The following is a 72,089-nucleotide window of genomic DNA, read 5'->3' as shown; positions in this document are numbered from 1 at the left end:
AATAGTAAGTTCATCTTTTCCCCCTAATGTTCTTGTCTATTAAAAAATACATCTACTCTGGGGCTGGAGAGATGACTCAGTGGTTAAGAGCACTGGACGCTCTTGCAGAGGACACTGGGTTCGAGTCCCAGCACCCGCATAGTGATTCACACCTCTCTGCAGATCCACTTCCAGGGGTCCAATGCCCTCTTCTGATTTCTGCAGGCACCAGGCATGCATGTGGTGCACAGACATACATGCAGGCAAAATAGCCATACACATAAAGTCAAAATAAATAAATCCTTAAGAAATCACACCTCCTCTTTCTTCCACGACATAGAATCCTTTCGTGGTCCATAAGTCGTTACATTTTATTTTCTACTTACTTATCCTTGCACGAGAAGAAGACTACTCCAGTGTGGTGGTGGTTCTAAAAAGGACAGTCACTTTGTCTGGATCCTTGCAGGCTCACCTACAGTTACAGCCATCCCCCTGCCTATGTGGCTCAGGGCCTCACATTTTAAGATGGTGCTTTGAGGGACCTAGAGGGCTAGAGAGACAGTGGGAGAAACCTGACATCCTGAGGTGTGAAGGTAAGAATTCCTTCCCGTGTAGTTCATCGAATCAAGCTGTGAAACTTCCCAAACCCATATTTCCTTAAAGCTACGGACTGCGGAATCCCATCTCCACACAAGAACAGCAGCTGGAATGGAGAAGTTATCAATGAAGACAGAGTTAGAAATGGAGTTCTGTGGCGCAGAGAGGGGTCCGCCTTCAGAAAATGCTCCCTGCTCTCCACTGGCAGGCTTCTGGATAGCACAGCTATACTTGTGCTTGCCCAGGCTCAGTTAAGGTGGTAGCATGCTCACCGCCAGCTAGGACCCACGGGCTTTGACTGGGGTTTTCACTCCTGCTCTCAGTCCTCCATGCTGGAGGGGTAGTGTGTTCTGACAGTTTTCCTTTGTTCACACAGAGTAAGCGTGCTTTCCTTCCTAGGGAGAGGTGCTGTGACTCAGTATCCAGGGATTTCCTGCGCGTGCAAGCCTGGACTTTAAGGAATCTCTATGGTGCTCTTCTCTGGCTTGAACTGTGAGGTTCTGTCCTACTGTCTAATTCTAGAATATTCCTTTAGTAACAGGTCCAGCCCCTTTTAGGAGAGAAGGATATTAGACTTGCCGCATTGATCTCAGCTTTGGCCCAAATCCTTCTTGTTAAATGAGGGATTCTCAGCCTCAGTCCCATTACACTTGGGCCAGATGTCCCTTTGTTAAGGGCTTCTGACCCATGCACTGTAGGGTGCTGGGCCATAGGCTGCTACCAGTAGAGGACAGTAGCAGCCTGTCCTCCCTCACTAACATCCAGTGGAGGACTCCTGCTTAGAGCTTTCTAGGTATGCTTCATCCTCTATTACTACAAATAGAACCCCAGGACCCAGAACCAGAGAGCATCTCAGGAGACACCGGGGCCCTTTCCATCAGGCAAGGATGGTGTCACTGTGACTTTCAACAAACCAGCTTAGATGATGAAGGGGAGAATGATGAGGTGACAGAGACTTCTCTGCAGTTGTCCCTTTGTATAAATTCGAGTTGGACATGGGTCTGTTGCATGCTAGAGATTTCTCTGTCTTCTTAGTCTTAGCTCCCGAGTGCATAAAATTTGTTCATGTGAGAACCTTCATTGAGGGCACACACACACACACACACACACACACACACACACACACACACACACACAACACACACTGAACCCTGGTTGGCAAGACTTCTCTAATAATAATTTGAGAACAGTGAGAACGCTCGAACATCTTCATCGACTTGCTCTCTCCTGCAAGTGTTGGAGTGTCTACCTTTGGATCTGTTCTGTCCTCTGAATGCCATCAGTTTCCTGTTCTTAGCTCTGCAGGAATGAAGGAAGGTAATTGAGAAGCAGAGCCAGGCATGGATGTTCCAGATTCACTGATGGGACTGATACTCATTGGTTGTCAGGGGAGAGCTCACTGTGAGGAAGACAGGGACTGGGGACAAGAGCTTGACTGATGTCTGAGAGAAGACGTGGTTCCCACGTAGGGCAGTCATGGCCATCCTGTCACACGGGAAGGAAGCCCAACACTGCTGGGCAGATGTGCAAACCCCATGTCACTGTGACCTGGTAGAATGCCGACAGCCACAGTGGGGTTATTTAAGGTCGCATTTAGCTTTAGGGGGGGAGAGAGATGCCCAGAAGATAGATGTGTGTCCAGGAAGAAGCAGCAGTTCTGCTGTGTGGGCTCCACATCTCCCGGACCTTCCAGGGTCTTGTGAGTTTGGAGACTGAGTCACAGTGGAATACATCTTTCGTTACTCCTGACAATGCCACTGCTGATTCCAGGTCTGGGTGTCTCAGCAACATCTTGCATGGAGATGCAAGATGTTTATCTACAACATGGAGATGTTGTAGATAAAGGGAAGCAGCTTCCCATTGGTCAGGGACCCTCTTGAGATGGGAGGATTCTTTGTCAGAGTGGTGCCCACGAGAGTTTCATTTCCTCAGCCAGGCCATTGCCTTCCAAGCAATACCAGGCACTGAATGACTGAGTCCCTACTGTGTACAAAGCTTTATGGGATATGTAGCTTCAGCATGAGAGGCTGTTCTTTCTCTCAGGGTCTTGTAGTTGATTTGGGCTCATATGAGAAGTATAAGAAAAGTCGAGGAAGCCCAAACAAGCTCCAACATACCTGCAATCATCAAAAAGTACCCAATAAAAGTCTGTGCTGAGTTCCTGTGAGAGGTCCAGACAGTCTCTGACCACTGTCCAGGCAAGACAGATGTTGCTGTTCACTGAAGACAGGTTTCTTGCTTGGTTCCCATGAAAGTTACTGCATCAGCTCTAGCTTATCTGACCATCATGAAATGCCTCCAAGAGGATGCTAATGGTGCTTTGATTTTATAGATAAGGAAGAAGAGGCTCCAAACAAAGAGAGCGAGGTGAATATCTTGGGTATTCTGCTGCATGTCATGCACTGTAATTGGAATTTGCAGAATCCATTTAATTCTCCCAACAGCCACTTAATATATTCTTATTGTCATGATTGTCATAATCATCATCATCACCATCATCAACATCTTTACTATTCCAAATTTACAGCCAAAGAAATGGATGTGCAACACAGCTCAGACCATCCAGATTATGCTTGACTTCAAGTCTTAATCTTTTCCCCTTTCTTTTTCTTTTTGCCATGTGGTATGAATCAGAGAAGTAAAGAGGAAGTGAGCTGGCATTCTGGGCAGGGGAGAGGTTTAGGTGGAAGTTCCCTGATGTTTGGGAAGCAGTCCTAAGTCTATTTGAGAGGCAGTCTCAGATTATCACTTTGAACTCTCCAGTATGGATGTGTTAGGTGGTAGAGGAAAGCTCTGGAAAGATGCTAGATAAGGTAGAGATGTGTCACAGAAGTCTGAGGATGTGATGAAAGCCAGCTCAGAGGAAAGATTGGGCAGCCAGAGCTGACTACATCTGGGTGAAGGTTTATCAGGTGTTGATGTGGCCGTCAGTCTTTCAAACACATGTGACTGTGGTAGCCAGGAACATTCAAAGAGCCTACTTCACAGTTTCGTTGTTGTGACAGGGTCTCATGTACCCAGGCTGGCCCTGAACTTGCTACATAGCCAAGCATGAGTTTGAACTCTCGATTCTTCTGCCTTCACCTCCCAAGTGCAGGGATTATAGGAGTCACCACCCTGGTTTAAAAACACGGGCATATCAGTTGAGTTGCTGGGCTTCCCTGGGAGTCCCAGCATCACTTGGAGCACTTCAATGAAGTGGTTCTGCCAGCGCTGCTGTGCTAAAAAATCACTCATATAGTACTTCAAAGGTAGTGGAGACTCTGGTTGGGATGTTGGGTTCAGCAGTGATTGAACATATGATTCTTCCATGTGGGTATGGTAGCCTCCAAGAGTTTCAGGCAAGCAATTAGATCCTCAAAATTCTGAGTGAGAGGAAAGTTCATCTCAACCCAAGGGACTGGAACTGTGTCTCAAAATCATCATCATCATCATCATCATCATCATCATCATCATCATCTTCTTCTTCTTCTCCTCCTCCTCCTCCTCCTCCTCCTCCTCCTCCTCGTCCTCGTCCTCGTCCTCCTCCTCCTTGTCCTCCTCCTTCTTTTCTTTCTTTCTTTCTTTCTTTCTTTCTTTCTTTCTTTCTTTCTTTCTTTCTTTCTTTCTTTCTTTCTTTCTTTCTTTCTTCCTTCCTTCCTTCCTTCCTTCCTTCCTTCCTTCCTTCCTTTCTTTCTTCTTTTTTTTCTTTCTCTCTGTGCTCTTGGGCCTAGCTTACAGCTCCTTGAGGGGCTGCATACACTTCTTAAGAATGAGCACAGGACCTCACAAACGCTTTTTGAATCAAATAAAAACTGAGTTTCCTCCCAACCATTATGAGTGTAGGAATCTAGGCTGTTTTTTGAGTTATTGGGAAATAGGGTAAGGAGAAGCTGATTGGGGACATGGAGTGAGTTTGCTAAGGTCTGCATTCACTCATTCATTATGTGCTTTCTGAGCTCCTACAGTCTGTTGTGAATTTCCTGGGCACTCAGCACAGGGCACAGGAGAGTAAATGGAGCTCTACTGTGACATCCGTTCTAGGGTCCACTCAGCTTACTGGGCTAGGAGGAGAGATTCCTGTGTGGGGCTTTTAGGGTGTAAGCATACTCCTAGTGATAATCCCAAGAGCACTGCAGGAGTAATGCTGAGGAAATTCTTCTTTCCTCCTGAGTTACACATTTGAACTTGAAGTTCAAATTCAGCACTGGCTTTACAAATACATTTTTTATGGCCGTCAGTGTTTCTGGGGTGTGGTTATGTCATAAAAGATTAAGTTGCCCTGAGTTCTTCTTCCTACCCTGTGGCTTAAAAAGCACCCCCAAGCCCCAAACAAAACATTTTCCTTCCTTTCTTCCATAGGACTCTCCAGGGACTGCAGTCTTGTCTGGGACTGCAATAGCAGAGACTCCTGGCCAGGCCCAGCCAAAATGGCTTGGGAAGTGATTTTCTTGAAGGAGCCTGGGGTTTATAGAAAGGCTTTTTATGCTTCACCACACTGAGTTGCATTTGGAGGAAGTTGGCAGACTCCAGAGAAAGAACTTAATTCTTTATATATTTGCTATATTCTATTTTAGTGGACATGGAAAACAGACCTGACTGGAGAGCCAACTTATTAATTATTAATTATTTTTAGCTCATAAAACCCTCATTCACAGTCTTTGTTCTTTTTTCTTTCTTTCTTGTTTGAAGTTTCTTTGCTCAGTTGAGTTCAGGTCCTTTCTGAGGCCTAACATCTAGGCTACACTTTGAGAAAGGAAGATGGTCCTGTGGCTGATGTCATGTGAAGAGGACAAAACTTCTCCTCTTCTATTCCTTCCATGTGCACAGCTGGTTTCTACATCTGGACTCTCTGTCTCCCTCTCCCTAGATATCTGCTTGCCCTACAGAGATCATCGTACTTATTGTTCTGGGAGGAGGGAAGGAAGACTCACAGATTCCAGGAACGAGATGGGCATGCCATCTCAGAGTCTCTGTTCTGTTTCAGACCAAGGGCACCCTTAGTTCTTGAGTTTCTATGAAGCTTTTCTTATGAGGAACTTCACCCTAACACTACATTAACAATAAAGCCCCAGGTTCAGTCCTGACTCTTCTGGTCATTAGCATCCTCAGATAAGGAGGATGCCATTTACTTTTTCAAGTCTTAATTTTTCATCTGTGACAAAGGGAATGATGTCATATTCCAAGAGAGATACTGTGAAGACCAGGTGGGTCACTGGGTATGGAATGCGTGACTATCGTGTATATCATCTGACTATGTGAGCACACCCTAGTTTGCTCTGGTTCAGATAATCCAAATATCTCAGAGTTTCTTATGAATTGGTGAATTAGCTGGTAGTTCTGTGAGGAGGAGGGCAGAGGGGGATGGCAAGGAATACGTGTGGCAAGCTTCTGATAGACAGAGGACCACAGGCGGATGCTGAGTTGTTTGGCGAGGCAAGAAAGTTCCATTGGTATGACTGTAAGCTGAAGGCCTAGAGCCAAGAGACACTGCTTGTCCTCCTTGTGCACAGGTCCCAGCTCAGCCTGGGCTTGTTAGACGGCCAGGGAGGCTGCTCGCTTCATTTGCTCAGGTTGCTATAACAGGCTGCAATAATCCCGGTAGCTGATATAACAACAGGAACTTATTTCTCCTTGTAGTTCTAGAGCCTGGGAAGTACACAATTAAGATGCTAGTAGATTCTCTGTGTGGTGGGGGCTGGCTTTTTGTTCATAGATGGTACCTGCTTCTTGCATCACCATGTGGCAGCAGAAGTAAGATGTCTCTATGCATCTTCTTCCACAGGGCTCCAAATTCCATCCCCAATGGTCAAATCACCTCCCATCAGCCCCACTGCTTACTACCACCCCCTTCTCTCTGTGTGTATATGGTACTGAGGCTTGACCCAAAGGCCTCATGTATGCTAGGCATACACTCTACCACTGAGCTCCATCCATAGTCCCCTCCCACCACTTTGACGATTAGGTTTCAACACATGAATTTGGGTGGGACACAAGACTGAGACCAAGTCAATGCCCTCCTCAGGGGAGGGCTGAGAACAACCACTGCCCAGGCATCCTGCTGTCAAAGAGCATGGCACCAACAAGAGCATCTGACTGGGACATTTTCCTCCTGGGACCTTCTGGGGGTGGTTGGGATGCTACTTTGGGGGAAACCGGTGAGAATGTTTTGTGAGTTCTCAGGAGACGGTCCCCAGTTCTCAATAAAAACAGCTGGGGAGCCTAAGAGGAGATTGGAAGCCTTGGGTTATTCAGTTGGGAGCAGCAGTCAGTGAAATTGAGCTGTCACTCACCAGCCACACAGGACAGTGCGACCTGGGACCTGGAGTGATGCATGCATAAGAAATTAACATTTTAGGTGTTTCTGAAACATCAGTGGTATGTGGAGGAAAAAAATGAGTTTTAGCATAAGGTAACACAGTCCTAACATGGATGTGACTGTGATGGGTGGTGTTGATTGTCAACTTGACAGGCTCTAGAATCAACTCTAGGCATCACTGCTGGGGGTTGTCTTGATTAAGTTAGCCTCTGGCCCACAAGAAATGATCTTGATTAGGCTAACTGAAATGGGAAAACCTACCTGTACTGGCTGGTTTTATGTCAACTTGACACAAGCTGGGGTCACCAGAGGAGGGACCCTCAGTTGAGAAAATATCTCCACAAGATTGGGCTGTAAGAAGGACTGTAGGGCATTTTCTTAATTAGTGATTGATGGAGAGACATTTCTGTTTGCCTTATATGGTAACTGGAGAAATTGAACCTGGCATACATGGTGTGCCTAACAGAAACCTACTATTGTTAGGCATTTAGCAAATTATAGCTCTTTATTATGAACATGCTGTGGCTAGACCTTGTTTCCAGGGTGGCATTGTGTGGATTGGCATGTACTCTGCCTGGCATGTACCTGTCATAGGGGACCTAGTCTCACTCTGCAGAGCTAGGAGTAATTTGACAGTTCTTACAGATTCCGTCATTGTGACGCTCAACACTAGGGCTGGTCCTTAGCTGTGTAGGCTGGAAGTGCAGACGTGCTAGTTAGTGTGTCTGTCTGTCCCTAGAAAATAGGTATCAGTTTTCGGTTGCTGCTGTAACAAGTTACCACAAACATAATGGCCTCAAACAAACTTATCATCTTATGTTTCTATGAGTCAGAATCCCTGTGGAGCATCAGGGTTGCCCTTTGCTGGAAGCTCCAGGTTAAGCTGATTTCCTGACTTTTTCTCCTTCCTGAGGCCTTCTCTCCTCCATGGCTTTCCCTTCCTGTGTGTTCAAGGGCAGTGTTGATTGTCCTGTCTTCCTAGCTCTTTCTTTGACGTCTTCCATCACCTACAAAGCTCCTTCTTTGTAAATTTTCTTTGCTGTATAACAACACTTGTAGTTGATTTTGGACTCATCCAGATGACCCAGGATTCCCAGCCCCAGCTCCTCACTTAATTACACCATTAAAGACTGTTTCACCATGTAAAGTAACTATTGATAAGTTTTGGGGTTAAGAAAACCAGCATCTTTTGCTGGCATTGTTCTGTCTACCACACTTGAAGTTAAGACCTGAAAACCGTTCTTCACACTAGGATCCACTTTTGGACCAGGGGAAGGACCTTTTTTCCCCTAGCATTTCCTCCAGTACCCTTATGGTATTTGTGCCTCTAGTCAGAGTCCTACTCACCACATACAATTTCACATATAACTATGGTTGTATTCATTTCCAGCTTCTTGCATTACCCTCTGAGTGTCTCCCATTATGCATTGTATTGGACACCCAGTGCACATAAGTGATGAACAAGGAAAGAATTCAGAAGTACTTGGTTTGTTTTTGAATGGTCTTGGCTATTACTCCTGCTTGGAAAAGATGGATGAGACTCCAATGATTCAGGACTCACTGTGCATTGGTTCTGCATACATCAGTGTGAGAATCTGATAAATTGCCGGGTGGAAGCCAAGATAGTCAGGACAGATCAAGTCAGGGGATGGGGAAAACTAGTGAATGGAATCAATGATCTACATGCCGGAAATAAGCCAAGAAGCCAGGCAATGCTCCTTGGTAGAGTTCCTTATCACACCGTGTTAGAAGATTTCATGGTCTAAGAGACTTCCTGGGGAATGTGAAGACTTCAGACTTTAGATCCAAAACAATTAGCGTTCCCGCAAGCATGCACCCTTACTGTGATAACGTCCTATTTATTTTTCACAGAGGGACGGAATACCCTCCACAGTGCGTATTGTGCTGAATATTTGCTTTGTTTATATTGGAATCTGTGCATGGTACACTAGATGAATTGACAATTGCTATCCAAAACAAGCAAGTCTTTGGAGTGGGGAGTCTTCCAAGATACACCACCCAATCACCTTTGTCTGTGATTTGAACTCCACTGTCTCTCTCCCCTGTCCTTTCTGGTGTGTTTTCAGAGGTGAGTCTGGTTCATGAGGACTTCAGCACTGTGCAAAATGCAGCAGGCATGCTGCTGATCTCTATTCTTGAGCCTATGGAATCTCCGCATTTACTGACTTCTCTATCTTTGCTAGAAGAAGCCACCACTGGGATACACACTGAGAACACAGGGTTTGGAAGCATCTAACTTGGGTTTTGATGCTTTTCAGGTAATAGTAATGGCTATCCCTGAAGCCATCTTCCCTCTATTAATCACGGGCACGGAAAGGCAGGATAACATTGTCTTCTATCAAAGGAGCCACGACACAGCATGTTGCTGACTTCTGTTCTCAAGCATAGGACAGTTACAATAACTTTTTATTTAACAGGTTCCTGTCAATAATTGTACTTGGCAGTACCTTCTCAATTAAATCATAGAGCCTCAGGATGTGCAGCTGTAACAGTGGTGTGCTGTGCTTGTGAGCTCAGAAACTTTAGAAGAGGAGATTGCACCGTCCCATGACTTTTACTGTCTGATGGAGCCCCTTGGCCAGAGTTGGTTTGAAGGGATTTTCCCAATGTGAACAGAGCTAGCCTGATACAAATTTCATAGCAGGAAGATCTTGGTGATGGACACACAGACATGAGACCAACTTAGAAAGTCGTCTTCCCTCTGTGTTTATTGCCCAGGTTTTCTGTCTGGATGTGTCTCACACTGATGAGAGAGCCCAGAAAGCAAAGGTGCCTCTAGGGACAGAGTCTGAGTATTGGCCAAAGCCTAGGACCAAGGCATCTGTGTTGGTTATGCTTTGCAGCTTCTGGCTTCCTGCAAAGCAGCATGCCACACTGAAGCTTTTGTCTGGTCACAAGGGAAGGTCATCTTTGAATTTTGACGCCCTTCCTCCCAAATAGCATGTTTTTTTTTTCTTTTTTAAAGATTTTTGCATAAAGTAAAGGAAGAACAAAAAAATTGTATGGGCTATTGAAGAGCATTCCATTTAACAAAAATCTTCTAGAAGCGGTTATTTGCTGTTCCCTTTCATATGAAGCATGTCCTATCAACTGTAGGTGTTGTGAGTTAATTTTAAAGACTATAAATCTAGTGGAGTGGAGGTCGGCCCACTTACTTGTCTGTGTCCATAAATCTTCTAGAGGATGATGAGGTGGGCAGGAACCAGGTCCTCCTGGCCCTGGGCTGCACCTCTCTGTAGCTGGAAGTTTTTTCTGTGTCCCACCTGGGTGCTGCAGTTGCTCAGACCCAAGTAAGCACGTAGAGGCTTATATAAATTACGAACTGGATGGCCTATGGCTCAAGCTTCTTGTTAGCTAGCTCTTATAATTTAACCTATTTCTATTTATCTATAAGTTGCTATGTGGCCTCACCATTGGCCAAACAGTTTTATTTATCAACCAATCAGAGCGACACATATTCACAGCATCCAAAAAGACATCCCATAGCACCTCTCACTTTGTTCCTTTGGGGAGACGGATAGAAATTCAGCTCCAGGGTCTTCCAACACCGGCGTGTGCAGCTTTTGCGTTTCAGGTTCATGTTCTCACCATGCTCTGTAGCATTCTGCTCAGAGAGGGAAGCTTAGAGAGAAGAGTGGAACATATGGTAGGGAGAGAAGGAAGCACTGAAGGAGGAAGATGGAGAGAAACACAGACAGCGGAGGCTGAGTCTCGCCACCTGTCTGTGCTTGGCTTTCTGGTTTAAAGATGGAGATGATTGTTATGAGCTCCCTCAGTCTGTCAGGACTGGGGCCTGTGGTAAGGAAAGGAAAGTTTCGAAGAGGGTTGAATTAGAGTTTACTTTTTGTGTTGGCTGAGTGCTTTTCCTCCATGCTCTGATCCAGGCACTGTACAAACAAAGTGGACCGGGATTTGGGCTGCAGTCCTTTCAGCACACGTGACAGTCACTTAAGTTAGATTGATTTCAGAAGGATGAGTAAATAGGGAAAAGAAACAGACCAGTGATTGTACAAATATAAACAGATGCAGAGCATAAGCAAACTGGTTAAGAACAAAATGTTCTCTTGGTAAGAGGAGCAAAATTATCCTGCAAAACCCTGAAACAGAAAGTAGATCCCTTACTTGGAATGAGTCCCAGTGGAAGAACTGTACATTATCTCTTGGTGGAGTTTTCTTGGGGGTCTTGTCAAGTTTGAGTCAAGGTTGTGGTTAGGGAAGGAGCAGACAGGACAGCATTCTAGGGATTAAGGTAGAAGTAGCTGAGAGAATGGTGTCCACAGCACACCTCAGTCACCCTCACTGTGTTGGTGCATTTAATCATGAATATGTAGAGTCCCAACCCTGCAGTGTAGAATTATTAGCCTCATTTTGTGAATGAGAAACTTCAAGTTCAGAGTGGTTAAAGGCTACATTGCTGGTATGTGGCAAGTCCTAGCTTGGGTTTCCGAGTTCATGTTCTGTCTTAAGGATTATTCCACCCTGAGAAGCTTCGAAACAAGAATGGGAAAGAAGGAAAGAAGGAAGAGAGGAAGAAAGAAAGAGAGGTAGGGAGGAAGGAAGGAAGGAGGGAAGCGAGGAGAGAGGTGGAGAAGAAGGGAAAGACATGGGAGAGTTAGAATTGGGATGACTTGGGTATCTTGAGATATGTGACTTATATCCTGCTCCCGATTTGTACATGTTTTTTGTTTTATTTTATTTTAACAACCAGTTAGAAAAAGGCTCTGAAGTACAAGCATATTAAAATCTAGTAAAACCCAAGAGGCCTTGTCACATTTTGTCTGGCAAAGAATGTGGGGATAGCAGCTATGTGGCAGAGGGTGACATTAGCTCATAATGTATTAGATGTCCTCCATATTTCCACACCTGCTCATCAACATCATCTTGAATGCCATGCCCCCTATCCTAGCATTTTGTTGCTTTGTCTCATCCCTCTGGACAGCTGTGACTTTTCTTCTTCCTTCTGGGACTGGACCTGGTGAGTCTGATTTCTCTGTGTCTTTTGTATGTGCCCTGTCTTGACTAGTGACCCCTTCAGGGAAAGAAGCGTTTTGCCCCCTTTGAGGACTTATATTGCACATACATTATGAGAATTGCTAAATGATGTTTGTGGAATTGATAGGAGAAAGTAAGTGTAGCTGTGAAGACAACCCAGTCCCTGAGTCAATAGTTGGAGCCTGAGAAAGATCATGTACTGGCTTGGGTTAAGACTTCAAACACTTGATGCTACTTTAGACCTCAAGCCTTCCTTTCTCTCCCCTCTCAGAGCCCTCTGGAATTGGGGAGATAATACTATTTATTCCCAAGTTGGGATAGAGCTTTGTGGTGGAGTGGTAGGTGGTAGGTGCAGCCTAGCCTAGCACAAGGCTTTGGGTTTGACCCACAGAACTGCAAAAAAAGAAGAGAAATATTAAGGGGACATGGAGGAAGAGGAGAGAAAAATAACACATGTTGTTGAGATGTGTTTAAATCCAGAAATGTTTAAATTGGATTTTCTTGATTACTGGACAACAATGACTTTTGAACAACATTTTTAGGGACAAAACCAGAGCAAAATAAGAAGAACAACAAAACTTTGGTGTGTACTCCATAGACACATCGCTCTGGTGTGTGCTCCATAGGTATATCACTCTCCTGTGTGCTCCGTAGGCACATTGCTCAGTTGTGTGCTCCATAAGCACATCACTCTGTTGTGTGCTCCATAGGCACATCGCTCTGGTGTGTGCTCCATAAGCACATAGCTCTGGTGTGTGCTGCATAGCTCTGGTGTGTGCTGCATAGCTCTGGTGTGTGCTCCATAAGCGCATCACTCTGGTGTGTGCTCCATAGGCACATAGCTCTGGTGTGTGCTCCATAAGCACATAGCTCTGGTGCGTGCTCCATAAGCACATAGCTCTGGTGCGTGCTCCATAAGCACATTGCTCTGGTGTGTGCTCCATAAGCACATCACTTTGTTGTGTGCTCCGTAGGCACATGGCTCTTGTGTGCTCCATAAGCACATCACTCTGGTGTGTGCTCCGTAGGCACATCGCTCTGGTGTGTGCTCCATAAGCACATAGCTCTGGTGTGTGCTCCATAGGCACATCGCTCTGGTGTGTGCTCCAAAGGCACATCGCTCTGGTGTGTGCTCCGTAGGCACATTGCCCGGTTTTGAATTTTGACAGTGTAGCTCTGGGATTTGTTATAAAGGTCATTCACCCTCTTTCACTTCTTTGATGCTTCTCAGGTCCATGGAAGAAAACTTCCTCCTCCTTCCAGACAAGTCCCTACTGAACAAGGCTCACCCTCCCTTGAAACCACACTTGGTGCAGAATACACATGCCGAGTGGCATCTCACTCCAATTCCTGATTTCCTTAATGATATATTCAAAGCATGGCATTGGGGGCTATCATTTTAGTACTGGAAAGTGGAGGTGGGAGGATACCAAGTTCAAGGCTAGCCTGGGCTACAACTTAAAAAAACACAAGGTACCTCTTTTGATGGCTGGAAAGCTATGTAGGGCCTAAATAGCTCCAAATTTGCTAAGAGAAAAATTGTCACAAATACTCCGACTCTAACTCTTAGCATCACTGGGATTCTGTTAAAGTCATCAGTAGGGACTTTAACAGTAGGACAGGACTGACTGGGGGCCTCGACCCTCTCTGATGAGCCTTCCTTTTCCCCTTCTGAAGGGGATGTGCAGAGGAGTAACAACCAAATGACAGATGGCAGGAACGTCAGTACCAGTAACTAAGGGTAAGGAAGAGCTGGCCTGTGGAGGGGTGAAAAGAACCCATACCGACACATGTGTCTGTGTTCTTTTTCACTTATTCTGTGTGTGTGTGTGTGTGTGTGTGTGTGTGTGTGTGTGTGTGTGTGTGAGAGAGAGAGAGAGAGAGAGAGAGAGAGAGAGAGAGAGAGAGAGAGAGAGAGATTGAAATTGAAAGGGAGAGAGGTAGGGTAGAGCTCAGAGAGTAATTTCTAAGAGTCAATTTTCTCCTTCCACTATATGGGTATGGGGATAAAACTCAGGCAGCAAATTCTTTTGCCCACTGAGTCAACCCCTGTGTCTACACAGGCAAATAGAAAGTTGAGGTGGGGACTAGGGGCTCTATAGGGCAGATGAGACCCTTAGTCTCCCCCCAAAACAGCCTCACCTCTTTTATTCCTCTTTATTTTCCCCTTCCCCATAGTAGGAACACAGTGAGTTAATATGTTTTGGCCAAACTGTTAGGTAGCTAGTTAGCGTTAGCAGACTTGAAGGTCACTGAGTATGGCTCTCTCTTCTACCATCAGCAGTTGTAAAACCAGGTATGGAAACTGCAGGACTCTGATTACTGGTCAACGGAATGGGTACTGAGTCTTATATTTGGCCCTTGGAAGAGACCTGACATTCTAAACTGCACAGGACAGCAGAAGATTACTATCTAGCCAGAACAAAGGCATGCCATTGTCTCCTCCCTCAGAGTTCATCCAAGAGGGCCTGCCAATCACCCCAACAGGAACTGTTGCCCAAGAAATCTATTTCAGAGGCTTTGACATTCTAAAGCCTAACCACGCTCGTGGGCACAGTGGTTCTTGTGGCCACTGTCTACCCTCACCCTTTTAATAAACCCTGTCTTCTACAGCCCACACTACGTCTCATCGGGATTTCACTTCGTGGGGATCATAAAGACCAGGAAACTGAGAAGAAACCGGAGTGAGATCCTAGTAGGGAAAATATTTTGAGGTTTTGTCTGACCCAGTGGCTTTCTCTCCCTTTGTAGGTCTGCAGCACGAGTCTTTCATCCTCTGGCTCTTCCTGGTTGGTCTCTGTCTTGATTTCTCACAGACCTGGGTCTTTTAAGTCTCCCCTGACTCATTCTCCACTTCCAACCTCAAGGTCCCGGCCCCTCTCCTCTCCTCTCTTCCCTCTGTCTTGTTTAGTCCCCTCCCTCCTCTTCCCTCCCCTTCCTTCCTCTCCTCCCCACTCTGTGGCAGTCTCAAATTTGCTAAGATGAATTTTTTCAGTAAACATTTTGTTGTATTTTACATAACAGACACCCCTGCCCCACCCCAGCCATGAAGTAACACAGCAGTATCTGGGATGTAGCCCGGTAGTACCAGGCCTGCTTAGCACGTGCAAGGCCCTGGGGTCCATCCCCAGATCCATGTATATCTAGTGAAATCTCTCCCAGAATGCATCTGGACTTGTTGTTTTTCTCTATTTCTTTTTTTTAAATTAAAACACAAACACCACCACTACCCAAGCAAAAACAATTATATTCTTATTATGTCTCTATAGTATATGCTCTGAAGTAGATGGTGTTATTCCCACTTCCAGGTTTAGAGACGAACACAGAAAAAGTTATTTTGAAGTTGAGGACAGAGCCAGGGAGGGTCTGGATTCTGGATGGTAAGACTCTGGGGCTACTCCAAGCATTCACCTCTGTGCAGGCAGCCCACTATGTGGAAACCTGCCTTTCCCAGGAGGTCTGGGCTCTCTGTGAGACAGAGACAAAACCAGAACCAGAAGGCCTCTGGACTGGGGAACCCATGGTGGGGATAGGACAACAGATGTGTGGTTTCACTCTGAAGCTAAACTCTAGCAAGGGGGGAAAGATTTTTTTTTTTTTTTTTTTAGAAAATTATGAGTTCAATTTATCATCCACAGCAGTAGCTACAGGAGTGTTGCGGGAGAAGGTCTTGTACCCTCAGGAAGACTTCGAGAAGAAAATCAAGGCACCAGGCAAGTAAAATGTCTGATGGGTAATGACCCCTTGTCACCCCTGCCCACTTCCTGCAGAAAAGGCTGGGAGGCTGAGAGCCCACCCTTTGCCTTCTAAAACCGTGTCTTTGAATTGAGCAAGGCTGCACTCAGAAGCCAGGGGGGAGATGTGGGTATTACAAAGCTCTCCAGAAAGCCCGATGCTAACTACACAAAGATTCTATTGTTTAGGAAAGGCAACAGCTTCAGACTACCTTGCCAGTGTCTGCCTGACCTTTTGGTGGGCCTGAGGGCTTTGAGGGGGGAAGTGAGGAATGCTGTGTGCTGATTGTTCCAAAACCAGTTCCTGTATGCAGAGATTGATTTGATTTTTTAAGTTGCTAGACTTTGGCCTTCTTTTTTTATTTTTTGTTTCTGTGATGTGCCACGTGTACTGTTTGTACATCTGACCATAGCAGAGATGTCAAAATATTCGCATTGTGGATCTGAGACTAAAACTGAAGATGGAGACAGAAGGAGAGATAAAAGAGGGTGTGGGGGAAGGGACGGAGAAAGAAGTGAGTCCCAGGCCCCCCAGCATGACTGAGGTGGGGCTCGGACCCTCCACGGTCCCCTCGAGTGCAGCTGCCAGACAGATGACTGTAACCCAGACACAGGCCTGTGTAGGGTGCTTCCCTCCCCCGCCCCCGCCCTCCCTCCCTCCCTCCCTCCCCATTCTCCCCCGCCACATGTGCTCATTCATTTTCTTGGCTGAGCATTTGGGATTTTCCTATTGTCATGGTTCTTTGAGACAGGCTTCGCTCCCCTTGATTGTTAGAGGATCGCCTTAAAAGACCATTTTATTACACCAGTGTCGCAGATTTTCTGAAACAAGAGTCTTAGAAATGCGGGAGATGGTTGGGACAGGGAACCAACGGTGGGTGGTCAGCCTCCCTGCCGAAGGTCGAAGGTCACTGACGGAGGCTTGAGACAGCTGCAGGTGAGAACTCCCGAGGCAGCCTGGTTGCAATATTCCAGGGCTTAATCAGACATGCTTGTCCCAAGTGCCCAATGCAACTACCCAGGCCACCACACCCTTTGGAGAGGATGACCGACCTTGTGGCATGGAAGGGGGTTGCATTTAAGGCTTATGGGTTGTGTCTGCTGGTGTCATTCCCATTTCCTTTATCACAGAGGACTGGTTGGAATTCTGAGTCTGTTTTCACTTACCTTCAGACAGCATTCACAAAATTGATTCCCAAGGCAGCTAACTCCATTTCTATTTTAGACCCAAAGGCGCCTTGATTTACTTGGGAGATTTTTTTTTTCCTCTGGCAGGGCCTGTGGTTAGGTCTGTGTCTCTGTAAGCTGGAAGAAAGAGTACTACTTTCTACCCTACCTGGTTCACTAATGTCCCTTCAGTAATGGATCTGGTGACGGCAGGGAGAAACACTGCCTTCAGATCCGGTCCTAACACTCAAGCACAGCTGGAAGCACACATCTGTGTGTCTAAATATTTCATACTCATTGCCAAATGATGTCCAGTTCTGGCAGGCTGCCTGCTGAGGACCCCTGGAGCCTGTCTCTCAGCCTGGAAGCTAGTTCGCTGGAAACTGAAGGAGTGTGCTCTCCCAGGGAGCAGCCCTACTTTTGTGAGTTGAGCATACTTTGGCTGGGTGAGGTGGAAGCTGAGTCTATGCCTAGGATGCCTGATAGGTCACTGGAGCCAGCTGAACTCAGGATGCAGACCATGGAACCAAGACAAGCTCCCACTAATACATCTCGTGTGGAAAATCTGGATTTTTAAGTGGTTCTGAGAACCTCCCAAAGTGAGGCCAGCGAAGCAGAAGAAAAGGGAAAATCCACTTGCTTGAGACCTGGGTAACAAATCTTTTACTTTCCCTCAGTGCAGAGGCTGCAACCTTCTTTTTTCCTCTCCCGTCACTCAGCACCCCCACACGTGAGAGCTCTGAGTCACTAGGTATGCCCACCAGTGGCCCCTTTGCATCCCTCCCCACCCCCACTTCCCTTTTCTTTGATTTCCTCTATTCAATCAGTTGGCAAACTTTCTGGAAATGTCCTTTTGAGATCCCGAAACGAAACAGAACAACAACAAAATCCCTCTTGGGTGCTTGTGGTTTCAGCAGTTGAGCGGGAGTCTTCTAACATACAAAGTCCTGACTGGAGTCCTGGGCCTGGCTCTTAGATGCTCCTGCTCCTTCACACTTCTCAGCAAGCCTGAGTCAGCCTGAAGGGATTACCCTGTATGGTCCAGGAGCGAGCTAGTGCAGTTAAAGGGAGCAGGGCCGCCAACAACAGGACGGAGCCTAGCTTGGAGGGATGTGACAATGGGCTTGAAGGCTGGAGAGCACCAAAAGCAGGAAACAGGAAAACCAAGGTCACCGATGCTCATGTAACTCTGGAAGGTTCCCAGCCCTGATACACCACTGACGACTCAGTCCTATTTCTCATTGCTTCAGTCAAGGACATGAGACATCTAGGTAGAGTGGACAGGTGTAAGGGACAGTGACCAATTCCTGATTTCCAGGAAAACGTTTAATAAACACAAGAAGTCAGAAGACTCACCCCAAATCTAGTAACAAAGACTACATTTCTGAAGAGCTAAAAGGAACGTTGAGCTGGTTTGTCACTATCCATCCGTCCTGCCCCAACTCGCCCAACCTGATCCCTCTTATTCCCATAACTCCATTCCCCATCCCCTTCACTCCAAGTTTACCCAGGAGATCTCATCTATTTCCCTTTTCCAGAGAAATCCATGCATTTCTCTTTGGGCCCTCCTTGTTACCTAGATTCTCTGGGGCTGTGGATTGTAACCTGGTTATCCTTTACTTTACAGCTAATATCCACTTATGAGTGATATACCGTGTTTGTCTTTCTGGGTCTGGGTTACTTCACTCAGGATGATTATTCTCTAGTTCCATCCATTTGCTTTCAAAATTTCCTGATGTCATTGTTTTTTTAAACTGCTGAGTAATACTCCATTGCGTAGATGTGCTTCTTAATATGTTTTTATTTTCTAAAAATATAGCTAAAATAAGTGACTATGGTTGATTAGTTCTAAAGAGTAGAAGGCATCTATATTAGAAGAATCAGTGGAAATCCTTCAGATTTCCTTGGTGGATGGATTATGTGAGTTATCTACACCCTGTTGTCCTGTTAGACCCATACCACATTACTGAATTGTACTCCTCAGAAAGGTCTGTTATTTCAGCATGCTTTAAAGCACATGTTTCCTTTCTAAATCTGCAAGCCTTAATATTACTGGATATGGAAATAAAGAATTTTAAATGTCAACAATTTCTCGCATTGTATTTACAAAGAGAACAGACTCCACCAATGTGGATGGTTGAAGCTTTAAATGTTCCAAGCAAATGTTCACTTCCAGCGGAAGTTCTATTCTGTATGCCTGATGGAGTCACTGGAAACATGTGTCTCTCAGCTGGCCATTTCCCTCCAGGGACAGGCCCTTGTGGGGAGTGAAGAAGCCCTGAGTGAGCGAAGTCCTGAGTGAACGTGCGTTGTTATGTGGACACAGCCATGCCAAAGAGCCCAGAGCCCCAGACTCAGAAGGAAATAGCAAAGCCTTCCTCCTACCCCTTGGCGTGATGCTCCAAGAGAAATGTCAAAGCCTTCCTCTGATCCATGTGTGATGTTGACAGTGTGTCCAGAAAATGTCCACCGTTGCTTTCTCATCCTGGATGTTTATGGCCTGAAGACTGTTCCTACACAGACTGCTCCTACTGAGATAAGCTAAATCTGCTCCTTGTTTGTCTGTGTGCAATAACCCCGCCTCCTTGTTCAACTGTGTGGCGAATTGCCTCTCTGTTCAGTGAACTTGTGGTTGCTGAGGCTTCTCCAGCAAAGAGCTCAGTCTACCGGACCCTGGCTTTGCTTTCTGTGTGTTCCTCTGTGTTTGTTGTTTCTTTGTCCCCCCCACTGCCTCCATCAGGTCCATTTGTGGAGCCGTGCTGGATACACAGCAGGCCCTCATCTAAAAGCCTGGTATTTGGGTCCACTGAACAGCACACCTACCGTAAATTGTTTGATGCTGCGTGTCCTCATGGGGATGAGTAAGGGCAATCACACAATTATTGTGAGGTTAACAAAGATAAAATAGCCAACTCATGCTGTCCACAGACCTTAACTGTGTTCTCAAGCATGTCCGACAGGCTGCCCTGGGTCACATTAACCCTTGAACCGATGCTTGCTCTCCCTCCTCCCTCTCCCTCCTCCTTCCCTCCCCTCACCCATCCCCTATCATTAGTGAGAATATCTCTTCCCTAGCCTTTTGCGTCTGCTCCCTCCAGACATCTCAGGTTTGAATAGAAAGTATCTTGGGTCTCATTTTTCATCTCACCTGGGCTGGCTTGGTCTAGAAACTCCACTTTCACACCCTGCCGCTCCCACACAGGCTACTGATCCTAAACAACCATTTGTTTATCCTTGGTCAAGACTGTGATTTTTAGGAATGCTAAACATTAGTTGCTACATCCAGAATGAGGACCATTGTGATCTTTTCTTCAATGTGCAACTCTGCTCTTTCTAGAAGCTTTCCAGTGATCCAGGAGTTGTAACTCAGGTCCTCTGTTGGGTCATTTACAGTTTTCCACATCCCTATAGTCTCCTAAGTCTTATTGGGAACAAGGTGCCTAGTCTTCTAGCAAAAAAAAAAAAATCACACCTTAGTGCTTCTGGAGTGCTAGGAATACCTGGATTAGATCACTTGTGGGAGAGTCAGAGGTGGTTTTGAATATGAAGTGCATAGACAGTAGAGAAACCCCACCCCCAGATCCCTCTCCACCAGTCACCAGCAGAGCTGCACATTGCTCGGCTGATTTTTCTCAGAGCTGTTTCCTATAACGTCACTCATAATTGTTCCCATTTTTAATTTAGTTTCTATGTACTTACGTCTTAGCGTCTCATTCAGAGTCCTTGATGAGAATAGGCATACTTCCTGCATCTCGTCGGCATCTTTAGTCTTAGCACAGAGTATATTAATCACAATAATTGGAGCTATGATAAAGACAAAGAAACACACTGCCTCCTACCCCCCCGCCCCCAGTTCCTGTATGCTGTGACTTTGAACATGTTAATGTACTCCACATTCGTGAATTCTGGGTTTCCTTTCTGACTAATCTGAGCTCTCTGCTTCCCTGCCTTGGTCTTACAGTCCCAACTGTCTGCTGGATAACTGACTTTTTGGGTTGTAGCATAGAGGACTATGGCCTATCCTGTCTTGTCTTATCATGCCTGTTCCAAACCATTGTCATTTTGGATTTCAAAATATTTCTATCTGTAGCTCAGAGCTTTTCCTTCCAGGCTCAATTGGCTGTGGTGTTTTTACTTGGGGTATACATGTGTATGTGCTGTGTAATATGGGGGTACTAGTGTGTGTGTGTGTTGTCTGCTGTGGTGGAGGTGGCATGTATTATATATGCATGTGTGTGTTGTGTTGTGTGGTGGTGACTGTGTGTGTTGCATGGTATGGTGGTGGTGATGGTGATGGTGGTGTGTTTGAGATACCGCATCAAGGAAGAACTGAGTCTTAGTTTTTCATTCACACGGAAGTATAATATCTTTGGACACTTTTACTTCTAAACATAGTTGTCCCAGGAATATGGCAAGGCATCCTGTAGCCTTGTCCATACTCTCTGTTCCTGTGAGGTCAGCAAACCTAACTTCCCTTTGCTGTCAGGGTCAGTTATTTAAGCCAATAGCATTTCCACTACGTCAATTTCCCATCACTAAGAACAACTGAAATGGCTTATGATGGTTAACTTTGCAGTCCACTTGCTGGGCTTGAAATCACCTGGCAGATACACCTCTAAGTTTCTGTGTGAGGCTGGACCCAGAGAAGGTTAACTGAAGAGGGAACAATTGCTCTGAGCATGGGTACCACCATTGCATGGCTTGGGGCTGGGGTCCTGGCCTGAATAAAAGGAGGAAGCCAGCTGAGCACTGGTGTTCATTTCTCACTTCCGGGTCCTTTTGGGCCTCTTCCTGCCACCATGGATCCCACGATGCCTTCTCCACCATAATGGACACTACTCTCCCAAGTTATGAGCCAAAGTAAACCTTTCCTCCCATACGTTATTTTTTTCCTCAGGCATTCAGCCATGACGATAAGAACAGTATGAATTAAAGATCACACAAAAACAATTCATTTCTTTAAATATTGCCTCTTGGCTGAATTCAGCTCATCACCATTTTAGTAAATAAAAATGAAAATTATGACAACTTAGTCACATTCATTTGTTTGTGAGTAGTCTATGAATTTTTTCCCACCCTAGAGTGGAAGAGTTGCTGCATATGCCCAGTGGTGCCTCTCTGAGGGGGTCACAGGGAACACGCAGAGCGGAGGAATGGGACTAGGAAGTTACATCAGTGTTGATGCCTACGTTCCCTGTTTTACCCCCAAGCAGTAACATAGCCAAGAAAAGCTTTCCCTAGCACCATGTGACCATGAAGGGTATCTGAGTGAGAGCTCTAATAATCCTCATCTTGCTTGTTTGTCTATTTCCTTCGTCTTCAGATATGGTGTCATGTGGGTTATGTGTGGCCCAAAGGCCTTATTTCCAAAGCTAGAGAGAATAATAGGGCTTTGACTTTACATGCTGCTAAATAAATGCCCAATGAAGAGTTTCAGGTGCTCAAATTTCTCAATACCTAAAGAAAGAGGTAAATGCTGATCGACAGGAGTTAGAAAAAGGTATGAAGGTGTGTTGTCTGGATAAAACATCTACCATCGCATCATATTGACACTTCTATTTATAACTTAAAGTCATTAGCTACTTTGGATTGCAAATTTTTAATAGGCTGCCAAACAAGGCAGGCAAATCACTAGAATTGTCACCATTTATGGGGATAGCTTAAAAAAATGACAATTATAGTTCAGACAGTTCCTTTCATATTTAAAAAGGAAGTGTTAAGGTATCCATGCTCTGCTCATGTGTGCCTGCGTGTGTGCCCTTGCCCTTACAGTCATTCCAAATGGACTTATCAACATCTGGAAGCTGTATTGGGAAAGCCACATGTTTAGTTCTTAGCTTCAAACATCTTTGAAAGGAATGTTTTGTAAACTAGAGGCTACAAATAGTCAACCGAAAACTTTTCAATGCTTTACAGTGTTCTGAGTTACTGCAGAGTCGGACACCTGAAGCTCTCAACTCTAGGACAATGGGGGGCTGAAAAGCGAGCAGAGGAAGTTATCAACAAGAATGCAAATACATTAAAAGAGCTAAAGGTACCGCTGCACTCAGGGAATGATGTCCCCCTCCCTCTTTCTCCCCTAGTCTCGCCATGTTTCTTTCTGCCTTTTCCTTACCCTCTGTCTTACTCCTTTTCTTCTTCCTTCTCCCAATCCTTCTTCCTTCCTTTGTTCCCCCACTCGCTTTCAAAGTCTCAGCAGCCATGTGACTAGCACATAGTTTGGAAGAGAGTGCTGATGGATTGTTTGACAAGCAAAGGGCGGTTCAAATCCAGCCTCTTACATTGAAGAGTGGTGGGTAGAAAAGGAAAGAGAAGAGAGGAAGAAGGTAGAAAATAGGCCTGTGAGGGAGCACAAACGCTGTTAGACGGAAGCTGGGCTTGGGCAGCATGGATCCAGCCATGTGGAGGGTGGTGTTTGTGAGGTACTGCAGAATCCACAAGTCATTCATGTGTGTTGGATTACTCTGTATGACCAGCACTAGGAGAACCCAAAGGTGGGTAAACACTGTCTATGGATCCTGTCCTCCAGGTGTTTTTTGACGGTGTGTGGGCGAGTGTGGACATAGGCCTGGGAAGAGCATATAAACAGTGCGTTAGGAACACAGCAGAGGATCTTGTTTGTCACTTTACTTTGGCTCCACAAGGCTCCACGGAAGAGGTGACACTTGAACATAACCTTAAAGGTTGAGTGCTTTTTTCCTGTTTCTGCCAATGGAAACACTTAAATTAACAATTAATAACTCCACAGGCCGTGATGGCACATGCCTTTAATCCCAGCACTCAGATGCAGAGGCAGGCAGATGTCTGTGAGTTCAAGGCCAGCCTGGTCTACAGAGCGAGTTCCAGGACAGCCAGGGCTACACAGAGAAACCCTGTCTCAACAAATTAAAAAAAAATGAATTAATAACTATTACTCCCTTAGACAGTGTTCATAATGTTGCCTAAGCCATCTAAATTTTTGTGTTCAGTATAACCTGTGTGTGCTTTAGGACAACTTAGGGTTGCCTCCACTCTGTCAGCCCTAATCTTCTAATTTTTTAAGTGTCCTCACATGAGTGACAATGACCTGTGTTTACTTAGTGAATTTATCTCAGATTATACACACACCTTTTTATTCCACATTGTTTCTCTCACTACTGTATTATAAATCCCCCACTCCCCTTGACACACTGCCCTTGTACCCTGTCACATAAGGCATGAGGGAATGAAGTAATTGGGAAATTAGTGAATGAATGTGTCAAGTCCTCGTCACCCGAAGGATTATTCTTGGTTCATCTTGGAACTGCAGTCCTCACACCTGAGCCCTTTCGAATTAGAGAACTTGGAATTGTGTGTCTAGGTCGTAGTCCAAACTTTATCCCAGGACTATTTTATCTCACTATTTTAAATGAGCATATCTACACACCAGAGACACTTGGGATCAGGCATGTTTTCAGAGGAATATTCCCTATGATTGGGGGAACTACTCTCTGGGGAAACAGACAGCACCACCTGCATTGTTACTCAGGATGCAGCATGGGGGAAGGGCAAAGCCATTTGTTATGGCATCCAAACGCCTTCCTCATCTTCGGGTCTGTAATGTGCTTTACGTTCTTAGTCTTCATGGATCTTAATCAGAATTGGTTAAAGATTCCAATTCAGATGTTTAGACAAACTAATGTGATTCTTCTAGCTGGTTGCACTTTGGGATCCTACGTCTTTACCCTAGACCTCCTGAGTCAGAATTTTTGAGTCTTGGGCTTGGGAATCTATCTTTGTAAAAGGTTCTCTGAGTAATATGGTTGATGAGCCAGGCTAGTGAACCACTGCCAAATAACAGTCCAATTATACTGGTTAAGCACAGGACATTGATTCCAAATTGTAAAGCTATGAGATGGACTGAGCCCTGATTGAAGACATCAGTCAAGCAATCCATGTATATGAATAGCATATCTAATGACTCAAGATTAAATTTCTGTTTGCCTTACAGGGTCAACACGTCCATCTAATGTTGGAGTTCTGTAGTTTATTCCCCTGAGAGTTCATCTCATCTATTCCAGAAACTTTCCATGGGTGGAGGCACAGGTTTTGGTTTTTCTTTCTTTCTAGTAATTCAGAATGTAGGTCAGAATATTTGTGAGGACTCCTCACTCTGTAGATGAGAAGCGTCATAGCAATAAAGCCAGGATGTTATTATGCTGTTATTATCTCTAACTTAATTACTGAATGCCGGGTCATCCACTAGACCTTACTATTATGAGGAATCTATAAATGTATCTGACTAGCTATTTAAAAAGTGACCTTTAACTTTACAGGACCAAATGTAGGAGGTACAGGATGAGGATGAGTAACATGGGGATGAGCAGGTCATGCATAGGCAGCATGGTCTTCTGAGTCACTCTTCTTTTCTTTGGGAAGGAGTAAGGGGAAATAACAGGAAATCCAAAATACAAGTATGATGTAATTCTATTGTAATGAAATTAAATGAAAAGCAAGTCTTGTAACATAAAGTGCCTTTGCAGATTAAAAATTACATTAACTGTTAAAGGAAATAAGAACTAATCAAGTTATTTGAAAAGTTCCATCTTAATCAAAATTGGTGAAAGATTCCAATTTGAATGTTTAAACATATTAGTTTCCAAACGAATACGAAAGAAGAGATTCCTCCCTCCCAAGTATCTGAAAGTATCTTCACAAGCAAATAAACATTTTACATTTTTAGATAAAAACATGAAAAATATAAATAACCCTGATAACCAAATAATCAGAAATCACAGCATAGATGGAAGAAGACACGGTCACACTTAAATCACCCCTGGGTTCATTAAAACATCACAAACATCGTAGAAAGAAACAGATATTTTTTGAGAAGCTACTATCTCAGAGACATGCGCATAAACAAGTATTTCCAGTCGCTGGATGTAATAAAGAAGAGCTACAACAAAACCTTTCCAAGAATGCACTTGAGGTTACTGAACTTCTACCAAGATTTATTGCTTACAAAGGAACTAGGGCTGTATTTCCCCATAGTGACATCTTGCATAATAGAAATCTCCAAAATCAAGGCCAACAGCTATTATTCAAGACTCGTTATTATGCTAAGAAATGCAAATAAAATTATTCTTGTCACCCTGTAGCAGAACAAAATTAACTCGGTATAACAATATCTTTCTATGTAAAAAAAAATCAGGTATCATCTGTAGGGTTGCTGTTTCATGAGTATGATGAAATCCAGTAACTAAGGCATTAAGATATGTTTGACCAACAGAGCTCCACCTTGAGTTGAAAATTTATTTGATTTATATACACTAATGGAACGGTGACTATTTAGTTATGCTTATTTAATAAAGCAATTAATTGAAATACAGAACTACTAAAATGATGTTGACTATTGGTAAGCAAAGAAATTCACGTAAGTTGTTCAGTCAGCCAAATGCATTATTATATTTTAAGATGTAATATTTTACTCCCCTGATGCATATGTGGGTATAGAGAACAATTGACCTGTAAAATTCATTATATCTGTAGAAAGAAGTAAACAAATAAAAAGACTTAATAAGACCTAGTTGCTAAACTTTTATATTGCAGGTTTGTATAGAGTGCTGTTGAATATTTTAGCAGGAACTAGATTTAAAGCTTGGAAATTGTAGTATGCACTCTGCAATTATATTCCTCATGATTTTGCTCCTTGCCACATATTTTCACGTAAGCAAGTCTATATTTCTTTGAGCCCTACAGGCATAGAAAATAGAATATGATATCAGAATTCCCTCAGCTGATAGAAACCACAGGGTGGTTAGCTGTGTCATAGCTCAGGATACATGAATGGAGACATGGATTTGTTGGCTTGTATATTCAATAGGAAGTAAACTGTTTACCTTAATTTTACTGGATGAGATGGGTACCATCATTTTGACCTAGAAAAAGGGACATGGAAGCCCATTCAGAAGCATTTTCTATGAACAATGGGAGGACCAGCTTCATCATATTCCTGCTTACTGATCCACATCTGCTGGAATGTGGACAGGCTGGCCAGGATGGAGCCCCCAATCCAAACAGAATACTTGCGTTCCGGGGGAGCTATGATCTTGATTTTCATGGTGCTTGGTGCCAAGGTTACAATTTCCTTCTGCATCCTGTCGGCAATACCTGGGTACATGGTGCTGCCTCCAGACAGCACAGTGTTGGCATATAAATCCTTGCGAATATCCACATCACACTTCATGATGGAGTTGAATGTTGTCTCGTGGATCCCACTGGACTCAATGCCTAGAAAGGAAGGCTGGAAAATGGCTTCTGGGCAACGGAAGCGTTGATTTCCAATGGTGATCACCTGCCCATCAGGAAGCTCATAACTTCTTTCAAGGGAGGATGAAGCCGCTGCAGTGACCATCTCCTGCTCAAAGTCCAGGGCTACGTAGCACAGCTTCTCTTTGACATCCCGCACAATCTCCCGCTCAGCTGTGGTAGTGAAGTTATAGCCTCGTTCCGTCAGGATCTTCATGAGGTAATCAGTCAGGTCTCTGCCTGCCAGATCCAGCCGTAGAATGGCATGGGGCAGAGCATAACCTTCATAGATGGGCACAGTGTGAGTGACCCCATCCCCAGAATCCATCACGATACCTGTAGTCCTTCCCGAAGCGTACAGGGACAGTACAGCTTGGATAGCTACATACATGGCAGGTGTGTTGAAAGCCTCGAACATGATCTGAGTCATCTTTTCCCGGTTGATCTTGGGATTGAGCGGTGCCTCAGTGAGAAGAATAGGATGCTCATCTGGCGCTACGCGTAGCTCATTATAGAAAGTGTGGTACCAGATCTTCTCCATGTCATCCCAGTTGGTGACAACTCCATGTTCAATGGGATACTTCAGGGTCAAGATGCCTCGCTTGCTCTGGGCCTCATCTCCCACGTAACAGTCCTTCTGGCCCATACCAACCATGACCCCCTGGTGTCGGGGACGCCCCACCATGGAGGGGAACACAGCCCGAGGGGCATCATCACCACCAAAACCTGCCTTGCACATCCCAGACCCGTTATCTACTACCAAGGCAGACAAATCATCATCAATCATGGTTGCTGGCTAGGATCTTCCAGATGGATGAACAGAAGTTGAATAGAGGTAAGTTCTAGATTCAGATGTGCAAGAAAGAGAATGGATAATCAGAGAACACTTCACAACTGCCTTCAGAGAAGGAAGTCTGCACCTTGATCACAGTATTTAAAGGAACATACTGACCCCACCCATGTCCTATCCCACCAGTTCCCAGCATTTCTGGGTGGGGCTACCTTTGAGGTATTAATAATGATGATAATTACAGAAATCATTATTAGGCCTTCTTTCATAAAGAGAAAACTGGCTACCAAGTGGCTAAATCTCAGGGTACTGTAATTAGGCAACCCACACACAGCTGCCAGTCTGCTTGGCGAGGTCTCTAGATAACTACGTGATGCAACAGGGAATGTAACCACAGGATTAAAGAGAGCTAGAGACGAGATGGGTGACCGTGCTGGAAGGACCACTCCTCTTCAGCTTGCACTCTGAGACCATTTAGCTTTGGCTTTTCCGTTCTGATACATTATTCATCTGAAGAGTCTGACTCTGTCTTTACTGTTTCAAGATTTTCTTTCCCATTATTACAAGATGTCACGAATGATAGAAGCTGTTTTAATGAATGAAAATAACGAACGGCCATGGGTAGCCTACACAGGCTTTAATCAGAATGTACTTGTGACTTGAAAAATGTAGAGCTGTTTAACTGATTTCAAATCAGCCAGGCACAAGTAAAAGCAACAGCGTGCTCAATAAGGTAAACCACTATATATTTTTTCTGACATAAATATCCAATAACCACATTTTATTATTTATATTTTCTAATAATTTATTACTATCATTGACATTGTTCATCGGTTTACTGAGTCAATGTCAATTGCACAGAGGCAAAATGCCAATGTTTTTGAGTGATTTATTACTTAAAATGCAAATTAAAATAATTTTATTTGCAATAAATTTTTATAAAATATTTGGGTTATACAACAATGAACAAATTAAGTGACAAGAAAAAAATTCAAATTATATATTTGACTGCATATTGACCTTTTAAAAAACCTGATCTTCAAGATGCATGTTTTTTATCATGACATCAAGCCTGTCTGTGGTTAATCTTAACACAATTGGTACAATATTGTTTTCTTTTCAATTAAAGATACATTATCCTGACCACTTTGGAGGAAGTTTATTTGCATTTAGTGTTTAAGGTAGAAGTACAGACAACTTGGTAAATGTGTGTCCTGATGGACCACAGGACACGAGCAACTGAATATCCATCAGTTAAGAAAGCTCATATTCTCTTGTCCCTCATGTGTTGGAAAGTAGGACAATAACCTCTTTGTCAGTTCTTCTAAAGCAAAGGGATTTTTCATATTCACATCTGAGTTCTCCAAGGTCACCTTTGATTTGGTTCATTCATTCTTTCACTTCCTGCCTCCCCTGCCCAAATCTAACTTCATAAGTAAAGGCAACAACTCCTCGTTGCTGAGTAGAAATACACCTTCAGATTCAAACCCCATGAGAGCCAGCCTGTGTTTTTGTCTACTAAGCCCCTTGGACAGTCACAACAACAGCATGTTGTGAGTGTCTGGCCCTCTTTTCTTGTTGTTCACTTTGAAGTAGAATTACCTTTCTCTGGGTCTCTAATATATCTTCAAAACCTTCCTGCTGGAAATCAGACATGGCGGGAAGTGTTTGAGCACAAGACTTAAGGTCTTGCTTTGGACCCCACCTTCCTTTTAAGCTTTTGTATAACTGAAAGATTTCTCCTTTGAGCACGAAAGAACTGAGTCCCTAACCTGAATGGCTTCATGAACTCCCTTTTCATGTAGTACAACAGAGCTTTCTATTATTGCAATATTTTATGGCTATAGGCTGTTGGATGTTGCTTCTGGGAATGTCTCCCCCCGCTCTACAACACACTATGTGAACATCCCAAAAGTGAACAAAATACACGTTGTATTTAGCAAAGGCTCCATTCATGAATTATGAATTGCAGTCTGGCGTATGATACAAAGGCAGGCTAGGAGACTGTCAGCTGAGAATTCTGTATGGTACCAGGTGAGGTCTCACACTTAGATTCATTTCGGAGCTCCCCTTAGAATTAATTGCCCTTAAATGAAGGTTACTTGAGATCTCACAGCTCAGCCCCGAGAGTGAGGTTGCTGTGTGACGTGGTAGATAGCTCCTATTTTAGTTTTTGGCATCCTCAGAGAAAATGTCATTCATTATGTGTTCTTAAAACAAGCTTTTGACAGTTTAATTAACTCCCAGCAACACAAGAGAACATATCCTAATTCAGCAGCTATTTGAGACAGGTGTGGTTGTGTGTGCCTGTAATCTATCACTCAGGAGGCTGAGACAGGAGGATTGAGAATCCCAGGTCAGCCAGAGCTACACGGGGAGATCCTGTCTCAACAGAGGAAACAAAATCACAACATTCTTATAAAACAATGGCTATTTTAAAATGTCATCTCTTGGGATGGTTAAATTTGGAAAAGGTAGCTGGAACTTGTGTGAGTGAAATATGGGAAGATGGGTTTCTAGGGGTGGGACTGGGGGATGCTATTCCCTATGGCACTAGGTTTATGATTATCTAGAGTTCGTCCTAGAGTTCATCGATTTTTGTTTTCTTAAACCTATAAGGGCCTTTATAGTTAAAATAATATATATGCATATATGAGCATATATATATATTGCATTTTACTGAGTGTGAGATACAAATCCAGACTCTGGACAGGGAGTTGTGGCAATGGGAAAGCAATGCCACTGTAAACAGAAAGCAATTTTCTTTGCAGTCACCTAAGACTCATTTATTCCATCAACAAACATTGGTTAGGCTTTTCCCATGCACTTGGCATTGCCAACACTTTGTTAGATAGACACCTCCCCTCATGTCCACAGGCGATCACTCCACACTTGCATGGAGTGGTAGCGTGTGCCCTGATAGGGCCCTGCTGTTGCTGACCAGTTGTCAAAGATTTTGCCTGTCCCTTTCAGACACATAGGAGTCCAATATGGCAGATAGGTACAGAAAAGGAACACAGAGAGACACAAAGGTGGGATGAACCTGTGGTTGGGGCAAGAGGAAGGAGAGGCCCAAGTAAGGTGACCTCTGGGGTGTCTCACATGAAGGACAGGAGGCTGCCAGTGGCCAATGAAGACAATGCCACAGACATGAGCACTATTTGGAACTAGGTCTTTACAGAAGGCTCAGAGAAGGTTGTGTTTGGACCTTAACAGGGAGGAAGAAGCATGCAGGACTCTAGGACTTCATGTTGTATTTCTGTGTTGCATGGGCTATGATGGGGGAACCCTGGGAGGCCGTACCTAATGATTAACTCCTATGTAGACTCACCTCTTTAACTGAACTACTGAGGCCGGGAGTTTTGATGAGGTCCCCCTTGGCCACCACCAACTTGGAATATTGAGGTCATCTGTCTTTCTCTCTGGTCCTTACTCTATCTTTCCTTTGACCCCACACTCTGTTTCCTTGGTGAGTTTTGTATGTTTACTGATAGCTTGGACAGTTTTTCTCCACTGTTCTTGCTCTTCATGAAGCTGTATAAAGGATCTAATAGGAACAGGGATGGGAAACTAGTGTGAATTTTGATTACATACTCATCTGCTCACTAATTGACCTATATGGCTGACCCACTTTTACAAGTTAAAAGTCTCATTATATGTGGTTAAATGCTCTCTCATGTTTACGTTTCATGTTGATTAAATGGATTTATCATGACATATGAGCTATAAACATTCGTTCCGGAGAAGCCTTTAGCATATGACTTTGATAATTTCCTATAGACAATAAACCCAACAATAATAATTAGATAAAGTTTATAGTGATAATTTTGATTATTTGCTTTAATATATAGAACTTTGTTTTTTAAAAGGTCAAATGGAAAAAAATTAAATACAATAAACCCTTCAGCAAATGAAGCCCGGCTCTCTTCTTTACCAATGCTGGCATGGGCAGGTGGGAGAAAAGAGTGCTGTGCTTGGAAGGGAATTGACTTAAGCACGGTTTTCATAGCACAGCTAACTGTAGCTCCTGGCCCCCATCCTGAGCTAGCCCACTTTCTGTGAACAATACCATCTCTCAGTCTGCAGGGCAGTGAGGCTCCCTTGTTGTTTAAAAGGGCCCACTATGAAGTTTATGGTGTTATTTCTTATTCTATTTTAAAAGCATGGCATTGAGTAGCATTTGACTATTTTAGTTGACCTGTAAGTAAGGGCATTAAGAGGGGGAATAGATTTCTTCGTGTAGAACATTTGCAGATGTTTTGGTTTTAAGGAAAAAAACGAATGGGAAAGAAGATTATGCAATGGGAAAGATCCACAGCTGCAAAAGTCCATCCACTACTGATGAGACCTGTGTACTACTGAAGACTGAGTTGTAAGGTGGAGGGAGAATATGAAGACAGGGAGAGTGCCAGTCTTCAAGCTAAATGCTCCATGTTCACACGTTGTTTCTTTACTTTTCATGACAACTTGTATGAAGTCTGTGTGTTGCCATCCATCTTGAGATGGGATGAATGCTAGCTGAAAGATGAAACTGATCAGAAGAATAGTGTCCTCCTTAGGATTTGAGCCCAAGTAGACCAGTCCCAGAGCTCAATGATAGGTTAAAAGAAGGGGCCCAGGACATCTGGATATGCCCTAGTGACAGAAACAGTTAGTACTACCTGCTCTTGTAAAGGTTTCACATTTTCTGTTGGGAAGGATCACCTCAAAGTGTCCAAATGCCATTTTTAAGTGATTAATTTAATTACAATATAATGATACCCTCCTTTCAAAATGGAAGGGGAAAGATGGTGTGTTAATGCTTGAATTGAGAAAGATATTTGCAAGAGACAAACCTACCAACTAAAAGAAGAAAACGGTGTGAGAATGAGTTCCTAAGAAAGTAGTGATAGAGGTAATAGGCCATTAGAGAGGCAAATCTAAACCAGGAAGACAAACATGTCTTTTTTTAAAATTTTTTTATTTTTTATTTTATTTTATAATTTAATTTAATTTTACATATCAGCTATGGATTCCCTTGTTCTCCCCCTCCTGCCCCCCTCCCCCCGCCTTCTCCCCAGCCCACCCCCCATTCCCATCTCCTCCAGGGCAAAGACTCCCCTGAGGATTGAGTTCAACCTGGTAGATTCAGTCTAGGCAGGTCCAGTCCCCTCCTCCCAGGCTGAGCCAAGTGTCCCTGTATAAGCCCCAGGTTCCAAACAGCCAGCTCAAGCACTGAGGATAGGTCCCGGTCCCACTGCCTGGATGCCTCCCAAACAGATCAAGCTAATCAACTGTCTCACTTATCCAGAGGGCCTGATCCATTTGGGGGCTCCTCAGCTATTGGTTCATAGTTCATGTGTTTCCATTCGGACAAACACATCTTTTTCATCGCAGCTGCATGGGAAGTAGCCTTCCAGGTATTGGTTCTCATATCGTGGATGACACTGTTTTAGGATATCTGTATTGGCCATGATCAGTCAAGTGGGAAGACTAGAAGAAGGCAGGGGCTCTGATTTAAGAAACGAGGTGAGTCTAGGAGATGCTGGGGTAACAGAATAAATATAATGGTCTCTAAAACACATCAAATGTAGAAGTCAATCAAGATAGATAAGAACCACCAAGGACCAGAGGTGTTTGAAAAGTGAAGACAAGGAAGTCAGCTTCAAAGAAAGGCCCTAGTAATCACACCAATGGAGGAAGTGACCTGGAGTTGGGGGATAACTCGATTGAGAGCTGGAGAGCACACAGAGTATACGCTGAGTCATATCCTGCAGGCTGGAGAAGAAGATCTCCAATTCTGTGCAGGCTGCTGTCACCTGAGACAGATGAATAGGGATCATGGGCTCTTAAAGTTGAATTTAATCAATATATCTGTCATAAAACACTCAAACCCAAAATGAGACGTCTGTGGCAACTAGTTGTCTGTACTTATTTTTCATTCTAGTGACTTTTCATCCTGGCTGACTTGGTAACTGCCTAAATATTACACGTGATTTCTTGCACATTTTTATGTAGATCAATCAGTAGCCCAAGTGTAGTTATAATCGACACAACAGGACTAGGGGTTGAAGAACACAGTCTTTCTGCTTGTACAGAGTACTCTGATGCTATGGAAATGTGCTGTCCTGGGTAAAGGACACGGAAGACAGATCATGCAGAATGAAAAAGCTAATTCAGTTTTGGAAGCTGCCTAATTTACTTTACTTCCAGGGGAAAACATTTGTTTACATGAAATGACTCAATGTACACTTTTGGGATTTGCTTTCCTTGTGGTTTGTTTTCCTAAGGATGCGATTCTCCTGGGACTCGAGGAGACACAGGGAGGGGACTGTTTCAGGTATCTGGAACTGTTAAAACTTTCTGAGGGATTTCTTAGTTCTCATTTGCAGAATCAAGGCAGCATGTTGTCAGGGAAAGATGAGTGGGCAGGAGAGAAGCGGAACGGAAGGGTTCAACAGAGGGAGTGGACCTACCTGATGAAGGTATTCTTTCCTTTAGTTATGCCAGGGGACAGTAAAAAGTCAGTACAAGAAGACAATACCGGCAGGTGGGGTGAATTCTGGATCTCTCTCTGCAGTCAGGTCATACCTGAATGCTCAGCCTACATACTGGGGCTCCTCCATGACTGCTTGGGCCTAGACAATGTTCTAAAAACATTTTACATTGTTAATTTTAAATATGTATAAAGTCAGTGGATTTCTGAATTCCCATGTCTCTTAAAAATTAGAAAACCACGCAACAATGGGAGTGGATGTTCTCTCTTTTTCCTTCATCCCGAGGATTGCTCCCAGCATCTGCTCATGCAGCTGATGACTTCAGTGTGTACTGAGAAGCTAAAGAGGGTCATGTGGCCAAGGGAATGATGTGGATGGGAAAGGTGAGTGGGAGGGGTGTTTGTTTGGGGGGATAACTTGATGTTTAAAAGAGCAAGATATAAAATACTACATAGTTGAGTTTTTTAATTATATAAAACATGCCTAGATGTAACACTTAGTCTCTAAGAATTAAGAAGAAATACAGTAATTCAAATGACAGTAAAATAGGAAGGGGAGACGTTTTATTTTTCTTTGTTTTGTTGAGGATGGGATATTCAGGATGTGTTCACGTCACAAAAGGAAGAATTTTATCTAAGAGCTAAAGCACAATTCCTAAGAATATAATTAAATTCAACTCCGTTTCTGACAAACTATTTCTGTTGCCACTTAGGGGACAAACATCAGGAGTCTGAATCCTTGAATTCTCTCTCTCTCTCTCTCTCTCTCTCTCTCTCTCTCTCTCTCTCGTTGTTGGATGGACTGAAAGAGACTGGAGCAGGCTCTTAAATCACATTCTCACATTCGGGCACTTTCCTGTCTTAGGCAGGAAGGCTATCTCTAGGGGATACATTTTTGCTTCTTCAGATCCATTTTCTCTGAAGCTGAGCCCTTTGAAGGAAAGCACCCAAAGATGCTATAATATGAGAAGTCTCCAAAGGAAAACCTTGATGAAAGCATTCAGAGTTTTCCTTTTGTTCCTGCACATGGGATCTGGGTCAAATGAGTAGAGTATCAGAAATAGACTTTAGGATTAAAATCAAAGAGGAAGGATTCTTTTGTTGACATCTTTCTTTGATGTTGACGAAGCTTTCAGCTCTGAGCTGAGGAAGGAGAAAAAAAGAGCTTCGGGTTAGATAAAGGGTTAATAAGAAATACTGAAAAGAACATACAAACAGCAAAGACATTAGAAACATTAACCCAAGGAGAGGCCACCAAACAAAATAGAGGACTGGGGAGAGATAAGAGGCAAAACTTCATAAAAACCATGTATTTATATATGGAAATAATAAAAGATTGGCCTATGAGTCACATATGATCAAGCCATTGAGACCTCAAATTATCTACAGAACAAGGTCCAAGCTCCCTGAATAGACTTCAAGGCCTTCCATTATCTGGCTCCAACCTACTTCCCCTGCCTGGCATTTTACTATGCTTTCTTCTCCCTACTCCAAGAAACATCTATTTTTTACCTCCCAGACTAACTGCATTCCTAAGGCAGCCTGCTCCTCAGAGCTGCAGGCCTTGCTTACTCTACTGGTAATCTCCACTCCTCTTTATCTATTCTTTGATGTTTGATACACCATCAAAATCCCACCTTAGACGCTCTCCAGTTTCTCCATACAGCCTTCTCTAGTTTCTCTAGAAGTCCCATAGCACCTATATTATCTCTCCATTATAGCTCCTCTCTCTGTTTTATATTATATATGCATATATCTCCATCACTAAAATCTCTATATTACCCTCACACATTATTTCTGGCATTGCCTATAATAGCTTCTTAAAACTCTAGTCATTCAGGCACTGACTGTTGGCCTGTACCCCAATATTTATTTTGAAACAGAGAGTTGATTGATTGGATTATGTTAACATTCCAATATTGGAATTAAGCTTAATTAAGATCTAACTTAACATATTGAAAAACAAATCCATTGACCCCTCTCAGACATTTATATAAGTGATCTTAAACCAAAATCACTCAATATCTGATTTGGGTATCACCTTGGAGTGAATCATCTAATTCACCTAAAAATATGACACCGAATTTTTTTTTTTTTTTTGGTTTTTTGAGACAGGGTTTCTCTGTGTAGTTTTGCGCCTTTCCTGGAACTCGCTTTGTAGACCAGGCTGGCCTCGAACTCACAGAGATCCTCCTGGCTCTGCCTCCCAAGTGCTGGGATTAAAGGCGTGCGCCACCACCGCCCGGCGACACCAAATTTTAATGAATAGTTTTTGAGACATTTCTTACAAGCTTTGCTATTTTTTCCCCTGTTTGTTTGGTTTAATTCAGACTCTTATCCCTTCACAGTTAGTTCCAGTGTACTTTGACAAATATTTCTTTTTTTGGCACTAACCTCTGAAGACCACTGTTACCAGACTTTTAAATCACGTGTCTTTTTTTTTTTTTTTTTTTTTTTTTTGGTTTTTTGAAGACAAGGTTTCTCTGTGTAGCTTTGCGCCTTTCCTGGATCTCACTTTGGAGACCAGGCTGGCCTCAAACTCACAGAGATCCACCTGCCTCTGCCTCCCGAGTGCTGGGATTAAAGGCGTGCGCCACCACCGCCTGGCTAAATCACATGTCTTAAAATGTCCTGGGCCCCTAATTTTCTGTCTCATAAATTGAAGCTTCTCCTCTTTGATTTGATCAGATAGTAATCATGGTTGTTTGAACACAATTTCTAAATCTGGAAAAATTAGGCTTGTCCCACCCTTGTTATACTTACCAACTAAACCATCCAGAACTTTCCAAGATCTCAGTTTCTGATGCCATTAATGAAAGACAGTAATTGTTTCTTCCTCCTAAAGTTGTCTTGGGTTGACATGAGATGCCAATAAAGTGATTGTCAAAGTGTATGGTAAGAATAGGAGTTCATTAAGTATTAACAATCTTAGTTTTTCCCCATCACTCACCAGGGGGCCTCCTCACTGTGCCAGATGAATAGCTGTGAGCACACACTCTTGGGACAGGCTGATGGGGACTGACCAGACCCTGTACACCAGGCAGGAATCTCTGATTAGCTACAAGGAAAGGAAAGATGGTAAAGGGTTGGGAATTTATGCAAACATGTCTTCATTTCACTGGAGTGTTTGAATTCTACAAGCCAGGTCGGGTTGCTCATACGACTGTGTTGCAGGTGGCTACATTCTGCAGAATGTAATTGTTTGGGGGGAGCACACCATGTGAAGAAACGGGACAAGAGACCTTATTTACCTGGATGCAGTGCTTTCTTATGCAGGGGTGTGGGGTGTTCTGTTGGTGTCTTTAGCACCCACCCCTCCCATGATAGTTTGATGCTTCCTGGAGTTGTGTGGTGATGCTAAGTGTAACCTCTGGAAAAAGGCCTGGGAGAAGATGTGGCAGCCAGTGACAGTTTCATATAAGTGATTGGGACCAAGCTTTCTGCATAGTCAGTGATGGTTGCTGGTAGAAACTAGGTATCGTAGCTGAGCTGTGCCTCATTATACACCAAGTTCTGAAACACTTAGTTCTAGCCATTTGCAACCAACTTGAGGGTCACTTACCTGCCCATCATGGCCACACCCTGTAGCTTGCAAGTTTGTCTTAGTCTGTAGCTCAGGTATTTGCCTCTACGCAGTTAATATTTCAAACAGATTGGTTAGTTTCTGGTTTATGTATGAAAGCTGACAAAAATCACAATTCTGGGTGAATGATAGTTTAAATAGACATGAGCTGAGAGATATAAAATGACCTCTTGTCCACTCTAGAATACTCATTGCATAAGCCAATCATGTTTTGTCAAGGCTGGAACAGACCACGTGACTTACAGACTCTTAACTGCTGTACAGAGGGACCTATAATGTCAATTGAGAATAAGTGTGGTGGTTTGAAACAAAATGACTCCCATAGGGAGTGGCACTATTAGGAGGTGTGGCTTTGCTGGAGTAGGTGTGGCCTTATTGGAGGAAGTGTGTCACTGTGGGGTGGGCTTTGAGGTCTCCTTTGCTAAAGCTATACTCAGTGTGGCACATAGTTGCTCCTGCTGCCTGGGGATCAAGATGTAGAACTCTCAGCTCCTTCTCCAGCAACATGTCTGCCTGCACGCCACCTGCCATGATGATAATGGACTAAGCCCCTGAAACCGTAAGCTAACGCCAATTATATGTTTCCCTTTATAAGAGTTGCTGTGGTCATGGTGTCTCTTCACAGCAATAGAAACCCTAACTAAGACAGTAAGATTGGATCCCATCATATGGCCTGCCTGATCTAACCGTGGAGGTAGCATGGAGTGGAAGAAAGAATACCAGACTGTAGAGGGTTCATCATCATCATTATTATTATTATTATTATTATTATTATTATTATTATTATTATTTTATTATTATTATTGTCACCCATCATCAGCTTTGGGTAAGTTACTTAGATTCCATAGTCTCCCATTTCCTCATTTATAAAATGAAGCAAGGGAACTCATTAACTGGTTGGTTTAGTGTATCGGCTTGTCTGGCATTCTCTCTGAGCACCACTAAACTTTGCAGTTAGGAAATAAAAGGCCGTTAAGAACCAGAACAAGGAGAGCAGAGGCAGACATCACAGTTCCAGCACCTTAAAAGCAGGAAGGAGGCGCGCAAGTGGGTAACCAAGCTGACTTCAGGGAACAGAACCTCAGCTGGGATTGGAGGGGGGCGGGATTCAACAGCAAATGTTCTTACTTCAGAGGACTAGAAAGGCTCCAGATTAGATAGATAGATAGATAGATAGATAGATAGATAGATAGGTAGGTAGGTAGGTAGATAGATAGGTAGGTAGGTAGGTAGGTAGGTAGAGACTCTAGAAGCCCAGTGGTATCAGAAATAGGGAAATGAAATAATGCAAGGATAAAAACAGATAAATCAAAGGTGCCATTTTTTGTGTCCCAGACTTCAGTGTGGGAAGTCTGAGCTGATAGGCTTCTGGATCACAGTATTGACTCTCATTGTTCAGCAGGTTGGGGGAGGGGCTTACACCTTGTCAAAAATACTCCAGAAAATATAATAAAATGATAAGCAAAAAGTCGTATTTCTTCAAAATTAAAGGATTAACCCAGCAAATGAAGCATCCAGTTCATAGAAATTGTAGAATAGAAAGAAGTGGAGAGGTATCGTGAAAGGAGTGAATTAAGAAAATCTTCCAGATGTGCGTCAAGCCTCTGGCTTGAGCGATAAACTGTTTTATGGGTGGAACAGTCCATAACAGCCTACCTTATTGTGAGGGTTTAGAACTGGAGAGAAGGAAGGGGAGAGGAGAGGGGAGGGAGAGGGAAGGGAAGAGAAGGGGATAGATCTCCCGGGTTTAAACAGAAATCTCAACAGTTACAACAAGAACTGAATCAGAATGTCCTTATTCTTCTCGACGTCCGTGTCAGTGAGGACAAAAGATATGGGGCCTGCCACCCCCACTCACTATGAGGACGAGGGAGTAATAGAAACTTTCCCAGACAGATGCTAAGGCTCTGAACCTTATCTTCCACTTCACTTTTTCTCAGAATTAACCTCTTTGCTAACCACAGCGTGTGTCAGGAAACAAGGCCGTGAGAGCCAGAAAATGAGAAACTAACTCAGGAGATAAGGCAGAAGTTTCTAGAATGATGGTGAATGGGGAGATCAAAATACCAGTTGCTGTGGAACAGGCTTAATAAATATTTTCAGAAAGAAGTAGGGACGAGAAGTCCTCTTAAGGATGTTCCAGAAGATGATTGTGCTCTAAGAACAAATACCTGTTTGAAAGCACTGGAGAAAAGCTGCATTCCTAGATTAGATGAATAGAAAAACTTGGCTGCTGTGGACTGCATCGGAAACAACAATTGAACATAAGTGGACATCGAGATAATATTGAGATGGTCACAGTTCTGTAAATACAGAATAATGATAAGATAAAATATTAACTAACAATGTGATTAGAGCAAACTATTCATAACAGGTATTCCCAGGGTATGGAAATACTGAGTGCTAAGATTTTTACTTCTTAACAAAAACTTATAGGTGATATTTAGGTCTGAGATAACAATAACTCGCTAGATAAATATGCCATTTAAAAATAAAGAGGCAAGCCAGGTGGTGGTGGCGCACGCCTTTAATCCCAGCACTCAGGAGGCAGAGACAGGAGGATCTCTGTGAGTTGGAGGCCAGCCTGGGCTACAGAGTGAGTCAGGCGCTATCTCCAGTCTCATCTCACTTGACCCTCACAACAACTCAGTGGGACGTGAAGATATATTTCTCATCCCAACATATTAATACTTAACATAATATAGTCTTTAATAAGAGGTGTGTTCCAAAAATACTATGCATTTTCTTAAGAAAGGGCTTTCCCTCATAATATTTAGTGTTGCCTAAATTTCTGTACTTAGATTGGCACGTAGCAAACTTATATGCTTGAATTCTAATGGAAAATTTGTGTCTTGTTTGTCTCTCTATACCTATTGATTCGTCTCTTGTTTTTCAAACCAATATCTTTCCATCAGTCCATCTATAGTCCCTGAGCTCTAAAAGTGGCAGTGCCGATCATCAGATATCCTCTCTGTTGTGAAGTCATGTCTTATGTATGAGGCTTTCTTCTTCCGTCCTGACAGTGGTTTCCTGCAAGCTTCCTTCTTGAATGAAGTAAGGCGTGGATGTGGTATTGTATCACCACAGGATATTAGGGGTGGAAGGCAGTGGGGATGCCTCCCTGAACAGCGAGGAGGAAGAACCATTTTATTTAGTCCAACAGGGAACTGAATTATGAACTGGTCTAGAGTCTAAAGGTTTTATAGGTAGGTCACAAGCGAATGTCTTGAATTTTTTTTCTGAAGCATAAATGAGTTCAGACGTGTTTCAAAGCTCAGGTAAGTTTTACATTACTTTAGGATGTCTGGGAGTCCCTATGATGGAGGAGGATGCTTTTCAGCTATGGTGGAGGGAGATAATCGATCACGGTCAGTCTTTTCATCCATAGAGAAGCTTGAGGAAGACCACATGGAGGATGAAAAGTGAGCCTCTAGGGGTATGCCTCACCTGCAGTCAGAGTACAGCTTCTCAGGGACTGGAGAGGAAAGAAAAAACCAAACTTTTTCACACTTGTCAAAGTTCTTAGTTCTTTACAGCAGTTACATTTGTAGGTGTGTGTGTGTGTGTGTACCTATGTGTGTGTGTATGTTTGTCTGTGTATGTGCGTGTGTTTGTCTACCTGTGTGTGTATTTCTGTGTGTTTGTTTGTGTTTGTATATGTGTGTGTATTTGTGTGTCTACCTGTGTGGATATGTGTATATTTCTGTGTGTGTGTGTGTGTGTGTGTGTGTGTGTGTGTGTGTGTGTGTGACATTATGTTTGTTTAGAGAAAAACTTCTGTCTTTCAAGCCCTGGCTCTTCTTTTCTTCCCTGTTTTTAGATTATTTTATTTTATATGTACGAGTGTTTGCTTGCCTCTATGTTTGTGCACTACACGCATGATTGATGCCCCAGGAGGCTGGAAAAGGGCATGAGATGCCCTGAAACTAGAGGTACAGAAAGGTTCGAACCACTCTGTAGATGCTGGGAACTGAACCTGGTCCTTCAAGAGCGAGTTTTTGCTTTGAACTGCTGAGCCATCTCTCCAGCCCCAGCGCGGTTCTTCTTCGTGTTCATTTCATCTGAGTTGGTTTACTTTTTAAAATCTCGTAATTTGATAAAAGCAAATGGACCATTGTGATTTATATGTGGCCTGCAACTTAATGCCGTCTGGCTCTGGTCTGGAGAAAAGGATGTGTGCAAAGAGAGAGGTCTCACAAGAGAATTCCGGGGCCACTGGTTGACCCTCTGCACTGCGATTAAGCATGAGATTAAAATCAGACGCTTGGTGTCCTTATCAGAAACGTAGAGCTCAGTCACATACCATACACGTGGACTGGAGATAAAGGATTTTTTTTTCCTTTCTCTTTTAAGTGTTGCGAAAGGGAAATGCGTAGCCCGAGACCTTGCAGCTTGTGCCTTTGGAGTTCAGCGTAGCATCTGGGGGAAATTTTCTTCTCATCTCACCCCCTAGATGGCAGCAACATTCTTTGGCACCTAACCGGTCCTCTCTGTTGCTAGGCCAACCTGTCACAAAGGCAGCAGCTGCAAGCCCTGTCTCCTTAGTCTTTGCTCTCAAATGTACATAGCACCTTTAACGTACCATTTATGTGATCACCGGTGCAGCGTCTCTATTATTTATGAATGATTTTGTCCTTCCAGAATGACTTTATCCAGGACCATTTGTGTTTATAGACCAGGGCTTCTCAGCACTGCCATTGGTGACATTTGGGGCTGGATATTTCTTTGTGATAGGTGATCTGTGCATTTTAGGATTCCTGATCTAAACTTTCTAGATGTAGTACTTTCTTTCTGTTGTGACAATTAAAAACATCTTCTGACATTGCTAAGTGTCTTGAGAAGGGAGCAAAACCAGTCTTGGTTGAGAATCAATGTATTAGGTTGCCCAGCCCATCTCCTAAGGTGGTTCCTGTGATACTAATCATTTAATTTTTGTAGATGTCAGTAAATTAAAGCACATCTGCCTATACTTCAAATACGTTCCACTCCTCAGTTTGCTTGGGGGATTTGTTGCTGTTGTTTGTTTGTTTTTTGAGACAGGGTCTCACATGTAACTCTGTCTGTTCTGGATCTTGCTATGTAGATCAGCCTTGTCTCATATTCACAGAGATGCACCTGCCTCTGCCTCTAGAGCACTAGAATTAAAGGCATGTACCACCATGCCTGGCACATGCATATATATACATCTGTATATATATGTATGTATGTGTGTGTGTGTGTGTGTGTGTGTGTGTGTGTGTGTGTGTGTGTGCATTACCTATGTGCAGTACCCTAGGAGACCAGAAGGTGTCAGATGCTTTTGGAACTAGAGTTGTAGACAGTTGCTCATTGCCATGTAGGTGCTAGGAATTGAGCCTAGGTCCTCAGCAAGAGCAACAAAGTACTCTTAACTCCTGAGTCAGCTCCCCAGCCCCTTTTGGGATATTTTTGATGAAGGAAAAGAAAAAAAGAGAGAGGAAAACCCAACCAATCAACCAACCAACCAACCAACCAAAACAAAAACTTTGACTTTGAAAAGACAAAGATGTGACAAATATCATCCTGAAATACGGTAGATATTTTGAAGTATAGTTTTTTTTAATCAATAATAAGCACAGATATATGGTTCATTTACTTTTGGTTCCTTTTGATTTTAATAGACAAGGGAAAAAAGCTATACTTGAAAAAAATATCCAGTAGATAGAAAAAATACTGAATTCTAGCAGAATTTTAGGGGTCACTCTATTCCATGTCTTAGTCTTTAAACTGGGGTTCCCTGGTTGGCATATGAACCGAGTAAAGGCGGCATCTGCAGGTTCTCAGCCTGTGCCCTCTCTGGCTGAGCAAGGGGAGAATGGGCTTAATGATAAAGCTAGAGATTAGTTCTTTGCAAAACAAAGGACAAAAGGAGTCTCCTCCCCTGCCCCCCTTCCATTGTAGGTACCTTGAAGAAGGGACCCCCCAGCTGAAGGGACTGCTAAATAGATAGCTGAATCTGAGAGCATGAGAGTGTCACTAGAAGTCCACTTAACATCAGCTTTTCATCTGTCCCAGACGCTCTTAGTGCATTCTAGGAAAGTAGCTTGGAGCAGGAGAAGTATGTGCAACCAGATCCCAAATCTGGTGCGGCACGAGCGGCCTAGGTGTGTTCCATGTCTGCTCCCATTTAAAAACACCTCTGGTTTTAGAGAAAACACATATTTGTCTAAACAAGCAACCAAATCAGGCTTTGACATGCATTCAGGATGCCGGGCTAAGTGTGTTTATGGTGAAAAGATGAAGGTTAGAACCTAGACTCTAAATGAGATAGCTCCGGTCTTTTTTCTCTGAACCTAAACAATAGTAACAGAGTCACATGAGGGCACACAGGTTATGAAATGCCTTAATATTGAGTGGGTCTGGAGGAGGCATGGCATTGGGAGAGCAGAGAAGAAGCCAGTTCAGAGGGATGGAGTTGGTGTGTCCTTTGAAGACAGCCAGATGCTGCTCGAGTTTCTAATACTCTTAGATCAAGTTGTCAACGGCATCCGAGCCACGGAAGAATGGGATTCTTTTCTACAGCCCGTTTCTTCTCCCACGATTCCCGTGACATCAAAGGTTGACAATGGAACCATAGTTCACCGGCTCCAGAGAGATCCTTTGGAGAGCTAGACCCTAGGAGAGGCATATGACAGGAGCCCTCCCGGCAGCCACTGGGATAAGTGGCCTCTGTCTTTACACTGCCGGTGCAGGTCACAAAGCCCTGCGTGTGCTCTGGGAAGCCAGCGATGTGAGGGCAAGTGAAGGTCAACAGAGAACTGGGGACAGTGCCAGGGATGGAACTTGACTCCCCAGTCTGTGTTCCAGAACTCAAGCAGTTTGGCTCAGCCAGGGCCAGCCTGCTTCTGTTCACGGAACTGTCGTTTGGGTTTTGGTCATTTATACAGCACTTGCTAACTGTTCCATAATTCCTGTGCGATTTCATGCAGAATGCGGCAAACAAAGACTGCCGAACAAGAAGGCTGCTATGCCCTGCTTTGGTTTTGTCAGTGAATGAAACTGGACCTACAGAGTACAAGCTTTCTGTTGCCCATTGATTAATATATTTTTTCTGTATGGTATAAATAATTTTAGGAAGAAAATGTGTGCTTGCAAGATAAGTGCAGGATGCCCTGTCCAGTGTATAACATTTATCCATCTATTTTAGCAGGGATATAGCTTAGAGTCTGTGAATTCATCATTCAGTCAACAACTCTTTGAACAGATACAAATCAACTATTAGAGCTACTGCTATTCCATGTTGGCTCCGCATAAAGAGAGAAAAGGGGGTCCCCTTGGCAGAAAGAACTCCGTGTCTGGGGATATGACTTCTGCCTCCAACACACAACTGGGTTCCTTTCTGTAGTGTGTCAAGCTTGTCTGTGTGGGACTCCGCCTTGAGGGGAAAGAGCTGGTCATGCATTATGTCTTTAAGTTAGAAGCTTAGAAAACGTAGGTCTGGAGCCCACTTTAAAGGAGAGAGCTCCTTCTACGAACAAAGAAAATGCAAAGGTGTGGCTATTTATTCAGAGGGAAAGCCACCAAAACGTGCTGGGTTCTTGTTCCCAAAGTTCCTCCATGCAGCTGGGCCAATCAAGCCTGCTGTGGGCTACTGCAAGCCTTGTGACTATGTAGAGAAGGTAAAGAAAGAACTAGGAATTCAATGGTGGCTGGATTTACAAACCTTCACAAGTTCTTCTAGCAGGCAGGCCTGACTGCCGCCTGCTTTACACATGTGCCCCCTAGGCTTCTGCTGAGGAACCAGGCTTTCCAGTGTTTCCAGGTTGAGACCTGGAGCCTTCTGAGTCTGATTACAGCCCTGATTCCATTTTTCCTTGAGCTGGCCTGGCTCATCCCCAGACAATCTCAGATTGCGATTATGTTTTGGAGCCAGAAGGCCAAGAGGGCTATCTGGAGCTTTATGTGGTTTCTTTATCCTGTAATTCTAACAAACACAATCCATCAGCCTGTCTTATACAGGAAAGAGCATCCTTTGTAGGCAGTACTCAACTTATGAATGGCTTGTGTTCCAAAATTTGTTTGTGGTCAGTTGTTAGGAATATAGAGGCAGATCCCCATAATAACAAACTTATGGAGGGAAGGGCCAGTCACGGCAGGCTGATTGGATTTTCCTTTCCACCCCTGGCCCCTCTCTCTGTGCTGGAGACATAAACTTGGGCCTTCAACATTCTAGCTGTGTCAATTTCTCTTCTCTTGCTGTGATAAAATACCAGGACCAAAACAGCCTAAGAGAGAAGAGGTTTGTTTTGGCTTAGAGTTTGAGAAGTTTAGAATTCGGCATGGGGGAGACAGGGAGACATGGTAGTAGGCAGGGAAGGAGGTTTACACAGTAAGTGAGGGCAGGATGTCAAACCTCAAAGCCTATTCCCAATGACACCCTGCAATGCTCCATCTCCCAAAGGTCCCATAACATTCTTAAAGGGCACTACTGGCTGGGGACCAAATGTTCAAACTTAAGAGTCTATGGGGGTCCAGGCGGTGGTGGCACATGCCTTTAATCCCAGCACTCGGGAGGCAGAGGCTGAAGGATCTTTGTGAGTTCGAGGCCAGCCTGGTCTAGAGAGCGAGATCCAGGAAAGGCGCAAAGCTACACAGAGAAACCCTGTCTCGAAAAACGAAAAAAAAAAAAAAGTCTATGGGGGACATTTTACATCCGGTGACACCAAGCAAGCACACCACCACTGAGCTACATCCCAAGGGTGTTGTGAGTCTTTCTTGTCGAACTTTCTTTGGCACTGCCAGCTCCCCAATAAGGACACAGAGACTTATTATTCATTATGAAAGCCTGGTCTTTAGCTTCGGCTTGTTCCCAACTAGCTCTTATAACTTACATTAACCTGTTTCTATTAATCTGCAGTCTGCCACGTGGCTTTTTAACCTCTCTTCCATGCTATATGTCCGACTCTCTCTGTGTCTTGCTGGTGTCTCTCATGAGCCTAGATTCTTCCCGAGTCCCTTTCTTTCCCCAGAAGTCCCACCCAACCTCTCCTGCCTAGCTATTGGCCATTCAGTTTTTTATTAAACCAATCAGGTGCCTTAGACAGGCAAGGTCAAACAGTGTTACATCTTTACAGTTTGCTCCAATATCCCGCAACACAAGGACTTGTTTTTTTTTTTTTTTTTCTGAGACAAGGTCTTCCAGGGTTGTTCAGGAAGACCTCAACTCTTCATTCCCCTTTCTCTCTCTGTCCCCTGAGTGCTGAAGTCACAGGCATGTGCCACCACCCCCGGCTTCTTTAGCTTTATTTATTCTTATTTCATGTGCGTTGGTGTTTTGTCTGCATGTATGTCTGTGTGAGAGTGTCGGATCCCCTGAGACTGGAGTTACAGGCAATTATGAGCTGCCATGTGGGTGCTGGGATTTGAACCCAGGTCCTCTGGAAGAGCAGACAGTGCTCTTAACTGCTGAGGTGTCTCTCTAGCCCCTTTATCTGATTCTTTATTTTTATTTTATTTTATTTTTTTTTTTGATTTTTCGAGACAGGGTTTCTCTGTGTAGCTTTGCGCCTTTTCTGGAACTCACTTGGTAGTCCAGGCTGGCCTCGAACTCACAGAGATCCGCCTGGCTCTGCCTCCCGAGTGCTGGGATTAAAGGCGTGCGCCACCACCGCCCGGCTTATCTGATTCTTTAAAAAGCTAAACTTCAGAAAAAAAAATCAAGCCACCTTCTATTTTTAGACTGAACTATATGGAACTAGAGAAATTGACACTTTTGAACCCACAGTGTGTTCAGTTTATCTTTCGGCCTTCCTTCCCTACCCTCCAGACCCTCCAGTCTCTTCTCTTTCAGTTAGCTAAAACATAGGCAAAGAGGATAGACTTTCCAGAGAAGCAGACATGCAGACAAGGAGGGATTGGCAGGTGTGGACTTGCATAGCTCCAGGGCTGCAACGGGAGTCCAGGTGTCAGCAGAGGCTAGACCAACAGGCGTCCTTCCAAAAGTCTTCAAGATAACTGGGAAAAACTCTATCCTGCTCTTTGTTGGAACTTGTCTCTGGGGTCAGGACAGAGATGGCTGGGGTGCTGTCAGGAGCAGGGCAGACTTCAATGTGGGCTGTAGACCACTGGGGTCATAAGCATGGACCTGAGACAGTGGGGAGTGTGTGGGCGGGGCCAGTGAAAGTGACTGCATTGACAAGTGACAGGTGTGTCCCATAAGGAGTCAAAGGATAGGAACGTTGCTTTGTGTGCAGTGTCTTGCAATAGAAACAGAGGTGCAATGTGCCCTTTCCCTTCCCAAGGAAAGTCAGGTCGCCTGTTCTCAGTGCTCAGGGTAAATGCCTGGCACATAGTAGGCACATGGAAGAGTTGCCAAGGAACCAAATAGTGCTGGTTATTTTTTAACCTGTTTGGTATGGAAAGATCAAAGATGATTTATCTGGAGGGAAATGTAGCAGATCTCAGCAAAAGCAAAAACAATCAAACAAACAAAAAATCACCCCTTAGGGTTGCCTTGGACACTGACTGCTCTAGGGGAAAGGTGTATGTTCACTTAGAAGATAATGGTTCCCTTTATGATTTTAATGTTCATTGTATATTTGATGTAGGAAGGCACCATTTCCATCACCATGTGGCCTTCCTCCAACAATGCATCTTCCTATCCTGATAGTACATGAATTGAAAGACTTTCGCATTTAACATTCCTCCACGAACATAAGCTGAGAGCTGGGCTGCTCCAAATGAATTCCAGGTCAACAAGAAGCTCCTCTGCCTCGTACTCAGTCTGAGGATAACTACACATTTACAGTCAGAACAGACACGAGTGTTGGAACCAGGGTGCAAGGAACAAAGAACATTCGATTGCTTGTGCTGCCAAGATTATGGAAACCGTTTGCTCCTCCTCGGTCAAGTGTAGGTAAATAAAACCAATGAAGGACACTCTTGGAGCCTTCACACAATCCTGGCCACATGTTTCAAAAGGAGTGAATGTAACAGCGAACGGATGAGCCCAGAGCCCGGGGAGCTTGAAAACCAGTCTGGTGGCTCTGCTATTGCAAATGGTTTCCATTATGTTTCTTCCTGCAGCAGCACATCTCAATGCCATCTGTTGCCTGCTTTCAGGAGTGAGGTCAGCTCTGACTCACTTTATGCAATTATGTAAATGCAGCTTCTGTAACGCGCAGGCAAGTCCTGTTGCTGTCAGTCATCTGGAAAAGCCATCTACTGCCGAGGCCCCTGCCTCCACTAGTAACACCGTTCTTTCTGTAGTCTAATGTGTTTTAGAAGGAAAGACTTACAAGCATCTCTCTAAAATCATTTTTAATATTCCCCCTTTAAAGTTTTATGTATTTTAATAATAGTCTGGCACAATCTTTAAGTTTCTGTTGTTGATTTGTTTTAAGTTAAGTTCTGTGAGCATGGCTCATTGTCTATTTCTAGACAAAGCCAATATGACTTGACTTCTGTTTCTGTATACTGGCCATGGCAAAATGTAGACGTACAGTCTTCCTACAGGGCTTTCTACATTAATGTTCACTGGCCTTGCCCACACACTCCCTACTGTCTCAGGTCCATGCATGTGACTCTGATGGTCTGTACCCCATACCTTTAGTGAACAGGACACAATCCTGTCCACACTGTGACAGTGGTAGAGCCTTCTCTATCTCCAGACAAGGAGTGATGTCATGCTTGTTTCCCCATCTTTTTTCTTCTATGACCATGCCACTTACACAGCATTAGACACAAACTGATCCACAACACATGGCAGGAAGTGAGATCATGTTGTGCTGTCACCCTGTATAGGGTTGGGTCCTGGGCTGAGATGGGCAAGGGCTGGGAGGAGACAGAGATGAGAACAAACGTTCTCCCTAGAGTATTCTCCCTAGAGACTGCACTCTCAGGAGGAGCATCGTGCCAGTTCTCTTTCTACTGTGAGTGGATAGGATGTGTTTGGGAGAATTGAAGAGTTAGGATAAAAGGTATCAATATAGCAATAACTAACAGTGAAGTGGTAGGTGGTATGGGAGGGTTACAAGTAAATAGATAAGGACTATATATCCTGTGAACTTCAGCGAGGTTCATAGGCAAATACCAAAGATAAATGCGGAGTCAGGAGAACACCAGGGCATCACAGAAGACTCAGTTGCGCAGTTCACACACTTCCCAGTGCCTGCTGCATTCTAGGCTCTTTGGTAAACACTGGAACACACCAGCAAACAATGGGCAGGGACCCCCAAAGGTCACTTATAGAGGAAGGGGCCCAGAATAACACAAGTCAGTGGAGAAACAAACACACTTATGAATAAATGTAAACGGACAAATATCAGCACATGTAGCAGCAATTAAAACAACACCATGTGAGATAAAAGCAGCGAGTTCTGCAGTTAAGGTGATCTTGGAGACCAGACAATGAGACTGGATAGCTCCTGCAGACACCCTCTCTGGGGAAGTTCCATGTGAAAAAGACCTGCGTTATCTTAAGGGATGGCATCTCAGGGTAAGAAGGAAGCAGTATAAAGTCCTGAGGCGGGGCAGGCTTGGAGAAGTACCTGGGAAACGTGAGAAGGATGGGTGAGAGTAGGGTATAGGAGGATGAATAGAATGACTTTTGGAGTTTTGCATGAAATAATGATGCGGAAGGGGATTTGGTTTATTGGGAATGATCTTTTACATGGGCTGAGTTTGAAATGCCTGCTGGACTTTAGCAGGTGATGCCAAGAAGACAATTAGATGTATAAACCAGGAGCTTAGGGGGAGGGGCACTGGAGTCACACATCTTGGGACTTCACAGGACATAAGCCAGTAGATAGAGGACTTCCCTATTTAGAAGTCAGAAGCAACAGGAGGAGCTGGCAAAGGAGACCTGGAAGCAGGTACTAGTACTGAGAGTGTAGAACCCAGGCATGGGAGCAGGAGCCATGTTTAAAGAACAAAAGAATTAAGGCCAGCGTGGTAGTGCACATCTGCAACCCCAGGACCTGGGAGGTAGAGGCAGGAGGATCAGGGATTCCAGGCCCTCCTTGGCTACATAACTACTTCACAGCCACCTTGAGATACATGAAATGTTGTCTCTTCCCTCTACCCACCAAAGAACGAGGGACTTATGAACCCTGCCAAATGCTGTGGGCATAAAAGGCAAGATGATCACAGAGATTGAGTGGGAATTTACCTAATATGTATGTATGTATGTATGTATGTATGTATGTATGTATGTATGTATCTATCTTCTACCTATCTACCTATAATCTATCAGTCTATCTGTCATCCATCCATCCATTATCTATGTGTTTATCCATCTATCTATCCATCTATCCATTATCTATCTATCTATCTATCTATCTATCTATCTATCATCATCCATCTATTATCTGTCTATCTATTATCTACCCATCTATTCATTTATCTATCTATCTATCATCTACCCATCTATTCCTCTATCTATCTATCTATCTATCTATCTATCTATCTATCTATCTGTGATCTATTTTATATGCATGTAACATAAACATACACTTGCAAACATCTGTGATATTTTCAGAGTACCTAGTCACGCACCTCTGCCTCTTTAAAATAATTTTGTAGCCTTTAAAAGATTATGTTGATTTGTAGGTCAACAATATACTAGCTGTTGCAAAGTAATTCAGGTAATTATATAGTCTTAGGCCCCCTTAAAGTTCCTACTTGTTGAAATGTCAAAGATGTTTGGGGAAACCACCTATTTTAATCAAAAATTTATTACGATACCTAGCTTACTATGCTTTCACTTTTTATTAGCCTCTCTGCCAAGATTCATAGACTATATTGACTTTTTTTCCTACTGGAAGCCAAGGATAACTATCCAGAAGGAGAATCATCATAGAATTTTAGAGCTCACATAGTTAAAAGGGCCTGAGTGTCTGAAAAAAAGAAACACAATCTGGTATAATAAAAAATAATCACTTGGTTTCAAGCTTAGAAAGACATGGATACCAATCCCAGCTCCACTACTTGCCACTTGACCTCACATGAGTCTGTGGAATCTGCTTTCTAATCTACAGAATGGAATAGATTGCACTGAAGGTCTTCTGTGGAGGAATAAGTGAGGTAAAATGAATGAAGTAGAGTCAAACCTGACATGGCCAAGGAGTTCACATAGCACACTCTCTCTCTGTCTCTGTCTCTCTGTCTCTCTCTCTCCATCACTGTCTCTGTCTCTGTCTGTCTCTCTATCTCTGTCTCTGTCTGTCTGTCTGCCTGTCCGTGTCTCTCTCTCTCTCTCTCTCTCTCTCTCTCTCTCTCTCTCTCTCTCTCTCTCTCTCTCTCTGTACCTGAAATCACGTGGATTGAGCATCCCAGCCAGACTCAGGGTCAGGACTCCTGACTTGATTTCCTATCTTGTTCTTTTCCATATTTCTTCAGGGAACCGCATACATAGTTTGTTTTGGCATTTTCTGTTTATGCCAGAACTGTGTTCTTGCAAGACCCTTGCTAGGATTAGGCCAAGACACATCTCCTATCTGTGCATTGCTGCGTAACAGCCTGCCCTACTTTTCATCCCAGCATCTGGTAGGATTACAGAGCCACATCATCGCATCTGGCCCCTCCTGCTCTTGTGGTGCTTATGGGGCGGGGAGGGGCAGGGCAGAGGAGAGGTTTGGCACTGCCATACCTTTTCTATTTTCTAGCCCCCACCCCTGATTCCTGGGGTGGTCTCTGATGGAGTGGAGGCAGCATGGGCATGGGGGAGGCGTGCCTGCTGTGGGTCCAGCCGGTCCCCCATGTGCTCTGACCCCCTTTGAGGTAAGTGGGGCCACATTTCTTTGCTGGCAGCTGCAGAGCCCAAGCGTCAGCAAAGGGCTTTGAAGTTTCCCGAGGAGGAGGAAAGGACATTCTATAGAGAGCAGGGCTCGTGATTGCTTCCTGACTTCGGTGCGTTAGCAATGGTCTGCTGAATTTTGGAGAGCAGCAGCGGCCTTCACATTTAATTGTTTCGATTTCTCTTTACTATAAAAAAGAGAACTCCTCTTAGTTAAATATGATTGGCAGAACAAGCCGAAAACAATACAAACAAACCCTAGAGCTGCTCAAATATCCGTTTTGTAAATCAGACAGTAAATAAAGGCATCCAAAAGAGAAATCCCCAAACCTGGTATCATTAACTCTGTTATAACATGCCGTAGAAGTTTAAGACTATTAAATTTACTGAAATACATTTTCAGTGTGCGCTTAGAATTTATTTTCATCTCTCTGTTCTATTTTAGAATAAGCCTTAGGGCAGAAATTACTTCTTTTAAGTTTGCCTGAAATCCAGCCCTCCAACTTTTACCCTATTGAAGCGTCCCTCTAGGATTCCTCTCCTTCCTCCCGTTCTTTTCCTCCCCAACACTGCTTTCTCTGTGTGTCTGTGTGAGGACTAGCTCTCTTCTCCCAGGTGTACAGACAATATAGTCACAACCACAAGCAGGTATAAGTGCATGTGCATGCTTGCATGCATGCATGTGTGCATATCTGTGTACACAAGCATGCTTACGTGTGAGAATGTCTGTGGATGCCAGAGGTCAATGTCAAGGGTCTTTCTCAGTTTCTGTCCATTTTGTTTTCTTGAGATTGGGTCTTTCACTAACCCTGGAGCTCACCAATTCAGCTACACTGACTGGCCACTGAGCCTCTGGGATCCCGTATCTCTGCCTCTCCAGTGCTGAGATCATAAGTGAGTACCGCTGTATCCACCTTATTGATGTGGACTTTGGGGATTGAACTCAGGTCCTCAGGCTGTGTGGTAAGGACTTTACAAACTGAGCCATCCTCCTAGACTCCTAGGCTGTGTAAATGTTATAGTTTGTCTTTAATCAACCCAAAGGAGATTGATTGGCCACAGCTGATATTGCTGGAATGCTTGGCAGAATACCATATTAACGTAGCAAGATTGTCAGGCTGATTGTCTACATTGCATTGTGTGAGTTAGGGCATTACGTAGAGGAGAAGTTACTTAATGAATGTTTGAAGAAGGTGTGGCATAACAGGAGACACATCCTTGTTGACATAAGGGGCAGAAGGAAACATTATAAAGGAGGGGAAGCAGGAGTACATTGAACAGCTGTAGGCTTTGCATGGTACAGGGGAGGAGAAACGCTGTTCCGCTCAGAGTTACCCCAGAGGGCATTGGGAGGGTCAATAACCTAGCAGTGTGATTGGCAGGAACAAACAGATCTATTACATTAGGGTAGAAGTGAGGAATAAGGACTTGGAAGGTGAGTCTGGAACAGTGATCTAGGAGAAGCAGGGTAGAGGGATGCAGATGTGGGAAAAAGTGGGCCAGTACGGCGGTTTAGTGAGGAAGGATGCTTGTCATCAAGAATGAGAACCTGAGCCGGGCGGTGGTGGCGCACGCCTTTAATCCCAGCACTCGGGAGGCAGAGCCAGGCGGATCTCTGTGAGTTCGAGGCCAGCCTGGGCTACCAAGTGAGTCCCAGGAAAGGTGCAAAGCTACACAGAGAAACCCTGTCTTGAAAAACAAAAAAAAACAAAAAAAAACAAAAAAAAAAAAAAAGAATGAGAACCTGAGTTCAGTTGCGGTACCCTGCATGTAGAGGGCAAAAATTGACTCCCCTCAGCCCTGCACGCTCACTGTGGCTCCTGTGCACCCAATCACACATGCACATGCACACACACAGGCACGTGACCAAGCAGCCAAATAAATATAAACATGTATTTTAAAAGTGAAATGTGGTTGATAGTGACTGTGTAAAACTCCTCAGAGCCCACAGCTTTGGAATGACCACTGTAACTATCAAAAGGTTCCTGGAGATGCATAAAGCTTGGGACTGGGTAAATATTTGGGTGTCTTCCTTAAACAAGCCTTATGATATTTTTATATGTGAGTTAATTATAATAAAGTGATTTAAAAAAAAAAGAGAGAAAGCCTTGGCAAAGGAGACCCAAGTAAAACATCCCCAAATAAAGGTATCAGAATTAAGGACTCAAGGACTCATAAAGACTAGACGCAGAGATTAGAGGTCTGGGCAGAGCTGGAATTAAAAGGCTTACATTAAAGGTAGGGTTGCAGAGAGGGCTAAGGGAAGGGTTCTTCCTTCCTGACTTCAAACACGGCCTCCTCCTCTTTCTGCCTCGGGCTGCAGTGGGTCAGACCTCTGGAGGACAGTTTAGTCTGGTGATTAAACACATGGATTCTGTTAGTTCCCTGCCTGCCATATGGGCTCTGTGACCTGGGACAGATCAACCTGGCTGGACTTCAACTTTTGCATTAGTCAGCTAGGGGAAAGTAAAAGTACCTCCCTCAGAGTTACTAAGAACACTAGAATTAGTCCAGGCAGGGCAGGCTGGAGCTCTGCCTGGGGTCTGGTGGGTGCTATCCCAGGGTGGTCTTTGTTCAAACATGTTTTGGAAACTGGAGATTGAGGATCTAGCTGGCACTGGAAAGAAAGGACAAGCAGGAATTTTTTAAAAATTGGGAGTCAAGCTCCTTCTGGAGTCTGCCTAAGTGATCCCCCAGTGCTGAAAACTGGGCCAGCACTGAACCTCTTCCTGCTTCCTTCTGCTGGCACACATGGCACACAGGGGCCGTCTCTTCTGCTGGGTCCTGGGGAACCGTCAAAGAAAGCGTGTACCTTGCAGTTCAGCTGATGCCATGAGGCAGAACAAGGAGCTTTCTTGTAGGGCTAGGTTCAATGGAGGCGTCACCAGCCTCCTGCATATGGAGTTCCCCATGGAGACAGGAAGTAGAATTCCCTAGCAAAGAGGAAGTGATTGTTGAAGTATGTAGTGCCTTTCTATATATTTTCTCACTTAGTCCCTATCACTACCTCAAGAGAAAGAAGTCTTTATTTATTTATTTTTACATTCTGACCACAGTTTCCCCTCCCTCCTCTCCTTCCAGGACCTTCCTCCCCACCTCCCTTCTGCCTCCTCTCCTCATCCACTTCTCCCTCCATTTCTACTCAGAGAAGGGAAGGTCTCTCATGGATATCAACAAAACATGGCACATCAGGTTGCCATAAGACTAAGCCCCTCCCCTCGTGTTAAGACTGGACAAGACAACCCAGTATGAAGACTAGGGTCCCAAAAGCCAGCAAAAGAGTCAGAGACAGCCCCTATTCTCACTGTTAGGAGTTCCACAAGAAGACCAAGCTATACAGCTGTCACATACATGCAGAGGGCCTAGGCCAGTGTCATGGAGTCCTTACTCTCACTTTGCAGGAGAAGAAGCAAGTTGTCAGCCTGTCATTAGGCCGTAGGGACAATTAGCACGTGACTCTCAGCATATCCTGTGATGAGACTGTTATGGTTTGAATGTGAAATATCCACCAGTTTCATGTGATTGGACACTTGGTCTCCAGCTGGCGGCGCTGTTTTGGGGGTCATGTAGGGTCAAGATGGAGGAAGTAAGTTGTTAGGGGAAGCAGGTCTGTTCTGGAAAGCTGTCTGCTTCCTGATTGGTGCCATGTAAGGAGCCCAGCCTTGCTGTGGCAGAAGAACTGGTTCTGTTGCCATGCCGTCTTTGCTACAATGGACTCACCGCTCTCAAACTGTGAGCCAAAATAAATCACCCTTCCTGTAAGTTGCTTTTGTTGGGCATTTTATCACAGCTTCCAGAAAAGTAACTAATACAGAAATGATTAAAAACAACGCTTCACTTTTCTCCCTCCAAGAAAATCCAGGAGTTTCTCTCTCGAAATAACAGAGGACCAAATGAATATTCTATTTGTATTTCTACCTGTTTGATAAAGATCTGAATCTCTGCTAATCCTGACCACAGATGAGAAATGTCCGTGGGATAATGACGAACCATTCTGAACAACTTAGAGTGGGTCCTAAGGGCGTAGATGTCACAGCTGCAGTTCTTGCCTATGCTGATTTTCAATTGCTATGATGAACTATCTAAGAGAGTCAGTTTACACAGCATAGAATTTATTTAGATTCAATGTTTTAGAGATTTTGGTATATAGTTCATTATTTCTTTTAGACAGCCTGTAGTGACATATATCATGGGGGAGCATGCAGATAAGAGAAAACACTGTGTACTTTCTGGTCATCAGGAAGTCACGAGAAAAAAGTGGGGAGGTGGATGGTGTCAGAGTCCCAATAGTCCCCTTCAAGGGCACTTCCCCAGTGGCCCCACTTCCTTCCATTCGGCCCTGCCTTCTGAAGGTTCCACCACTTCCCAGTAGCACTTCAGGCCAAGTCTTCAGCATATGGGTCTTGCTTGGGAAGTCACTGAAGACTCAGACGACAGCACTAGTCATGAAGAGGGGGAGGAACCAGGTAGACAAGACTGGTCCAGCCATCTGAATTAGACACCCCTGTGTCAAATCTCCACCCTCACTTGGAGGTTTCAAACCGAACTGATCTTCAGAAGACAACAGCTTAGACCATAGTGTGCTCAGTTACAAATGGTGCCATGGCAACTCCTGTCTGTCACATTTGCACCCGAGGACGGCGAAAGCTGCTGGTTACAGTTTGCAGCTGTTTCTGGGGCCTGATCCCTGTCCCCATCTACTGTCTGCAGAGAGCAAGGAAGGTCAGCCCGGGTAGAAAGTGATCCAGGAAGGAAGGAGGGAGGGGATGATTGGGAAGGAGGCATAGGCACTGCTCAGGGTTATTCATTACTGATATCCTTTAAACCTGGGATGAACCAGGAAACCATTGTGGAAGGCATAGAATATTACTTCATGAGACCAAAAGATGGCTAGCTACACCTTGTTTAAGATCAAAGGTAAAATATTCTTTAAAATGTCTGTTCTTAAGTGTCTCCCAACCAGGGTGTTTTTGTCAAGGTGTTTTCTTTTTTTTTTAAATTTTTATTCCAATTATATTTATTTGTGTAGGAAACACATGTTGATAGAGAAATAATAGTGTTCAGGGAAATGGGTCAGTGGATAAAACATACTTGCTGCACAGACATAAAGACCCAAGTTCTGACCATAGTACCCACATAAAAAGTTCTTACCATCTTTATTGCTTGGTTATCTTGTGAGAGACTTTGTATTTCTTTGTCTTTTAAAAAATTTTTATGAGGACTCTCCACTTTAAAGAGTTTTTACTTAGCAAAATATCTTACATGGTCATTTTTTAAGAACTGTATATGTGTCCCAGTTCTCTAGAATCAATACTACTGTTTAAGAAAATGGCTTACACAATTATTGAAGCTGAGAAGTGCTCCAGTCTGTAAATTGCAAGCTGAAGAACTAAGGATCTGAAAGGAGGTGGGCCTGTGACCTGGGAGGAGCTGGCATTTCAGTCTGAGGCCAGAGAAGACCCAATGTCTCTGATTATGCATTTAGGTAGGAGAGCTCCCATGAGTAGATGAGACCCACCTACACACAAATATTAATCTCACCCAGACACATTCCATGGATAGAAGCAGAATAATGTTTGGCCAAATATCAGAACACCCCATGGTCTAGTCCAGCTGACATATACAATTAATTACCAGTCCCTCCCTTCTTTTTGAGACTGGGTTTAACCATGTATTATTGGCTAGCTTCTATCTTGTGACACTCCTGTTTCTGCCTCCCGAGTATTGAGATTACAGATACACGTCTGTAATCCACCATGTCTGGCTCCTTTTTTTTTTAAAAAAAAATTAAATCTTGAAATACTTTATTTTTTAGAGCAATTAGCTCTACTGTCAACATCCAGCCTCAAAGTAGTATAGTTTTTTTCTGTCAGTGGGCCTATGTGGACACATAATTGTCACTCAAATCTCATAGTTATAATCGGGCTCAGGTTCAGTCTTGGAGTACACCTGTTGGGGTTTGAAAAACATAAGATAGCATGTATTTATCATTGAAGTCTCATAGAGAATATTTTCTCTAGACGTCCTTCATGTTCAATCCATATCTCTCCATCCCCTCAACCCCTGACAACAGCTCATCATTTTATTGTCTCCATAGTTTTGCATTTTTTAGAAGGTCTTATAGCTGGAATTATGCAACATGTAGCCTTTTCAGACTGGCTTCTCTTCCTTGGTAATGTGCATATTAATTTTTTCTGTGTTCTCATGACCCGATAGTTCATTTCTTTTTACCACTGAATAATTTTTCATTGTCTGGATGTTCCTTGGTTTATTTACCTATTTACTTACCAATGGGGATCTTGGTAGCTTTCAAGTTTTGGAAATTATGAACGATTTATTCATGATTATTCAGTTGGGTAAACATCTTTGGGCAAGATTTTGTGTGGACTGGTTTTCAACACATTTGGACAAAGGCCAGAAGAGTGCACTTTCCTGGACCGTAAGGGAAAAGGATGTTAGTTTTGTAAAAACTGACCAAGTGTCTTTCCAAGTGTTGTGCATTCCCCATAGAAATAAGTTTCTATGATTCATATCCCTATCAACATTTGATGTCATACATTGGAATTTGGTCATTTTAATGGGTTTATTATGGATCTCATTGTCTTAGCTTTCAGGTTCCTAATGATAAGCAAGTAAGAGTATCTTTTCGTCTGTTTATTTCTGCATATCTTCTTTTTTTATTAAGGAATTTTTCATTCATTTTACATATCAACCACAGACCCTCCTCTTTTCCTTCTTCCTGCCCCTTCAGCCTTCCCCCCCAGTGCCCCATTCCCTCCTCCAACAAGGTAAGGCCTTCTGTGGCGAGTCAGCAGAGCCTGGTCCATTCAGTAGAGGTGGGTTCAAGCCCTTTTCTGCATATCTTCTTTAGTACAGTGTCCCTTGGGGTCTTGCTCAGTTTTTTTTTTTTTAAGATTTATTTATTTATTATGTATACAGTGTTCTGTCTGCATGTATGCCTGCGGTTCAGAAGAGGGCGCCAGATCTCATTGTAGATGGTTGTGAGCCACTATGTGGTTGCTGGGAATTGAACTCAGGACCTCTGGAAGAGCAGCCAGTGCTCTTAACCGCTGAGCCATCTCTCCAGTCCCCTTGCTCAGTTTTTAATCAGACTTTTTTCTTCTTGTTGCTATTTAAGAATTCTTTGTGTAATATTTCTTTATCTGATGTGTCTTTCAAAGACACTTTCTCCTACTTTTTGATCTTCTCATATACTTGATATGTCTTTTATGGAGCATAAATTTTTAATTTTAATGAGGTCCAGCTTGATATCTCTTCTGTGGGTTGAGCCTCTGGATCTGTCTCTAAAAAATAGTCATCATATCCAAGTTCAATGAGATGCTTTAGTATGCTATTTCCTAGAAATTTTACACCCTACATTTTGCTCTGTAATAATATAATAACAATGATATCCATTTTGGAGATTGCTCAGCAGGAGGTACATGTGTCCAGGCCTGAGTGACCTAAGTTCTACCCCTAGACCCCATAGGTAGCAGGAGAGAACTGACTGATGAGTGCTGGTCTCTGATTGTCACTCCTGTGCTGTGGCACAGGCCTGCATGCACACACGTATACACCCAAAACAAATAAAGCGAAATTGCTCCCCATTTTGAGTTAATTTCGAGATGAGTTTATGTAAGGCCCTTTGTCTAGATCCAGACTTTGGCATGCCTGTCCAGTGTTCCAGCAGCATTGTTGAAGTAACTGTCATTTCTCTGCCTCATTGTGTTTGCTCCGTTGTCAAAGATGAGCTGATTATATTTATGTAAGTCTATTTCTGGTCTCCCTATTCTGTTGCATTGATTTATTTGTCTAATCTTTTGCCAGAACCACAGTGTCTTGATTACAGGAATTTATAATAAGGTTTGAGGTCAGGGAGTGTCAGTCCCGGAAATTGATTCTTCTTCAATATTCTATGACTATTCTGGGTTTGAAGTCTATTTAAAAAATATTGCATTGTTCTATATTACCCTACTTATGGTATTTATCTTGGATCTAACTATAATAATTATGCTCCAATGAATAATGTTATAGTCATTGTTTTGTGAGCCTCTGCAAGTATATCTATAGGATGTTACTAATTATTTTTAAATTGCAGTAATTAGATATGATCCCAGGTTATGTTTCCCACACCTTAATGACATGGGACATCTGGAAGTTTTTATTTGTTTGCCAATCTAATCTGTGGAAAATGATGATTAGGTCTAGTTGCTTCAGTTTGTATTTCTTTTCTTCTGAGTGAGGCCAGCCATCTTTTTATGTTTTAGAACCACAGTGTTCCCTATTCTTTGACATGCTGGTGTCTACTCACTTTTCAGTTGGGTTATCAACCTCGTAAATAAGTAAGTGGTAGGATTTCCTCTATGCTATGAGATTAGTTAGATCCTTGTCTGCATTATGAAAACCATCTCTGTCTCTGCTGCCTATCTATGTTTTGGCCTCAGAATATGTTTTCCCTTACGGAGTAAGTTTTAAGCAATCAAGTGTGTGTGTGTGTGTGTGTGTGTGTGTGTGTGTGTGTGTGTGTGTGTGTGTATAGAAGTGTCCTAAAACTGGAATTTGTATTATGATTAGTGCTGGGCTTGGGGAGTGTAGAGGACATGATGATACTTGTAAACCACTTTTTAAAAGAAGACTGTTCAGTAATTAAAAATTACCTTTTTGGGCCATTGCTACAAGAATCTTTTAAAAAAGACCTTTGCTACTTGTGTTTTGTTCTAAGACCTAGGATACTGGCCCTAAAGGATTGAATAGATTCATGGTGCTGTCACGGCTTCTCTTCAGTTCCCTATTAACCATAAATATTGTCTTTGTTGAGTTTGAAGACTGCACATGGTAAAAAGGTTAGGGCTTAACAGTAGACTTAAAACAGTTGAAGGTGATAGACTTTAATCAAGCAACTTGGGTTTCGTAAGGTGAGAAATAACTTACCAACTTATTTTCTTTCATTAAATTTTCCTGTTTCTCCAAGGGGTTTCGGAATTGAACTTGTTACCTTTGCTTTTGTCTCTTCTGAACTTAGTTTGCAAATGTCACTCATCACTTGTCTGTCTGGGAAACACTACCCTGGGGGAGGGAGTAGCGAACATTTGGGAATGACAGCTCCCACAATCTGCAAAACAAGGGCCCTGGAAGATGTCCCCCAGGGTCAGGATCACCTCGGCATGCTGCGTTTCTCTAGACTGGCTGGCACTGTACTTAAGGTCTAGATATGGAGAATAATGTAACGTGGAGGGTGGCGATCCTTGATTTCTCAGGGAGAGAACTCAGGCTGGAGGAACTAACGTTCTACCAGAGAACTTGGAGGAACATCAGAGCGTGGGAGGCTCTTGGTTCTGAGGGTCATTACCATGAACTCATATCTCACAGCATCTATGTTCAATTCAGTGTCTGGGGTCTTGTGGTTGCTTCTTACTAGTTAACCAAATGTTAGTCAGCATTCCTAGTTCACAAAACCTTTTCCCTGTCATATCTCTGGAATCCATCCATTCTTGAGCAGATTCCTTCCATTCTGAGAATAGACAAATGGTCTTGTCCATTTATCCTGTGGTCTAGTTTCCTGGGCACAAATCTTACAGAAGGGGTAGGCTTGGGAAAGGAAAGCCATGCCTGGAGAGTCAAGCAGTCAATACATTTTTCGTTTAGGACCACGGTAACAGATAAAGAGATCTCTCTTAGCTGCTCTCAGTCCATACAAGTGAGAAGTCACAGCCAAGTGGTAAGGGGGGCGTAATTGATGGGAAATTATTAGGAGGAAATACCAGGAGTGGGGAGGGTGTTCTGGTGAAATCAGTTTATGGTTTTGATCAGTGACATGCCAGGGTGAGCAGATTCTGATGGTGGAGGACAAGGGGATGATGGGAAATGAACTGTGTAGAACCCAGCCCCAACCCCATCTGACTAAGCAGGATTCTTGTAAAAACTGGACTCCTAAGGATATGCTGAAAGGTGGAACCTAGTCATAAAAGGAGTCTTAGAGGGGAGTGTACCTTGTCAAGTTCTGGACCATTTCTTGTCTCAAGATAGTTTTGATGACTTTTCCATTTCCCATCTTCATCAACGCATCCTATGCAGGCTTTGTAGAGGGTCTGACCACAGAGGTAATCTATGGGAAGACTGATTGATAGAGCTCTCACGAGATAAGACAATTCAAAACAACCCTTTCTCCTACCTTCTTGTCTCTGGATGACCTTGTGTGGATGTTCTGAAAGTAAAGTTCAGGAGAAAGCCATGGAGAACAAGACTCCTAAGTCTAGACAGCCACAAAGGTTCAAGGCATCAGGCAGATGTAGTAGGAAGACTAACAGTGAAGGCTAAGCTTTATTTTACCCTTCTTTGGGTGAGGGGGAGAAGGGAGGCTTGGAAGTATGTTTAAACAAAGAGATCAGCTATTTCCTTATTCTGGAGAAGTAAAGATGTGGTATTTTTCTTTCTGTCACTTCCAGAGAATTCTTCAAGGGTCCCACGAGAAGCCGCAGGTAAGGGGAGCAGCACCAGTTTGTCTGGCCGAAGGGGCGATTTTCCTTCCTCCACGCAGCGCTATCCAGGGAGCCCTTGTACTAAGCCTCCAGGAGCAGACCTGTCGCTCCAGCTCCCTGAGAACCAGACAACCCCTCCTCCCAGACCTGCCTTTGTAAAAGAAAATTAAAAAGCCCCAGGCCGGCACTCCAAACCCACCCGGCTTGGGGAAACCCACAGAACCCCTTTCTGTTCTCTCCCTGCAACTCTCCAGAGGCCATACATCATCTAGGTAACCACCTTCAAAATGGGCTTTTGTCATTTTCCGTGCTGGGATGGGAGCCAGCCAATGCCGCAAAACCTCTGAGCTCCGGAGGAGCTGAACCAGCTGGTGGAGTTCCCGGAGCGTTTGAAAGTGCTATCCTGTTTCACAGAAACCCAAGACAATGGTTTGATGTTTTTAAAATGTAAGCTCTACCGTTTCTGGTTTTAATTTAATGGAAAGGGGATTTCCCTGTGAGGGATTTCGTTAGGAAGGGAGGAAGATGAGCTCCCCCTTTTCCCCCACAAGCCCATACTGCTTCCAGTTCCTCAAATGCTCACAGTACTCTGGCTTGCTTGTCCTTTGTTCAGGGTCTCAGCACCAGCAGTAAGGGAGGAAGGCTGCCTGGTTCAGGAAGAGAGGAACGCTGGAGAGTTTTGAGAGACATAGGCTTTCTATCACAGCCACAAGAAAGCAGCATCCAACTTCGCACCCAGATCTTATTTGAACATTTAATTAACTCATATTTTGTGCTTTTGAGACAGAGTCTTGCTTTGTGGTCCAGGCTAGTCTTAAACTCATGAGCTGAGCCTCCTACCTGAGCACTGCTCCGTGTTGGGATGCAGGCCTGTTCTACCACGTCCATCTCATTATTTATATGTCCCAATGGGTAAATGCGTGGAGAGAAGAACATTGTCGTTTGTTCTAGGAACTAATCTGTAAAGTTCTACTCAGTATATCTGGGTATAGTGAACAAACTTGTTGTCTTAGCACTCAGGAGGCTGGTGTAAGAGAACTTCAGATTTGATACCAGGCTGGACTATACAGGGAAGAAAGAAAAGAACCATTAACTAACTAGACCCTTTATCCACCCTGACATGTCTTCTCAGAAAGCATTGGTGTAGTCTGCATTTCCTATTTTCCTTAACCCATGAAAAGTCTAATAAGATTGAAAAATAAATATGATTTTCTTCCCATTATGTCTTAATATTGAATTATAACAGTAACTCGGACTTACTTGGTGGCTCCTGTGGGTCATTTATCATCTCTGTTCCTCCTTTTTCCTAGCAAACTCAGTAGGTTCTCTATAACATGTTAGTGGGCTATCTGCACCACAATCCACAGAAAACTGTACATGCAGATGTCATCCAGAGGTTTTCTGTAAGAGGTCTCCATGCGAATATCAAGGTGAAAAAGCAAAAAATCAATTAGAAAAATTGAAAACAAAAACAAGTCAGGCATGGTGGTTTATGTTGTAGTCTCAGCTATTCATGGAAGTTGTTCAAAAGTTCAAGATCAGCTTTGGGCAAAAGTAAATGACTGATGAGTGGTGGGCCTAGGTAGCAGATTCTCTGGCTTCAGATTTGCTTTGGGTCTCCAGGGTTTTTCACTTTGCCGAAGCTATTCACAGACTTTCAGATAACCTGGCCACTGGGTTTCATTTAAGTGTGTTCTCCAAGGAATGCTCTAAATAGGGGATGGTATTATTTAGCCAACCTACTCAGATTAGTTAACTAAGCCATTCTGTGTGATGGCAGCGTGTGGTGTACTCAGAAGCACACCACTTCAAAGCTGGATGATTTCAACCATGTTCAGCGACCCTTGATAAACTCTGGATATCAGACTCCAACTTTGAAATTTGAAAACCTTATGCTGGGAAGTTTTTTTTTCCAATAATGTTTTTATTTATTCTATAAAATTTTGTACATTTATATATTTTGATTAGATCCATCCATCATTACCTTCCTCCAACTCTCTCTAGTGCCCCCATCTCTCTTGCAACTTAATGGCTTCCTTTCTCTTTTTGTTATTAATAAGCACTTGAGTTCAATTATTGCTGCCTATGTATGTGTGTAAGACTGGGGGGACATTCATTGGACCATAAGCAACCCACCAACATCCGTGTCCCTAAAGAAGAGTAACTCCTCTCTCAGTAACCATTTGGCTGCCAATACCTCCTCTGCCAAGGGTGAGACCCCTACCACACATGCTAAGCAAGAGCTCTACCACAGATCTAGATCCCTAGCCTATAAATTACCTTTTTTTATTTTGAACAACAAATAGAGATTATAAATGACACTTAGGCTTATGTTACATGTGCCTTTATATGAACTTTATATGAAGCAAGTTAAAATCCTGATTAGTAGGTATGATTTAAAGTCAATGGCTTTGAAAGTGCATTCTCTCAACTTTTGCTGAGCCCAGGATTCCACAGATGTGCCTTGGGGTAGCTGCTCGATGGCTTGGGGGAGCTCTAAGAAGGTAGATGTCTGGGTTCTTCTGTTACAGAAGGTTAGACCCTCTTTTGTCTGTTTATACTTAGCCTTGCTCTCAGTTTGAAAAAAAATCACTGATTTTAAAATATGTTTCCTTGTCATCCACGAACCTTGTCTACCTAGAATACTGATGTTGGAGTAAAAGCCCTCTTTGTCCTGGTCCTGCCACTGGTCTTAATTCTCCTCTTGTGACATTGTTTCTGCATCACACATCTTCCAGAGTACAAGAACTCCCCTAGCAACTGGCGGATGTTCTCTGTGGACACAATCCTCCTATATACCGTCTCTAATAGAGAGAGACGAGCACTGGACCATGACTTCATTTAAATTCTTAGTTATGTCTTTCTTGTTTACCTCTGGCATCACCTGCTATATACATGATATATATGAACACCATGTATGTTTAACTACATCTTCTTTCTGATTACAGATGTACGAAGAACAATGAGGAAATCAGCGTCTCATCCTGAGGACTAAGAGGATGGAAGCTCTGTGTTCCCGGCGTTGTTTCCCCTCTGAGAAGCTTCCTGTGTAGCCGGGCTAACAGGGCCTCCTTGCCCTTGGACTTTCAGCCGGCGCTCTCAGTGGACTCCGCTCCTGGCTCTGGCTTGCAGTCTGCGTTTCATGACACGCTGTCAGTCCCTTCCATGTTCTGGTGCCAGCCGAGGAAATGACCGTTTCTTTTCTCGTCAGCACCCATTCCTCATATTCCGACCCCGCGTGCCCTGTCTTCGGACTTGCCTCTCATCTTTCACTTGACAAATGACTTCTCTCTCACTCCCCAAGTCTCCTTTAAGGGCTTCGTTTTCTCATTTAGAAGTAGTACTGATGGAACTTTCTAATTTAATTTTTCGTTTTCATATCATTTACCTCATCTCTCAGACATTCTGGGGGTTCATTAAAACAAATCAACAAACAAAATACTGACTTCGATAAATAAGTAACAAAATACCTTACTGAGAATAGACACTAGAGCCTCAACGAGCTGTGCTCAGATTCTATGATGTTCCTTCAAATGCTGCTGCTGCTCGCTGCTAATGGAAAACCAAGATCTGAGTACGACGTTTTGATTAATCTTGTATAATACATTGTACCCACTCATGGCCTTTCAGATAATTCATCCTGAGTTCATTCTGGGAGCAGATCAGAATGAAGAATGGAGTCGTCGCTTTAGGTATTTTCCAGCCTAGGAATATGCATTCATGAAACGTTTTTCAGCTTTTTTTTTTCTGCCTCCATGTCGCTGAGGAGTCTCCATCCCATCCCCACAGTCCCCGTGTTTTCCACAGCACTTTCCACACTTTACATTTGGGTCTTCTCTCCTCTCCACTGGATGTGAGTTCTATAGGGCAGGACTACTTGTTCACTTCTGTGTCCTGCCCTTTGCCTCATTCCCTCCAACGGTGGCTGGTAGGCAGTGAGTGGGGGGGGGGGGGCGGGGAACAGTCAACAAATGCAACCACAGAGCACCAGCATATGAGCAGGCAAGGTAGTCTTGTTACTACTGTAAAACAGATGCAAGAGTCAGCTTGCCTCAGCATCGGGTGACTTGGCCAAGGTCTCCAGATTCAGAATGCCTGAGTCTGCTGAAAGCAACTAAGCTTTACAGCTGATGAAAAGATGCAGTGGTATACGTAAGTTCATGGAAATCCCATGGAATTAATTTTATGACTTTGTCTGTAAACCCAGATGTTTGCTGAGAAAACATCTTTTAAGACTCCAGTATATGCAAATTGCTTTTAGATCCTTTAGCCAAATGACAGCCATGAGGCCCCGGAGCACATGCTCAGTGCATTAGGACAGTGTCTGCCTGCCGGCCCGGACCTCACGAGCCTGTCAGCACTTCCTCTGCTCCGCTCATCCTGGAGCTCCCCAGTGGTGTCTGTTCCTGGGAACTTGGCAGATAGTCTCCCTGTGGGAGCCAACTTGATTTGATTTCACTCCCCTGACTGAAGCTCCACGGCCTGTTCAGCCTGTTTAATGTGGTCTCCATTATCTATCCGCTTATCACTATGGTCTTTCTGTACTTGGGTGTGGACTATTGCTATCTCCCCCCCCCCCAACTGTTGCTATTAGTGACCATAGTTGGCTTTTTTGTTTTGAGCTAGAATCATTTTTTATCACAATGGGGGGTGTTAATTAGATCTCTATGCTAACTGCTCAGGGCTCACTCATCTATTTGCCCTGAAGAAGATTCTTGGTAACCCCTATTATATTTGGTCACATTTTGGTTGATTTGGACACACTCCAGTTTCAGCCCTACAGTTCTAGTTTAAAGTTAATATTTTGAAAATTAGGAGTATCAGGGCAGAGACAAAATTGGCAGATAAGCTTCTGTACTACGAATAACATAATCTCTTTCTTTAGAAAGTGTGCATGCCTGCCTATTCTGTGTCAGCAAAGTGGAGCCTGAGATCATCTTACTGTACATGGCAGTATTTGCGATTACTTTCTGGAGATCGGAAAGCCTGGTAGAGTTCTAAAGTAAATGAAACTTAATGTTATAAGGATGGAGCCACAAGGATACTCACAATTGTGCAAATTTCCAAGAGATGGGGCAGTGGAGAATTTTAATCTAGAAAATGGTTGCGAAAATAATGATACCTACTAAAATTGCAGTAGATTAAAAATGATCTGTATTTTGATGTCTAATTTCTTGAATTCCTTATATATTCTGGATATCAGTACTCTGTCAGATGTGGGATTGGTGAAGATCTTTTCCCATTCTGTAGGCTGTCGCTTTGCCTTGTTGACCGTATCCTTTGCTCTACAAAAGCTTCTCAGTTTCAAGAGGTCCCATTGATTGATTGTTTCTCTCAGAGTCTGTGCTACTGGTGTTCTGTTTAGGAAGTAGTCTCCTATGCCAATGCGTTCAAGACTACTTCCTACTTTCTCTTCTAGCAGGTTCAGAGTAGCTGGATTTATGTTGAGGTCCTTGATCCACTTGGACTTAAGTTTTGTGCACGGTGATAGATATGGATCTATTTGCAGCCTTCTACATGTTGATATCCAGTTTTGCCAGTACCATTTGTTGAAGATGCTTTCTGGTAATGGGATGGCCAAACACCCTAATTGTTGTGCTAGAAACCTCATCCAACTACTGAGGGATCTGGATGCAGAGATCCATGACTAGGCCCCGGGTGGATCTCTGGGAGTCCAATTAGCAAGAATGAGGAGGGTTTATATGAGCGAGAATTGTTGAGACCAAGGTTGGATAAAGCACAGGGACAAATAGCCAAATGAATGGAAACACATGAACTATGAACCAATGGCTGAGGGGTCCCCACTGGATCACGCTTGGAATGTCTCTGAAAGCAGTATGGGTATTTTGTTTCTTACAATTTTTCCAAGTTCTAAGAGAGAAAATGAGGAAATAAAACTGGGGATGAATGGGCATCTTCTTTAGAGATGAAAGGTTGTGTCTTGCAGTTTTCCTATTAAAACTGGGCACAGTGTTATTATTCGTAAAGAGTGGATTCATCTTGCTGGCTCTCATTTATTCAGAATTTGGGGTGAGGCTCTGACCACAACAGTGTCCAATGAACAAAATGAGCCATTTAGCAGTTTCTGATTCAAGACCACACCCTCACTTCTCCTATTCATTACATTTTTTTTTTTTTTTTTGAGAAAAGAATGTGTCACTAAAGCTGCTACCATTTAGCTACTTGGAGAAACTTCTGTCATCTTTATGCTTTTCTTCCCCATCTCTCAAAACATAAATGAAGTTATATTCCAATAAGAATGTCAGTAAACTGACATTTATGAATTGCTTTAATCATGTGTATATTGGCAGTGAGATGGTTAAATCTTGCCTGTCATCTTGGTTGGTTAAGAGACACCTGGGAGATTTGTAATATACAGATCTCTGGCTATCTACAACGACATTTCTAGAAGTGATTAGTTCATGGGAGCTCTGACCAAATCAGTGATCTAATCCATTAATAGATTCAAAATCTGAGTCAACTGCTGGAATGCGGTAGTTCTGTGGAAAGTGGGGACTGGTCGGAGGAAGTTGTCAAGCTGTGACACTGGGAAGTTCTTTTGGTTCTGGCCCCTTCCGGTTGCTCCTTCTGTTTCCTGCTGCTGTGTGTTGAGTGGTGTTTCCACGCTGCCCTGCTCCTCTGTGGTGTTCTGCAGTGGGCTAAAACCTGTGAAGCTGTGAGACAGACTCAGTTCTTCTTCCATTAAGGTCTTGTGTAAGGTATTTTGTCAAAGCAATGCAAGGATGAATAATAGTTCAAGAGGTAGGATAACTACAGTTTTCTTTGAATTGACTGGTGTTACATGGATTCCATAAGCTTCCCAATATCATAACTACTTTTCTTGATAATTCTTAATGCTCATGCTGTTTTTTGACAATGAATTGCCATTAATTCCTTAAAAATTATTTTTTCCTCCTGGATATGGAGTTATAGGTCTGTAATCTAGGCACTAGGGAAATTGTGGCAGGAGGATCATGAGTTCAAGGCCAACTTTACAATGAAGTCTTGTCTTAACTTTAATAACAACAACAATAACAACATTCTTTTTTATTTTTGCAGGAAACCATGAAATGGCTTCAATATGTTTGCTTAATTATTGGGCAGATTCTATAACAGAGAAGGCATAAATCAGCTAGCAAGAATGTACTGCTCCTACCACCAGAAGACTGGTTTATGCCTTTTCTGTTTGTATATGCTTAGCTTGATGTCTTCACTCTTACACAGGTCAGTACACCAGCCTAGGGGATGGTGCTGCCCACAATGGTCTGTGTTGTTCCATATCAATTAAGGCAATCAAAACAACAGATTGGACAGGCTAGCTTGATGTAGACAATCTTTCATTGAGCTTCTCTTCCTAGGTGATTCTAGGCTGCATAAAGTTGACAATTAAGACTAAGCATGACAAAGTGCTAGAGAGGCCCACAGAAATCCACAAAGATACCCCCACAACAGACTGCTGGCAATGGTCGAGAGACAGCCTGAACTGACCTACTCTGGTGATGGGATGGTCAAACACCCTAATTGTCGTGCTAGAAACCCTATCCAAAGACTGAGGGATCTGGATGCAGAGATCCATGGCTAGGCCCCGGATGGAGCTCTGGGAGTCCAATTAGCGAGAACGAGGAGGGTTTATATGAGCTAGAATTGTTGAGACCAAGGTTGGATAAAGCACAGGGACAAATAGCCAAATGAATGGAAACACATGAACTATGAACCAATGGCTGAGGGGTCCCCAACTGGATCAGGCCCTCTGAAGGGGTGAGACAGTTGATTGGCTTGATCTGTTTGGGAGGCATCCAGGCAGTGGGACCGGGTCCTGTGCTCATTTCATGAGTTGGCTGTTTGAAACCTGGGGCTTATTCAGGGTCGCTTGGCTGGGCCTGGGAGGAGGGGACTGGACCTGCCTGGACTGAGTCTACCAGGTTGATCTCAATCCTCGGGGGAGGCTTTGCCCTGGAGGAGGTGGGAATGGGGGGTGGGCTGGGGGGAAGGTGAGGGGGGTGGGAGGAGGGAGAACAAGGGAATTCGTAGCTGATATGTAGAACTGAATTGTATTGCAAAAAAAAAAAAAAAAAAAAGACTAAGCATGACAGTTGTTGGTCCCTACCTTGTTCATAGCTCCCAGGAGGATAGATGGCAGGAAGTATAATAGGAGCCATGTCTTTTATACAAAAGCCAGAATTATTGAGGTGCAATTTACAGAAAGCAAAATGTACCTCTTATAAATACATAACAATGAGTTTTGGCTAATATCTATGCCACTTCAGTCAAAACACTGATTATTACCGTTATTCCTGGAAGTTCCCTGAAGTCTTTTTCAGAAAGCAGCATTTCTTTTTTGGCATAGATCCCTACAGGCATGCTTTCTGTTCCTATTGTTTGGATTGTGTCAGAATTTCAGAGAAGTGGAATCACAGCAGGTACTTTTAGGCTGGAACCTGGGTGATCCCAATTGCAAATGTGAGCATGCCCCATACTCAATTCCATGCCACTTCAAGTAATAATGCACCATGAATACTCTTTTGTGTCTGGTTTCTCCTGCTCAGTATGTTCTTTAAGGCTCATTTATCTTGTGCAGATCTGTAATTCAATCCCTTTTGTTGCTCTATGGAATTCCATGTTATAAATTTCTTATTTGTATTTCCCTCTATCGATGGTCATAAGGGTTGTTTGGGCTTTTGTGACTAGAACTGCTACAAACAGTGAATATAAGTAAGTGTTTTTGTTGAATATGTTTTCATTTGGGTAAACAGAAGCAATATGGCTGGATCATGTGGTTCTGTGTTACCCAGGAAACATGTTGCAAAATTAATCCCCAGTGCAGCGGAGTTGATCTACTGGAGGTGTTTAGATGCTATTATGGATAGATTAATGCCCCCACAGATAGGGTTTGCTTCTTGGATGCCATGCAAAGGGCAGAAAGCCATTTTGCCTCCCTCCTTCTGCCATATGCCGAT

General features: G+C 43.6%; 1 protein-coding gene and 1 long non-coding RNA gene across 3 annotated transcripts; one reads left to right on the top strand and one right to left on the bottom strand.

The window, feature by feature from the left end:
• Positions 1-26,710: 26,710 nt before the first annotated feature.
• Actbl2 (actin beta like 2) lies at positions 26,711-27,841 on the bottom strand. 2 transcript variants are annotated; one of them, XM_052742814.1, is made up of 2 exons: positions 27,713-27,841; positions 26,711-27,586 (listed from the first exon to the last, which is right to left on the bottom strand). In XM_052742814.1, exons 1-2 carry the CDS (start codon positions 27,839-27,841, stop codon positions 26,711-26,713), a joined length of 1,005 nt encoding a protein of 334 aa, XP_052598774.1. The 2 variants fall into 2 exon arrangements, with proteins under 2 accessions (XP_052598774.1, XP_052598773.1); XM_052742813.1 differs by having other exon boundaries at positions 26,711-27,841.
• Positions 27,842-52,498: 24,657 nt separating this feature from the next.
• Positions 52,499-67,041, top strand: LOC128113238 (uncharacterized). The gene is made up of 4 exons (XR_008219390.1): positions 52,499-52,638; positions 53,445-53,548; positions 63,100-63,132; positions 66,081-67,041. It is a non-coding gene; the product is annotated as an uncharacterized LOC128113238 (long non-coding RNA).
• Positions 67,042-72,089: the final 5,048 nt, after the last annotated feature.

The sequence above is a fragment of the Peromyscus californicus genome, unplaced genomic scaffold (assembly GCF_007827085.1).
Source record: "Peromyscus californicus insignis strain IS unplaced genomic scaffold, ASM782708v3 Scaffold_18__1_contigs__length_77618521, whole genome shotgun sequence".
Lineage (NCBI taxonomy): Eukaryota > Metazoa > Chordata > Mammalia > Rodentia > Cricetidae > Peromyscus > Peromyscus californicus.
The sequence above is the reverse complement of the archived record's forward strand: the minus strand, read 5'-3'. Positions and strand labels throughout refer to the sequence as shown.

Coding starts and splice junctions, on each gene's coding strand:
- Actbl2 (XM_052742813.1), bottom strand. CDS start 27,841: ATGATTGATGATGATTTGTCTGCCTTGGTAGTAGATAACGGGTCTGGG.